The sequence below is a fragment of the Triticum aestivum genome, chromosome 2B (genome assembly GCF_018294505.1).
Source record: "Triticum aestivum cultivar Chinese Spring chromosome 2B, IWGSC CS RefSeq v2.1, whole genome shotgun sequence".
Lineage (NCBI taxonomy): Eukaryota > Viridiplantae > Streptophyta > Magnoliopsida > Poales > Poaceae > Triticum > Triticum aestivum.
Window position 1 is genome coordinate 83578714 of NC_057798.1, and position 72089 is coordinate 83650802.

General features: G+C 44.3%; 4 long non-coding RNA genes across 22 annotated transcripts; all 4 read right to left on the bottom strand.

Moving 5' to 3' along the window:
• Positions 1-19522: 19522 nt before the first annotated feature.
• LOC123040560 (uncharacterized) lies at positions 19523-22776 on the bottom strand. 2 transcript variants are annotated; one of them, XR_006418192.1, is made up of 3 exons: positions 22366-22776; positions 20776-20903; positions 19523-19935 (listed from the first exon to the last, which is right to left on the bottom strand). It is a non-coding gene; the product is annotated as an uncharacterized lncRNA (long non-coding RNA). The 2 variants fall into 2 exon arrangements; XR_006418191.1 differs by having other exon boundaries at positions 19523-19922; positions 22366-22773.
• Positions 22777-36169: 13393 nt separating this feature from the next.
• On the bottom strand, positions 36170-39118 carry LOC123040561 (uncharacterized). Its single transcript, XR_006418193.1, has 3 exons — positions 38202-39118; positions 37275-37419; positions 36170-36293 (listed from the first exon to the last, which is right to left on the bottom strand). It is a non-coding gene; the product is annotated as an uncharacterized lncRNA (long non-coding RNA).
• A 467-nt stretch (positions 39119-39585) lies between these two features.
• On the bottom strand, positions 39586-59288 carry LOC123043613 (uncharacterized). 18 transcript variants are annotated; one of them, XR_006419373.1, is made up of 19 exons: positions 57620-59287; positions 57438-57543; positions 56657-56984; positions 56267-56439; positions 54945-55257; positions 54563-54745; positions 53439-53558; positions 52796-52915; positions 52019-52148; positions 49884-50173; positions 48354-48832; positions 47701-47958; positions 47272-47377; positions 44960-45232; positions 44229-44276; positions 42941-43177; positions 41510-41753; positions 40558-40785; positions 39586-40074 (listed from the first exon to the last, which is right to left on the bottom strand). It is a non-coding gene; the product is annotated as an uncharacterized lncRNA (long non-coding RNA). The 18 variants fall into 18 exon arrangements; XR_006419379.1 differs by having other exon boundaries at positions 56657-56975; positions 57467-57543; positions 59087-59286; XR_006419375.1 differs by having other exon boundaries at positions 57467-57543; positions 59087-59286.
• Positions 59289-65190: 5902 nt separating this feature from the next.
• On the bottom strand, positions 65191-67908 carry LOC123040562 (uncharacterized). The gene is made up of 3 exons (XR_006418194.1): positions 66751-67908; positions 66245-66383; positions 65191-65328 (listed from the first exon to the last, which is right to left on the bottom strand). It is a non-coding gene; the product is annotated as an uncharacterized lncRNA (long non-coding RNA).
• Positions 67909-72089: the final 4181 nt, after the last annotated feature.

Consider the following 72089-nt stretch of genomic DNA (forward strand, 5'->3'; position numbering starts at 1 on the left):
ACAAAGGTTTGCCATTCCGAAATTGAGAGATTACAAAGTTAATGAGAATATTTAGGAGAGCCAACTTATTAGCTGCGAAGTCCACATGCAAAAGGGACTGAAAGCAAAATTATGAATGAATTTGATACCATGATAAACTAACTTCTGACTGATAGACTATTGCTTCCAGTCCATGGTGATGGCACAAAATACTGAAGGAAATATGCCCTAGAGGCAATAATAAAGTTATTATTTATTTCCTTATATCATGATAAATGTTTATTATTCATGGTAGAATTGTATTAACCGGAAACATAATACATGTGTGAATATATAGACAAACAGAGTGTCACTAGTATGCCTCTACTTGACTAGCTTGTTAATCAAAGATGGTTATGTTTCCTAACCATGGACAAAGAGTTGTTATGTGATTAACGGGATCACATCATTAGTTGAATGATCTGATTGACATGACCCATTCCGTTAGCTTAGTACCCGATCGTTTAGTATGTTGCTATTGCTTTCTTCATGACTTATACATGTTCCTATGACTATGAGATTATGCAACTCCCGTTTACCGGAGGAACACTTTGTGTGCTACCAAACGTCACAACGTAACTTGGTGATTATAAAGGTGCTCTACAGGTGTCTCCAAAGGTACTTGTTGGGTTGGCGTATTTCGAGATTAGGATTTGTCACTCCGAATGTCAGGGAGGTATCTCTGGGCCCTCTCGGTAATGCACATCACTTAAGCCTTGCAAGCATTGCAACTAATGAGTTAGTTGCGAGATGATGTATTATGGAACGAGTAAAGAGACTTGCCGGTAACGAGATTGAACTAGGTATTGGATACCGACGATCGAATCTCGGGCAAGTAACATACCGATGACAAAGGGAACAACGTATGTTGTTATGCGGTCTGACCGATAAAGATCTTCGTAGAATATGTAGGAACCAATATGGGCATCCAGGTCCCGCTATTGGTTATTGACCGGAGACGTGTCTCGGTCATGTCTACATTGTTCTCGAACCGTAGGGTCCGCACGCTTAAGGTTTCGATGACAGTTATATTATGAGTTTAGGAGTTTTGATGTACCTAAGGAGTTCGGAGTCCCGGATGAGATCGGGGACATGACGAGGAGTCTCGAAATGGTCGAGACGTAAAGATTGATATATTGGACGACTATATTCGGAGTTCGGAAAGGTTCCGAGTGATTCGGGTATTTTTTGGAGTACCGGAGAGTTACGGGAATTCGTATTAGGCCTCATTGGGCCATACGGGAATGGAGAGAAAGGGCCAAAAGGGTGGCCGCACCCCTCCCCTTGGACTAGTCCGAATTGGACTAGGGAGGGGGGCGCCCCTTCCTTCCTTCTCCTTCTCTCTTCCCTTTCCTTCTCTCCTACTCCTACTACATGGAAGGGTTCCTAGTTGGACTAGGAAAAGGGGAATCCTACTCCCGGTGGGAGTAGGACTCCCTAGGGCGCGCCATAGAGAGGGCCGGCCCCCCCTCCTCCACTCCTTTATATACGGGGGCAGGGGGCACCCCATAGACACACAAGTTGATCTTCGTGATCGTTCCTTAGCCGTGTGCGGTGCCCCCCTCCACGATATTACACCTCGGTCATATTGTAGCGGTGCTTAGGCGAAGCCCTGCGACGGTTGAACATCAAGATCGTCACCACGCCGTCGTGCTGACGGAACTCCTCCCCCAAGCTCTGCTGGATCGGAGCCCGAGGTGCGTCATCGAGCTGTACGTGTGTCAAGAATTCGGAGGTGCCGGAGTAACGGTGCTTGGATCGGTTGGACCGGGAAGACGTACGACTACTTCCTGTACGTTGCGTCAACGCTTCCGCTTCGATCTACGAGGGTACGTAGACAACACTCTCCCCTCTCGTTGCTATGCATCACCATGATCTTGCGTGTGCGTAGGAAAATTTTGAAATTACTACGTTCCCCAACAAATACAATTAGTGGTTATACAACCCAGAACCTGCACTTCACCTCTGTTCAACACAAACACAACAGTAACACCAATGGTGAGGTTTCTTGTAGTGGTGGAGCTTCATGGAGGCCAAAGCGGGCTATTGCCCCCTACTCTAGGAAAACTCTTAAGTGTACTTCTAATATTATTAGGCTTGAATATCAATGATTTCTCAGAGTTCATGCATAACGTATATTCTTTGTCCCCTCGACAATCATCATCAAGCTCCACCACTGGTTTCTTGTACTTCTTCTCCTTCCTGTGCGCATGTCGGTCGTTGCCGGTCATGATTGACAGATAAGGGAAATGGATCTCACATGAACATGATTTGGATTGACATAGAGGGAAAATGACTCTCACATGAACATGATTTGGATTAACAAAGAGGGAAAATGGCTCTCACATGAACCACGTGGGGACGGGGGTGTCGGTGTCAAAACCAACGGATCTCGGGTGGGGGTCCCGATCTGTGCGTCAAGGCTTACGGACGTTGACAGACACTAGTCCAGTGCTTTATTGAGAAGAGTAGTATAACAGTGACATCGTATGACAGTTGAACTTGTCACTAGTAATTACTAATGAGCTACCTTATACTAGAAATTACTAATGAGCTAAAGCTGCAATCATGCATCATGCGTGCGTGTGCATTACTCTGTGGTCGACACGTACGGCTCATCGGAGTGAGACCCGATAACCATGTACTCCCTCCGTTCCGATTTACTCGCCGTGGTTTTAATTAAACTAAAACCACGGCGAGTAAATCGGAATGGAGGGAGTACTCACCACTAGGAAACTCGATCCAATCGAGAGCCACACGAACAATGTGGATGTGTGTTGCACACTTGCCATCACCGTTACCCAAAAGGGCCCGTGCCTTATAGTTATCATACAACCTGGCAACACAGTACACACACTAAGAACAAGATACAAGGGTGCTTAAACAGCTACACAACCACAGACCACTCCAAACAAACTAAAAGTAGGGGAAAAAAGAAAGTCGTCGGGACCTCAACCGTAAATGAGTCACCGCGAAGAGACGGGTACCTTCAAGAAGGAACAACGTGGAAGGTGCAGAGGACCCACAACGACGGCTTCAAGAAGGAGACGACACATGTAAGCGCGGTCGCTGTTGGCCTCACAGTGCGATATAGAGTTTTAACCCTGGCAAGCCCCGTGCATCTCCAAGACATAATACAGAAAGCCCCGAGAGGCCTACCAATGTGATTGGATGGTCGGCTCCCGCATCACTGTCCGTACATCGATCCGAACCGCTCCGCGGACGGATGTGGTGTCAGGTTTGGGGGTTAGCATTGGAGATGCCCTTATTGTTCATCTTTATGATGCTAGTTGTTTGTGCTTATATTGGCTTGTTCTCTTCCAAGAACTCTGAGGTTGGAACTACTAGTTAAATGCCCATTGACAGAGCTGAAATCTGTCAGATCCCTGCATAGGGTTCCTCATGGGGCGGAACGCACATAGAGGAGCAGATTGGGGTATACACAAGATGTGGATTTACCCAGGTTCAGATCTTCATGATGTGCTCTATCCTGCTTGTATTATATTGATATGACTCGTATGATGTATACATATGGTGGATCTGTTTGAGAGGGGTTGGAGAGATTGGTTCTCTATTGGTCGCCGACTTGGGAGACCCCAACCTCCGATTATATAGATGGGTGAGGGCTAGGGTTACATGGCCCAAGTCAGTTTACGTCGCTTGATGTTCAAGTCAACTACTAGAGTACAAATCTTATGGTACAAGTAATGGTATATCCTTCTAGAGGAGGTCCACTGTTAGTGGTCAGGGGCCCATACTATGACCGGGCTCCGAGGCCGGCGGAGCGGCCATGTTCCCTGGAGGTCGGGTACCCCGGTGTATTGCACCGTCACTAGCCCCTGAGCGCGTCCGGAGTTGGAGTCTTTTATCTTTCGGAGTGAGAATCCAGGCAGGCTCCTGTTGTCTTGACGATAGTCATGGCGTGCCCTCATGAATCCGACATTGGGAGCACTCGGGTTCGCCAGGCGTGTGGCTTCCTGAGCACCCTCTAAGTATTGTTCCGTCGGTGGCTTGACTGCACCAGGGTTGATGTCGAATCGAACGCGTCATCTTGGACTGCTCGGTGATGTCTTGAGTATCCTTTTGAGGAAAATGATCATGTGCCGGCTCGCGTTGTCGGAGATGACACGATCTGTCGGGCTTGTCTTCCTAGGAGGAAATCAAGGTTGAATGTGCATGGCAAGGTATCCGACCTCCCCAACTTGTTTGTTGTTGGAGACATCCGACTTCAAAGATCTTCGGCCTAGCGGGTCTGCGGCCTCCTTGAAGAGGTCAGATATGCCATGATCTTTGGGGCTGTCGCCCCTGAAGGAAGTCGAGGACAACCTTGCATGGCGAGCAAGGTGTCCAACCTCCATATCTTCGTTATTGTTGGAGATATCCGGTAGCTCGACTATGAAACCTAATGCATACGATATTTTCGTTATTGTCCTAGTAAAACCTAACGCGTACGATATTTTTTTGATGTACATGGGACATGGTCATTAAGATTACTAGCAGAGTGCCCGTGCGTTGCTACGGGCTACGATGCATATAAATGAATTGAACAAATGATAAGGGTCGTCTCCAAGTCCGACACTCATTTCTCTCTCATACGCCCGACCATGTTCGGACGTGAAACGATTGCCTAGCAGGCTTCTCAAAATTCAACTGTTTGGACAGTCCATGCTATCCCAAATCCAGACCATATGTGTGAGAGGAATATGGTTGTCCGCCATGTTATCTTCAACACACTGGCCCAACACAAAAAAAAAATAACCATCCCACGATGGACCCTTCTCTTTTTTAGTGGACCCTCCTCTTCCTGCTCGGTTCCCGCCGTAGCGGGACATTGCTCGCTAGAACCCTCTCCTTTAAAATCAAACAATGTCCATATCATCTTCACCATGACACACTATCTCCTTCACCCCATATTTCCCCATGGACTGCCAAGGAGGAGTACCCGCCAACCGCCATGCTCTCTGCCCTGATCCCCCCTCCCCCTATTTGTGTCGATCCACCACCGCCTATTAGGTGTATATGCACCCATCTCTTAGAAATGCATGTTAAACACATTTTTAAATGTTATAAATAGTTCCAAAACAAAATTTCCCATCTACATCTATGCAAAAATATGTGCGCGACACAAACTTTCGTAAAAATACATCATTTTATTTTGCCACCACAAAAAAGACAAATTTCAATGGTTGAAAATATTGTTCCATGAGACAGTTTTTTGTCTTTTTTGCACACAAAAAAAATCATTCGAAACTTTTGGCGCACACATAGAATGTGAAGCTGTACATGTGCAACAATTTTCAGAATTTTTTTTTGAACTTAAAAAGGTGTCTTTCGAAGTGGGTGCAGATGTACTTGGGTTCATCCATGTATTTTCCCGTCTACAGCTAGCAGCATACAACTCATTTTGACCGTTCCCAGAAAAAAAAAACAAGCTACCAGCCACACAGAAAATCAGGCCACCAACAATGCTGTAAGGACCAGGCCACCTGAAGTCTCCCACAAACTACAGTTCTTTCGCCAGGCGCGGCGAACCACGCCACCATGTCTAGTTGTATTAAACGTCCATAGCTGCATCTAATCAAGCTATACAAAGGAAGACACCATCTAGCATATATCGTGAGCGCATCACATATAACACAAGTATGCATACAGTCAAGGCATCCAAGAAATATGTTGCATTTTGAGACCAACATAATTCATCTCTGTGTACTAATCAATAGTTAAAAAATAGCTAGAAATTATTTAGTCTAGCGGATAACTGGAAGTCCAGTCTACCAGGAAGCTAATCACAAAAACATGATAAAAATCAAAACCATAGTCTTTCTATTCCTGGCAATTGATCATCCTATATAGGAAGATATAGTTCATATACCATTAGTAAATAATCTAGGCATATAGGTACAGAAGAGCCACGAGACTGATCCGAGTTTCAGCTTAACATCAACCAATTGCTTACAGTCCAGAATAGAGTCGCAAAATTGCATCAAGAACAGGATCTGACACTTGCATTGTGGTGTTTTTCCACTGTATATCTGACACACACACTACATGCACTCTGCAGATATGTATCCAACCGGCTATACTCTATGCTCACTGGATTTTGCGGACTTCTTGGCCATGTTAGGTAAAGAAGCTCCATAAGTGTCATTTCGTAGCAAGATTGCAGCCACTCCTGCCTCCTCCTATATGTAGCACTTGAAACCTTCACATGAAGACTGTCATTAAGAAAATGGTTGTATTAAGAAAATGTTTGTGTTTCATCCGTAGTCGGATGTTGTTCTCATGTATGATGTATTGTTGTATTCGTGTGGCATTGTATGCCTCTTGTATGTATCCCCATCTATTATGTAATGTTGATGTAATGATATCCACCTTGCAAAAGCGTTTCAATATGCGGTTCTATCCTTGGTGGGACCTTCGAGTCTCTTTAGGATAGTATCGCATATTTGGCGTGACAGTAAGGCGGCGCACCACTGTCACTATCATGCTTCACATCTGAAGTACTAAGCATGCATCAAGTCAACAACAGTTGATCACATGACAAATCATATAATGCCGTGACAAATCATACAATGTTGATCACATGACAAATTCTTTCTAGGTGGCAGCGACATCGCCCTACATAGAAGGGTGTGCAGGGCGACGACGCTGGTGAGGTTAGGCACCTTCTGCCCTGCACGTACAACACGGTCTCTTGTTCCCCTGCATGAGGAAACATCATTAGGAAAGAAGAGCAAATCGGACTAGAATAAGAGCATCAAGAAAAAATATAAGGTGTTCTCAGAATGTTCTAAACTAAGAGAGTATTAAAAAATGTGCCCCTCAATGAGATACAAAGGTTTGCCATTCCGAAATTGAGAGATTACAAAGTTAATGAGAATATTTAGGAGAGCCAACTTATTAGCTGCGAAGTCCACATGCAAAAGGGACTGAAAGCAAAATTATGAATGAATTTGATACCATGATAAACTAACTTCTGACTGATAGACTATTGCTTCAAGTCCATGGTGATGGCACAAAATACTGAAGGAAATATGCCCTAGAGGCAATAATAAAGTTATTATTTATTTCCTTATATCATGATAAATGTTTATTATTCATGGTAGAATTGTATTAACCGGAAACATAATACATGTGTGAATATATAGACAAACAGAGTGTCACTAGTATGCCTCTACTTGACTAGCTTGTTAATCAAAGATGGTTATGTTTCCTAACCATGGACAAAGAGTTGTTATGTGATTAACGGGATCACATCATTAGTTGAATGATCTGATTGACATGACCCATTCCGTTAGCTTAGTACCCGATCGTTTAGTATGTTGCTATTGCTTTCTTCATGACTTATACATGTTCCTATGACTATGAGATTATGCAACTCCCGTTTACCGGAGGAACACTTTGTGTGCTACCAAACGTCACAACGTAACTTGGTGATTATAAAGGTGCTCTACAGGTGTCTCCAAAGGTACTTGTTGGGTTGGCGTATTTCGAGATTAGGATTTGTCACTCCGAATGTCAGGGAGGTATCTCTGGGCCCTCTCGGTAATGCACATCACTTAAGCCTTGCAAGCATTGCAACTAATGAGTTAGTTGCGAGATGATGTATTACGGAACGAGTAAAGAGACTTGCCGGTAACGAGATTGAACTAGGTATTGGATACCGACGATCGAATCTCGGGCAAGTAACATACCGATGACAAAGGGAACAACGTATGTTGTTATGCGGTCTGACCGATAAAGATCTTCGTAGAATATGTAGGAACCAATATGGGCATCCAGGTCCCGCTATTGGTTATTGACCGGAGACGTGTCTCGGTCATGTCTACATTGTTCTCGAACCGTAGGGTCCGCACGCTTAAGGTTTCGATGACAGTTATATTATGAGTTTAGGAGTTTTGATGTACCTAAGGAGTTCGGAGTCCCGGATGAGATCGGGGACATGACGAGGAGTCTCGAAATGGTCGAGACGTAAAGATTGATATATTGGACGACTATATTCGGAGTTCGGAAAGGTTCCGAGTGATTCGGGTATTTTTTGGAGTACCGGAGAGTTACGGGAATTCGTATTAGGCCTCATTGGGCCATACGGGAATGGAGAGAAAGGGCCAAAAGGGTGGCCGCACCCCTCCCCTTGGACTAGTCCGAATTGGACTAGGGAGGGGGGGCGCCCCCTTCCTTCCTTCTCCTTCTCTCTTCCCTTTCCTTCTCTCCTACTCCTACTACATGGAAGGGTTCCTAGTTGGACTAGGAAAAGGGGAATCCTACTCCCGGTGGGAGTAGGACTCCCCTAGGGCGCGCCATAGAGAGGGCCGGCCCTCCCCCTCCTCCACTCCTTTATATACAGGGGTAGGGGGCACCCCATAGACACACAAGTTGATCTTCGTGATCGTTCCTTAGCCGTGTGCGGTGCCCCCCTCCATGATATTACACCTCGGTCATATTGTAGCCATGCTTATGCGAAGCCCTGCGACGGTTGAACATCAAGATCGTCACCATGCCGTCGTGCTGACGGAACTCCTCCCCGAAGCTCTGCTGGATCGAGCCCGGGGTGCGTCATCGAGCTGTATGTGTGTCAAGAACTCGGAGGTGCCGGAGTAACGGTGCTTGGATCGGTTGGACCGGGAAGACGTACGACTACTTCCTCTACGTTGCGTCGTCAATGCTTCCGCTTCGGTCTACGAGGGTACGTAGACAACACTCTCCCCTCTCGTTGCTATGCATCACCATGATCTTGCGTGTGCGTAGGAAAATTTTGAAATCACTACGTTCCCCAACAGTGGCATCCGAGCCTAGGTTTTATGGTTTGATGTTATATGCACGAGTAGAACATAAGTGAGTTGTGGGTGATACAAGTCATACTGCTTACCAGCATGTCATACTTTGGTTCGGCGGTATTGTTGGATGAAGCGGCCCGGACCGGCATTACGCGTACACTTACGCGAGACTGGTTTTACCGCCGTGCTTTGCACACAGGTGACTAGCGGGTGTCAGTTTCTCCAACTTTAGTTGAACCGAGTGTGGCTACGCCCGGTCCTTGCGAAGGTTAAAACAACACCAACTTGACGAACTATTGTTGTGGTTTTGATGCGTAGGTAAGAACGGTTCTTGCTCAGCCCATAGCAGCCACGTAAAACTTGCAACAACAAAGTAGAGGACGTCTAACTTGTTTTTGCAGGGCATGTTATGATGTGATATGGCCAAGACATGATACTATATTTTATTGTATGATATGATCATGTTTTGTAACCGAAGTTATCGACAACTGGCAGGAGCCATATGGTTGTCGCTTTATTGTATGAAATGCAAACGCCCTGTAATTGCTTTACTTTATCACTAAGCGGTAGCGATAGTCGTAGAAGCAATAGATGGCGTAAACGACAACGATGCTACGATGGAGATCAAGGTGTCGCGCCGGTGACGATGGTGATCATGATGGTGCTTCGGAGATGGAGATCACAAGCACAAGATGATGATGGCCATATCATATCACTTATTTTTGATTGCATATGATGTTTATCTTTTATACATCTTATTTTGCTTTGATTGACGGTAGCATTTTAAGATGATCTCTCACTAATTATCAAGAAGTGTTCTCCCTGAGTATGCACCGTTGCCAAAGTTCGTCGTGCCCAGACACCACGTGATGATCGGGTGTGATAAGCTCTACGTCCATCTACAACGGGTGCAAGCCAGTTTTGCACACGCGGAATACTCAGGTTAAACTTGACGAGCCTAGCATATGCAGATATGGCCTCGGAGCACGGAGACGAAAAGGTCGAGCGTGAATCATATAGTAGATATGATCAACATAGTGATGTTCACCATTGAAAACTACTCCATCTCACGTGATGATCGGTTATGGTTTAGTTGATTTGGATCACGTGATCACTTAGATGACTAGAGAGATGTCTGTCTAAGTGGGAGTTCTTAAGTAATATGATTAATTGAACTTAAATTTATCATGAACTTAGTCCTGGTAGTATGTTGTAAGATCAATAGCTTGCGTTGTTGCTTTCATATGTTTATTTTGATATGTTCCTAGAGAAAATTGTGTTGAAAAATGTTAGTAGCAATGATGCGGATTGGATCCGCGATCTGAGGTTTATCCTCATTGCTGCACAGAAGAATTATGTCCTTAATGCACCGCTAGGTGACAGACCTATTGCAGGAGCAGATGCAGACGTTATGAACGTTTGGCTAGCTCAATATGATGAATACTTGATAGTTTTGTGCACCATGCTTTATGGCTTAGAATAGGGACTTCAAAGATGTTTTGAACATCATGGACCATATGAGATGTTCCAGGAATTGAAGTTAATATTTCAAGCAAATACCTGAGTTGAGAGATATGAAGTCTCCAACAAGTTCTATAGCTAAAAGATGGAGGAGAATCGCTCAACTAGTGAGCATGTGCTCAGATTGTCTGGGTACTCAATCGCTTGAATCAAGTGGGAGTTAATCTTCCAGATAAGATAGTGATTGACAGAATTCTCTAGTCACCATCATCAAGTTAGTAGAACTTCGTGATGAACTATAGTATGCAAGGGATGATGAAAATGATTCCCGAGTTTTTCATGATGATGAAATCGATGAAGGTAGAAATCAAGAAAGAACATCAAGTGTTGATGGTTAACAAGACCACTAGTTTTAAGAAAAAGGGCAAAGGGATAGAAGGGAACTTCAAGAAGAATGGCAAGCAAGTTGCTGCTCAAGTGAAGAAGCCCAAGTCTGGACCTAAGCCTGAGACTAAGTGCTTCTGCTGCAAAGGGACTGGTCACTGGAAGCAGAACTACCCCAAGTATTTGGCGGATAAGAAGGATGGCAAAGTGAACAAAGGTATATTTGATATACATGTTATTGATGTGTACTTTACTAGTGCTTATAGCAACCCCTCGGTATTTGGTACTGGTTCAGTTGCTAAGAGTAGTAACTCGAAACGAGAGTTGCATAATAAACAGAAACTAGTTAAGGGTGAAGTGATGATGTGTGTTGAAAGTAGTTTCAAGATTGATATGATCATCATTGCACACTCCCTATACTTTCGGGATTAGTGTTGAACCTAAATAAATGTTATTTGGTGTTTGCGTTGAGCATGAATATGATTTGATCGTGTTTATTGCAATACGGTTATTCAATTTAAGTAAGAGAATAAACTGTTGTTCTGTTTACATGAATAAAACCTTATATGGTTACACACCCAATAAAAATGGTTCATTGGATCTCGATCGTAGTGATACACATATTCATAATATTGAAACCAAAAGATGCAAAGTTAATAATGATAGTGCAGCTTATTTGTGGCACTGCCGTTTAGGTCATATTGGTGTAAAGCGTATGAAGAAACTCCATGCTGATGGGATTTTGGAATCACTTGATTATGAATCACTTGATGCTTGCGAACCATGCCTCATGGGCAAGATGACTAAGACTCCGTTCTCCGGAACAGTGGAGCGAGCAACTGACTTATTGGAAATAATACATACTGATGTATGCGATCCGATGAGTGTTAAGGCTCGCGGCGGGTATCGTTATTTTCTGACCTTCACAGATGATTTGAGCAGATATGGGTATATCTACTAGATGAAACATAAGTCTGAAACATTTGAAAAGTTCAAAGAATTTCAGAGTGAAGTGGAAAATCATCGTGACAAGAAAATAAGGTTTCTACGATCTGATCGCGGAGACAAATATTTGAGTTACGAGTTTGGTCTTCAATTAAAACAATGTGGAATAGTTTCACAAATTCATGCCACCTGGAACACCACATCATAATGGTGTGTCCAAACGTCATAACCGTACTTTATTGGATATAGTACAATCTATGATGTTTCTTACCGATTTACCAATATCGTTTTGGGATCATGCATTAGAGACAGCTGCATTCACGTTAAATAGGGCACCATCTAAATCCGTTGAGACGACACTATATAAACTGTGGTTTAGCAAAAAACCAAAGTTGTCGTTTCTTAAAGTTTGGGGTTGTGATGCTTATGTGAAAAAAGTTTCATCCTGATAAGCTCAAACCCAAATCGGAGAAGTGCGTCTTCATAGAATACCCAAAGGAAACTGTTGGGTACACCTTCTATCACAGATCCGAAGGCAAGATATTCGTTGCTAAAAATGGATCCTTTCTAGAGAAGGAGTTTCTCTCGAAAGAAGTGAGTGGGAGGAAAGTAGAACTTGATAAGGCAATTGTACCTTCTCCCTTATTAAAAAGTAGTTCATCACAGAAATCTGTTCCTGTGACTACTACACCAATTAGTGAGGAAGCTAATGATGATGATCATGTAACTTCAGATCAAGTTACTACCGAACCTCGTAGGTCAACCAGAGTGAGATCCGCACCAGAGTGGTATGGTAATCCCATTCTGGAGGTCATGTTACTTGACCATGACGAACCTACGAACTATGAGGAAGCGATGATGAGCCCAGATTCCGCAAAATGGTTTGAGGCCATGAAATCTGAGATATGATCCATGTATGAGAACAAAGTATGGACTTTGATAGATTTGCCCGATGATCGGCAAACCATAGAAAATAAATGGATCTTTAAGAGGAAGACGGACGCTGATAGTAGTGTTACTATCTACAAAGCTAGACTTGTCGAAAAAGGTTTTTGACAAAGTTCAAGGTGTTGACTACGATGAAATTTTCTCACTCGTAGCGATGCTTAAGTCTGTCCAAATCATGTTAGCAATTGCCGCATTTTTATGAAATCTGGCAAATGGATAAACAAAACTACATTCCTTAATGGATTTAAAGAAGAGTTGTATATGATGCAACCAGAAGGTTTTGTCAATCCTAAAGGTGCTGACAAAATACGCAAGCTCCAACGATCCATCTATGGACTGGTGCAAGCATCTCAGAGTTGGAATATACGCTTTGATAAGTTGATCAAAGCATATAGTTTTATACAGACTTGCGGTGAAGCCTGTATTTACTAGAAAGTGAGTGGGAGCACTACAACATTTCTGATAAGTATATGTGGATGACATATTGTAGATCGGAAATAATGTAGAATTATTCTGCAAAGCATAAAGGAGTGTTTGAAAGGAGTTTTTCAAAGAAAGACCTCGGTGAAGCTGCTTACATATTGAGCATCAAGATCTATAGAGATAGATCAAGATGCTTGATAAGTTTTTTCAATGAGTACATACCTTGACAAGATTTTGAAGTAGTTCAAAATGGAATAGCCAAAGAAAGAGTTCTTGCCTGTGTTACAAGGTGTGAAATTGAGTAAGACTCAAAAACCCGACCACGGCAGAAGATAGAAAGAGAATGAAAGTCATTCCCTATGCCTTGGCCATAGGTTCTATAAAGTATGCCATGCTATGTACCAGATCTATTGTATACTCTACGCTAAGTTTGGCAAGGGCGTACAATAGTGATCTAGGAGTAGATCACTGGACAGCGGTCAAAATTATCCTTAGTGGAATAAGGATATGTTTCTCGATTATGGAAGTGACAAAAAGGTTTGTCGTAAAGGGTTACGTCGATGCAAGTTTTTGACACCAATCTGGATGACTCTGAGTCTCGATCTAGATACATATTGAAAGTGGGAGCAATTAGATAGAGTACCTCCGTGCAGAGCATTGAAGACATAGAAAATTGCAAAATACATAACGGATCTGAATGTGAAAGACCCGTTGACTAAGATTCTCTCACAAGCAAAACATGATCACACCTTAGTACTCTTTGGGTGTTAATCACATAGCGATGTGAACTAGATTACTGAATCTAGTAAATCCTTTGGATGTTGGTCACATGGCGATGTGAACTATGGGTGTTAATCACATGATGATGTGAACTATCGATGTTAATCACATGGTGATGTGATCTAGATTATTGACTCTAGTGCAAGTGAGAGACTGAAGGAAATATGCCCTAGAGGCAATAATAAAGTTATTATTTATTTCCTTATATCATGATAAATGTTTATTATTCATGCTAGAATTGTATTAACCGGAAACATAATACATGTGTGAATATATAGACAAACAGAGTGTCACTAGTATGCCTCTACTTGACTAGCTTGTTAATCAAAGATGGTTATGTTTCCTAACCATGGACAAAGAGTTGTTATTTGATTAACGGGATCACATCATTAGTTGAATGATCTGATTGACATGACCCATTCCGTTAGCTTAGCACCCGACCGTTTAGTATGTTGCTATTGCTTTCTTCATGACTTATACATGTTCCTATGACTATGAGATTATGCAACTCCCGTTTACTGGAGGAACACTTTGTGTGCTACCAAACGTCACAACGTAACTGGGTGATTATAAAGGTGCTCTACAGGTGTCTCCAAAGGTACTTGTTGGGTTGGCGTATTTCGAGATTAGGATTTGTCACTCCGAATGTCGGAGAGGTATCTCTGGGCCCTCTCGGTAATGCGCATCACTTAAGCCTTGCAAGCATTGCAACTAATGAGTTAGTTGCGAGATGATGTATTACGGAACGAGTAAAGAGACTTGCCGGTAATGAGATTGAACTAGGTATTGGATACCGACGATCGAATCTTGGGCAAGTAACATACCGATGACAAAGGGAACAACGTATGTTGTTATGCGGTCTGACCGATAAAGATCTTCGTAGAATATGTAGGAACCAATATGGGCATCTAGGTCCCGCTATTGGTTATTGACCGGAGATGTGTCTCGGTCATGTCTACATTGTTCTCGAACCGTAGGGTCCGCACGCTTAAGGTTTCGATGACAGTTATATTATGAGTTTATGAGTTTTGATGTACCTAAGGAGTTCGGAGTTCCGGATGAGATCGGGGACATGACGAGGAGTCTCGAAATGGTCGAGACGTAAAGATTGATATATTGGACGACTATATTCGGAGTTCGGAAAGGTTCCGAGTGATTCGGGTATTTTTTGGAGTACCGGAGAGTTACGGGAATTCGTATTAGGCCTCATTGGGCCATACGGGAATGGAGAGAAAGGGCCAAAAGGGTGGCCGCACCCCTCCCCTTGGACTAGTCCGAATTGGACTAGGGAGGGGGGGCGCCCCCTTCCTTCCTTCTCCTTCTCTCTTCCCTTTCCTTCTCTCCTACTCCTACTACATGGAAGGGTTCCTAGTTGGACTAGGAAAAGGGGAATCCTACTCCCGGTGGGAGTAGGACTCCCCTAGGGCGCGCCATAGAGAGGGCCGGCCCCCCCCTCCTCCACTCCTTTATATACGGGGGCAGGGGGCACCCCATAGACACACAAGTTGATCTTCGTGATCGTTCCTTAGCCGTGTGCGGTGCCCCCCTCCACGATATTACACCTCGGTCATATTGTAGCGGTGCTTAGGCGAAGCCCTGCGACGGTTGAACATCAAGATCGTCACCACGCCGTCGTGCTGACGGAACTCCTCCCCCAAGCTCTGCTGGATCGGAGCCCGAGGTGCATCATCGAGCTGTACGTGTGTCAAGAATTCGGAGGTGCCGGAGTAACGGTGCTTGGATCGGTTGGACCGGGAAGACGTACGACTACTTCCTGTACGTTGCGTCAACACTTCCGCTTCGATCTACGAGGGTACGTAGACAACACTCTCCCCTCTCGTTGCTATGCATCACCATGATCTTGCGTGTGCGTAGGAAAATTTTGAAATTACTACGTTCCCCAACAAATACAATTAGTGGTTATACAACCCAGAACCTGCACTTCACCTCTGTTCAACACAAACACAACAGTAACACCAATGGTGAGGTTTCTTGTAGTGGTGGAGCTTCATGGAGGCCAAAGCGGGCTATTGCCCCCTACTCTAGGAAAACTCTTAAGTGTACTTCTAATATTATTAGGCTTGAATATCAATGATTTCTCAGAGTTCATGCATAACGTATATTCTTTGTCCCCTCGACAATCATCATCAAGCTCCACCACTGGTTTCTTGTACTTCTTCTCCTTCCTGTGCGCATGTCGGTCGTTGCCGGTCATGATTGACAGATAAGGGAAATGGATCTCACATGAACATGATTTGGATTGACATAGAGGGAAAATGACTCTCACATGAACATGATTTGGATTAACAAAGAGGGAAAATGGCTCTCACATGAACCACGTGGGGACGGGGGTGTCGGTGTCAAAACCAACGGATCTCGGGTGGGGGTCCCGATCTGTGCGTCAAGGCTTACGGACGTTGACAGACACTAGTCCAGTGCTTTATTGAGAAGAGTAGTATAACAGTGACATCGTATGACAGTTGAACTTGTCACTAGTAATTACTAATGAGCTACCTTATACTAGAAATTACTAATGAGGTAAAGCTGCAATCATGCATCATGCGTGCGTGTGCATTACTATGTGGTCGACACGTACGGCTCATCGGAGTGAGACCCGATAACCATGTACTCCCTCCGTTCCGATTTACTCGCCGTGGTTTTAATTAAACTAAAACCACGGCGAGTAAATCGGAATGGAGGGAGTACTCACCACTAGGAAACTCGATCCAATCGAGAGCCACACGAACAATGTGGATGTGTGTTGCACACTTGCCATCACCGTTACCCAAAAGGGCCCGTGCCTTATAGTTATCATACAACCTGGCAACACAGTACACACACTAAGAACAAGATACAAGGGTGCTTAAACAGCTACACAACCACAGACCACTCCAAACAAACTAAAAGTAGGGGAAAAAAGAAAGTCGTCGGGACCTCAACCGTAAATGAGTCACCGCGAAGAGACGGGTACCTTCAAGAAGGAACAACGTGGAAGGTGCAGAGGACCCACAACGACGGCTTCAAGAAGGAGACGACACATGTAAGCGCGGTCGCTGTTGGCCTCACAGTGCGATATAGAGTTTTAACCCTGGCAAGCCCCGTGCATCTCCAAGACATAATACAGAAAGCCCCGAGAGGCCTACCAATGTGATTGGATGGTCGGCTCCCGCATCACTGTCCGTACATCGATCCGAACCGCTCCGCGGACGGATGTGGTGTCAGGTTTGGGGGTTAGCATTGGAGATGCCCTTATTGTTCATCTTTATGATGCTAGTTGTTTGTGCTTATATTGGCTTGTTCTCTTCCAAGAACTCTGAGGTTGGAACTACTAGTTAAATGCCCATTGACAGAGCTGAAATCCGTCAGATCCCTGCATAGGGTTCCTCATGGGGCGGAACGCACATAGAGGAGCAGATTGGGGTATACACAAGATGTGGATTTACCCAGGTTCAGATCTTCATGATGTGCTCTATCCTGCTTGTATTATATTGATATGACTCGTATGATGTATACATATGGTGGATCTGTTTGAGAGGGGTTGGAGAGATTGGTTCTCTATTGGTCGCCGACTTGGGAGACCCCAACCTCCGATTATATAGATGGGTGAGGGCTAGGGTTACATGGCCCAAGTCAGTTTACGTCGCTTGATGTTCAAGTCAACTACTAGAGTACAAATCTTATGGTACAAGTAATGGTATATCCTTCTAGAGGAGGTCCACTGTTAGTGGTCAGGGGCCCATACTATGACCGGGCTCCGAGGCCGGCGGAGCGGCCATGTTCCCTGGAGGTCGGGTACCCCGGTGTATTGCACCGTCACTAGCCCCTGAGCGCGTCCGGAGTTGGAGTCTTTTATCTTTCGGAGTGAGAATCCAGGCAGGCTCCTGTTGTCTTGACGATAGTCATGGCGTGCCCTCATGAATCCGACATTGGGAGCACTCGGGTTCGCCAGGCGTGTGGCTTCCTGAGCACCCTCTAAGTATTGTTCCGTCGGTGGCTTGACTGCACCAGGGTTGATGTCGAATCGAACGCGTCATCTTGGACTGCTCGGTGATGTCTTGAGTATCCTTTTGAGGAAAATGATCATGTGCCGGCTCGCGTTGTCGGAGATGACACGATCTGTCGGGCTTGTCTTCCTAGGAGGAAATCAAGGTTGAATGTGCATGGCAAGGTATCCGACCTCCCCAACTTGTTTGTTGTTGGAGACATCCGACTTCAAAGATCTTCGGCCTAGCGGGTCTGCGGCCTCCTTGAAGAGGTCAGATATGCCATGATCTTTGGGGCTGTCGCCCCTGAAGGAAGTCGAGGACAACCTTGCATGGCGAGCAAGGTGTCCAACCTCCATATCTTCGTTATTGTTGGAGATATCCGGTAGCTCGACTATGAAACCTAATGCATACGATATTTTCGTTATTGTCCTAGTAAAACCTAACGCGTACGATATTTTTTTGATGTACATGGGACATGGTCATTAAGATTACTAGCAGAGTGCCCGTGCGTTGCTACGGGCTACGATGCATATAAATGAATTGAACAAATGATAAGGGTCGTCTCCAAGTCCGACACTCATTTCTCTCTCATACGCCCGACCATGTTCGGACGTGAAACGATTGCCTAGCAGGCTTCTCAAAATTCAACTGTTTGGACAGTCCATGCTATCCCAAATCCAGACCATATGTGTGAGAGGAATATGGTTGTCCGCCATGTTATCTTCAACACACTGGCCCAACACAAAAAAAAATAACCATCCCACGATGGACCCTTCTCTTTTTTAGTGGACCCTCCTCTTCCTGCTCGGTTCCCGCCGTAGCGGGACATTGCTCGCTAGAACCCTCTCCTTTAAAATCAAACAATGTCCATATCATCTTCACCATGACACACTATCTCCTTCACCCCATATTTCCCCATGGACTGCCAAGGAGGAGTACCCGCCAACCGCCATGCTCTCTGCCCTGATCCCCCCTCCCCCTATTTGTGTCGATCCACCACCGCCTATTAGGTGTATATGCACCCATCTCTTAGAAATGCATGTTAAACACATTTTTAAATGTTATAAATAGTTTCAAAACAAAATTTCCCATCTACATCTATGCAAAAATATGTGCGCGACACAAACTTTCGTAAAAATACATCATTTTATTTTGCCACCACAAAAAAGACAAATTTCAATGGTTGAAAATATTGTTCCATGAGACAGTTTTTTGTCTTTTTTGCACACAAAAAAAAATCATTCGAAACTTTTGGCGCACACATAGAATGTGAAGCTGTACATGTGCAACAATTTTCAGAATTTTTTTTTGAACTTAAAAAGGTGTCTTTCGAAGTGGGTGCAGATGTACTTGGGTTCATCCATGTATTTTCCCGTCTACAGCTAGCAGCATACAACTCATTTTGACCGTTCCCAGAAAAAAAAAACAAGCTACCAGCCACACAGAAAATCAGGCCACCAACAATGCTGTAAGGACCAGGCCACCTGAAGTCTCCCACAAACTACAGTTCTTTCGCCAGGCGCGGCGGACCACGCCACCATGTCTAGTTGTATTAAACGTCCATAGCTGCATCTAATCAAGCTATACAAAGGAAGACACCATCTAGCATATATCGTGAGCGCATCACATATAACACAAGTATGCATACAGTCAAGGCATCCAAGAAATATGTTGCATTTTGAGACCAACATAATTCATCTCTGTGTACTAATCAATAGTTAAAAAATAGCTAGAAATTATTTAGTCTAGCGGATAACTAGAAGTCCAGTCTACCAGGAAGCTAATCACAAAAACATGATAAAAATCAAAACCATAGTCTTTCTATTCCTGGCAATTGATCATCCTATATAGGAAGATATAGTTCATATACCATTAGTAAATAATCTAGGCATATAGGTACAGAAGAGCCACGAGACTGATCCGAGTTTCAGCTTAACATCAACCAATTGCTTACAGTCCAGAATAGAGTCGCAAAATTGCATCAAGAACAGGATCTGACACTTGCATTGTGGTGTTTTTCCACTGTATATCTGACACACACACTACATGCACTCTGCAGATATGTATCCAACCGGCTATACTCTATGCTCACTGGATTTTGCGGACTTCTTGGCCATGTTAGGTAAAGAAGCTCCATAAGTGTCATTTCGTAGCAAGATTGCAGCCACTCCTGCCTCCTCCTATATGTAGCACTTGAAACCTTCACATGAAGACTGTCATTAAGAAAATGGTTGTATCAAAGTGAATCTTGTGAAGAGAGTCAATTCAGCTCTAGTGTTCAATGTCACAGTGTCAGAAAGCAAGCAATAATAATTCAGTTATATGATCAAGCCCCCAACCGGAACCCGCGACATGCCCCGACGCTCAGTCCCCATCCTGCACTGTTGTGGAAAACCCCGGGGTGCCCCCAAGCCAACGCGCGATCTGGCTCCAGCGACCAGGCACGTCCATCGATCGGGATCTTGGCCAGCGCCAGCAGGTCCCTTCAACACCGCCGCCCTCCGGAAATTTCTAACTCATGAGAAATGGAAACTTCTCACTCAGGAGAAATTTTCTTTTGAAACTAAATAATATAGACTAAATTACTAACATGATCAATGTTCTGACCATGAGATAGTTACAGTGCCCTCCATAGAAAAAAAGAACTTGAATCAGAGATCGGTATAAGTTATAGCTCTTTCACCGTCGTTGAAGAAAAATATAACGGTTGCACCATGCTAGGCACTCAGATAAACCCCAAACATATTGTATATTTATTAGGAAGAAACTTCAACAGTATAAGAAAATCTAGGGATCAAATGGTAAACTGTTTTAGGATCTTGCACAAGAAATCAGTAAAACTTTTATGTAGGATGTGCTGAACTGATGAGTTCAATCATTGTATTTGGAATATGATATCATATATAGTAACTCATTGCCTGCTATCAATACAAGAAACCTCACATGAAGCATATGACAAGGTTTATCAAACAAGCAAGTAGGATTAACATCCAGAAAATTACATCAAGATGGAAGCTTTCTATTTAGTAGACAGGTAGTTGATGGGATGTTACCTGCAGGACCTTGGTCTTTTCTCCTCCGAGATGAGCTGTACCGCCATGATGGACAGTCCTTCCAGTTCCACACGCTTGGACGGCCAGTGCCATCCAACAGCAGGTGGCGTAGTGGAGGCATGGGTGATCTGCACACGCACACACATCTGCTAGGTCAAGCGCCAAGGGAGGTGGAGCTGACCGAAAAGAACTCGCCAGAGACGCTTAAATCTGCAGTTCACCAAAAGATTTCTACCTAATATCCTGCTCCCAAATACAAAGAAATTGTTTTTTTCAAAATAAGAGTTATATTAGCACGGGCACCAAGAGGAATGATATTGTATCTTCTTCAGGGCATGCCTCACAGAAAGCAATTTCTACATAAGACAGGAACATACCCATTGGACGACATCACTTTGATATGGAATAATGAAGAACAAACATGAGGCAGTTAAACATGGTGCACCCCGTAACAATAATGTTTTTGCAGTTTGCAGCTGCTGCCATGACATTTATCCTACTCCGTGAAAGAGAAAATTGACAACGATGTTTAGGTTTGCCATCGCTGCATTCATGCTTATCTTTCATAGAAAGAAGACGACAAAACAATTCCAAATCTCTGAATATCTGCTATTGTGTGCATGAAATTATTAGCCATCTAATTGTGACCAGTGAGATATATAATCAGTACATGGTGAGTTCAGCTTGTAGCGATGCAATAGATACATGTTCAGTATGATCAGATCATACAGAATATTGACCGAAGACGGATCAAGGGTTGCGTCGCGGCGGGGCATACCTATATATCCTCCCCTCTGGTTCCTTCACTATGACAAAACATCTGTTTTAGGAGCTATTAAATTCCAAGAAATTTAGGTGCTCATACTTTCTGTCAGAAAAATGTTAAAGGTCAAATACTCTTGTTAGGATCGGATTCACAAACAAATATACATGTCTGTGCAAGAGGTGCTTCCTCTGGATCATAGAAGATGGTCCAGTCATCTGGCCAAAGATACCACCGTTTTGGCCATCCATTTCTTCAAACATCTTTAGTCATATTCAGATATACCAAAAAGAACACAACTACAGATAAATGGTTTCAGATACACGATGGGTCAGCTGCATTTTGCATCAATTATATATCATATGACATATGAAGATGACAACCCTATGATCTACAACAAGGATAGCTAGCAAAGTCGAACAGAGGCAAAGGAGGGGGATTTCTATTACCAAGGGCATGTTTGGATGATGCCCACAAGAGCCCTACCAAAACGGATGATGCCCACAAGAGCCCTACCAAAACGTTGGCATGCCAATTTTTTGGCCATCGAATTCGCCGCCAAGTTCTCGCCACCACGCGGTCGCCAGAATCACTACAGGTTGCAGCAGGTGACCAAAATATTGGTTGGGATTCTAAAATTTGGCTGCAATCCAAACGCCAGCCCACCCCATCGGTCAACGCCAAAAAATTGGCAGGGCAGCGGTAGGCACTGAACCAAACAAGCTCCAAATTTCCAGATTAAATCGGCACCAACTTACGTGAATCATTGTACAATTAGTATGAACTCGCACCCAAAATAGAAAATCTTCAAACGTGAACAGTTGAACCTTGAAGATGAAGAACGTTGGGATTGGAGTTGAACCCCTCCATGGCAACGAGGAGCTGCGCAGCAGGCGGGTTTAGGCGTCGCGGCAGAGGTCAGCTAGGTGGGTAAGGAGGAGGAGGAAGACCGGCGTGGCGAGGGATCAAGGAGCTTGCAGCAGGGACATGGCGAGGGAGGCGGCCGGCGGTGCGTTGACGGTGCTAGAGATGGGCCGAGGACAGCGACGAGGTGGCAGCTGCGCACGAGATCACATGGGTGTCCGGCGAGGAGCCGAGCGGCGGGTGTGGCTGGTGGTGGCGCTAACCCTAGCGCGCCGCCAGTTCGTGGTAGGGATGGGAGCAGGCGAGTGACGTGCATGTGACGACATGGGCTTTCTGTCATAGGCTTGTTGGGTTGGGCCCATGTGGGGCTTGGCGGAGTGGGGATCGACAGGGGTGGGGAAGTCGATCAACTGGAGGACGAACGAACGACTTACGAACTCGTCTATTAGGAGTAGAGATCCGTAAGAGAGGAAGGATACAAGCATAGCAGAACCAGGCCGCGTCAGTTGCAATCCAAATTGCGCACATGTCAGCTCCCAGGTATATCCCTCACCCAACATGCGGCATATGGAAACCACTCTCTGATGTCGTTGTAGAAGCTTTCCACCTTTCCCAAATAACGGATCTTTGAGCTATTCAAATGGTAGGCTGTTATTGTACAGTGGCGGTCATCATAAAACAAGACAATTTCCTTATAAGGATGAAATCCAAAACAGTGGAAAAGATGAGAGCTGCGTTCATGTGCTCTAGGCCAGCCTGTGGTGTCAATAGCATTTTCATCATCTGAGTCCCAACTAAAAACATCCTTCACTAGAGTGCCATTCTCGTCATCTAGGCGCATAATGTTGACTATATTCTTGGACATACACATTGGATCATGTTGATGTCGGCTGTGTGCATCTCAAGTATACAGAGGCTGGGTGTGCGCTCATTGTGTTTGTATCTTCTTGATGCTCTATTCTGAATCAATAAAAATCACCATTTGTCAAAAAAATTGGGACATGATCACTGATATTATCCATGAGAGAGAAAGGATACAAGTATAGCAGAACTGGGCCGGATCAGTTGCAATCCAAATTGCACATAAGTCAGCTCCCAGGTAGATCCCTCACCCAACATGCGGCATATGGAAACCACTCTCTGATGTCGTTGTAGAAGCTTTCCACCTTTCCCAAATAACGGATCTTTGAGCTATTCAAATGGTAGGCTGTTATTGTACTGTGGTCATCATAAAACAAGACAATTTCCTTGTAAGGATGAAATCCGAAATAGTGGAAAAGATGAGTGAAGGAAATATTCCCTAGAGGCAATAATAAAGTTATTATTTATTTCCTTATTTCATGATAAATATTTATTATTAATGCTAGAATTGTATTAACCGGAAACTTAGTACATGTCCTTGTATTTTTTAATGGTTCGTCTATGTTATTGCTATGCCAATGCATGATGGTAGTTTGATTATTCAACAATATCCTTTGCAATATGAGAAGGTAATTTTCATATGCTACATTATGAGTTTTGCAACAGGATTATTGAAATCGCGGTGTTTTCTGCAACGGATTACCGACTTGGTGGTTTTCTGCAAACCTAGCCGCAAATATGGTGGTTTTGTGCAATTGACTCAATCCAAACAGATTGACAACACTCAATCATACATGGCACTCAGTAGAGGAGTTAGTATGGATTTAGTGCTCGGGATGGCGACCTGGATCGGAATCGTCACAGGAGGGATGACGGCAAGATGGCACCGAACAAGGAGGTTGTCATCGTGCATGGCCGAGGATGAGCTCAGCGGGTCCAGCCGGTATCTAAAGAATTGTTGATGGATGGTATTGTGGAACGTGTGCGTCATTTTGTGGGACTCAAAGTTCAGCATCCCCTCAAGCTCAAAGCTGAACTCCGCCGTCGTTGGCGTCTCGTCCGCCTTAGTTGCGAGCACTAGGAACAGAAAGGTAAATCCATCACCGTTGTCGGGGCATAATTTGAGCTACCATGTGCACCCCCCTACCACGAAGTGCGTGGAGTAGACACTTTCCATGTGGCGGAGCGCGGCCTTAAGCTTGGAGAAGCTGCCGATGGCGAGCGTGTGGGACCCGGCCATGGCGTCCATGGCCGCAAGCTCCTTGGATGCAGACAAGCTGCGCTTTGCTGGCTGCTTCGTAGTCATGGTGCACCTGATGGTAAAGCCGCCGTCGCGGACACACGACGATGCCTCCAGCTTCCTCCTTGACACTAACAACATCGAGTAGTCCCCGTCAGGCGTCGACCCCGGCAGGAAGTTGCCATCTTGGAAGACGGTGTGCTCGCCGGTCTTGTCAAGGATTTCGATTCCAGTGGAGATCGCGGAAGACGATGGTGTCGAATGTCCGCGGGCGAAGCAGCCTGGAGTAGCTGTGGATTCGAGTTGTCGTCACGACCGGCGTCGAGCGGCTGGCGGTGGCGCCCATTGACGAGAACGTCCAAGCCTCTCCGCGCGAGCTCAGACCTGCGCTAGCTATGTCCCCGCGCTGGCCTGGACGGTATATATGTCCAACTCGCCCGCCGTTTATCCGCGGGTTGGCCAACCGGTGAATATGTTGTCCCGCCGGTGTCCTCTCTTCTTACTCTTCCTGCTCATACTCGGTCTTCGTTTGAAAGTTTTGGTGTCCTACTCGTGACAGATTCATGTGTAAGATAAGATCACGCCCTTGTCCCTTAAAGAAAATCTGTATTAGAAAGACGGGAGTGGTTTTTTGCATAGAAATATACACGCCGTTTGCTATTTTTTTAACACAATACAGACACAAGCGCTCATACATATGCGCATACACTCACTTTTATGAACGCATACCCTACCCCATGAGCATCTCCGAGAGACTGAGCCGGCATATCATTTGAGATTTACGAAGTCATCGTAGGCGTCTCATCGTCGACGGGAACGTCTTCTCCCACTGAAAACGCATCGCCAAATATCCTGAAATAAATCCAGGAATAATGCGAGCACCAGGACTTGAAACCTGGTGGGCTGGAAATACCACTGTCTTTCTATCCATCCAACCACAGGTTGGTTCGCTACACGTCGTCTGCTTATCAAGCGTGACATCTAGAGTGAGTACGTTGGACATGAAATACTCGTAATATTACTATAAGCGTACGGCCATCACTTTCGTCCTTTTTTAAAAAAAACACCTGCAATTTTATTCATACTCATAACAATTACTGGTACACTAACTCGGATCTAAAATCCAAGAAAATACAAAGTAACTTCGATGACTAAGAATTACAATCAAATCTCTTGAAAACACCTTCTTCGATGCATCAATCCCTGTTAAAATAAATACTCCAAAGACTTCGGTAAAAAAGCTGCAATTGGAGTGGAGCAACGATGTTGTCAGTCTTTCACCCACACGAACATTATCAATAATGGTTTTTGAAAGCACCTTGAGTCGCCCATCCAAAAAATGGGAAGCTTTGATTGGTGAACGTACTTGGGCCGGTGATGATCTCCTAGAAGTGCAGGACGTCGGATCACAAAATCTTCACCATTATGTCAATGAAACACTTCAACTTCACAAGGAATCAAACCAACAGAAAAAGTTTCACACACCAACCTAAACTCATCAGATCCAAATAATCGGATCCGCGAAGGCAGAAAACTCTCTAACCTCATGGTATCGCCAAAAAAACGAGAGTAAATTTATTCTCACAAAATACAATGATCAATAGACGGTGACGGAGACCGTAGTACCTTGAAGATGCGAGGTCCCCCCACCTCTAAGCGCCAAGATGGCAGCCGGAGGTTAGGGGACCAAAAAATTCCTAGCGGTGGCGGCGCTGCAAACCCTCGCTCGTTCGTACCCCCTGCTGTTGGCCCTCTGCTGGTATACCGACCGGGCGGCGGCCCATCACTTTCGTCTTTGACTGGTACTTACAAATACAAAGCAAGGTAAAGAGCTATCACCCAGCAAAACAATAACCCATTAGGCAACTCACCAGAGCTAATCCACACCACCAGAACACCACCACATTCAGCAGCAACCCTCCGTTACTAAATATAGAAACAGTAGCATGTTGAGAGGCAGGCATATACTCCCTCTGTTTCTGAATATAAGTACCTTTATAGATATTTCAGTACGGACTATATACGGATGTATATATACATATTTTAGAGTGTAGATTCACCCATTTTGCTACGTATGTAGTCCATAATGGAATCTTTAAAAGGTCTTAGGGAGTATAACCTAAAAACAGAGCGGGGCAGAATAACACTGTTGAGACATCTAAGATTATTTGGCAAGCCAAAGTGAACAGCTGCCCCAAATTCTGGCATCAACGTAGATGATAACCATGACATCCGGTTGTTAAGTAGAGCCTAACCATCCACAAACACAAGCCATGATCATTAACAGAGATCATATCAGTAAGCCTCAACATGGCAACCATGCGCCAGACCAAATGCACTAGATGCACGATGGCCAGAGAGCAGAGCAGACGGAGGAGAAAGAGGTGACCAGGGACTCGTCTAGTAGTGATAGATGAGACAGTCGTGGGAGGCGACGCCGATGTTACAGGGCGTCAACCCCGCTATCTTGTTGGGACCGGAAGTAAGGTGGCACACCACTGTCACTATCATGCTTCACATCTGAAGTACTAAGCATGCATCAAGTCAACAACAGTTGATCACATGACAAATCATATAATGCCGTGACAAATCATATAATGTTGATCACATGACAAATTCTTTCCAGGTGACAGCGACATCGCCCTACATAGAAGGGTGTGCAGGGCGGCGACGCTGGTGAGGTTAGGCACCTTCTGCCCTGCACGTACGACACGGTCTCTTGTTCCCCTGCATGAGGAAACATCATCAGGAAAGAAGAGCAAATCGGACTAGAATAAGAGCATCAAGAAAAAAATATAAGGTGTTCTCAGAATGTTGTAAACTAAGCGAGTATTAAAAAATGTGCCCCTCAATGAGATACAAAGGTTTGCCATTCCGAAATTGAGCGATTACAAAGTTAATGAGACGAGAGCTCACGTACTTGTGGGAAAAGGTGGAATTAACTAATGTGACAAACTTGTGTCGATCGTGTCGTATCGTACTCTCGTCGCATGCTCTGTACGGCGGGAGCTATAAGGGATACACTATACGTCTATACACATGTTTGCTAACGAGAAATGCTATAAAATGGCTCAGTCAATTGAACGAAAATAGTCGCCTGTAGAAGCTCCAACTCGCCTGCCGTATGTCCGATCCGCACACCGGCCGGTCGGTGTATACGTAGTCCCGCACGTCGGAGTCCTCTCTTCTTACTTTACTTGCCGGTCGGTGTATACGTATGTCCCGCTCGTAAGTTGGGTGTCGCAAACTTATACAATTCCTTATCGACCACCGCCGATCGGATCTTTGATCGTATCCCTCGCCACACGAAGCAACGGACGACCTGCGGCACGGTCGACATGGACAAGCTGTGCGCGGACGCGCTCGCCGACATCCTCCGCCACCTCCCGCCACGCAACCTCGCCGCCTCCCGCTGCGTCTGCACGGCGTGGCGCGCTGTCGTCGACGGCCACCGCCTGCTGCGCGCGGACCTGCTCCCGCTCTCGCTTGACGCCGTCATCTTCACGACGGGCGACCCAAGCGACCCACTCCTCTTCTGCCGCCCCACCACGGGGCGCAGCATCATCACCAGGTTTGACTACATCGACGCCGACATGGAGCCGTGGTACGTGTGGTCTCCCTTGGACTGCTGCAACGGCTTGCTCCTTTTTGATGACCACGTGGTCAACCCCGCGACGCGGCAGTCCGTGCGGTTCCCCACGTACCCGCCGCCGTGCGCGGTGCCGGGCTGCCCAAGCTGTAAAGACATCGAGCGTAACCAGTACCTCGTCTATGATCCTACCGTGTCGTCGCACTACGGGGTGGTCTTGATCCCTCATATTCCCCGCGAGCTTTCCATAGGGCACATCACAAAACATGCATGCGGTCATGGAGCCGACATCTTGGCAATGGAGTGGCCACCGTCGCCATTCATTATCGACGTCTTCTCTCAAAAACCGGATGCTGGAAGGAAAAGCCATACACGCGAGAAGGAGAAGCCGCGGGAACCGTTGCTGACCTGAAAACTGATCATGGCGCCTTTCTTTACCACTCTGCATATTGGCACGGAGCACTCTACGTTCGTTGCGAAGAAGGTTTTATGTTGAGGTATACCCTAACTGCTCACACCTCATACACCATATATATAGGATTTATTTTTATTATTTTCATTGAGGGAGATAATTTGGGTTCATAATATTTATTTTAAGAGGTGATTTGATTTATTCATTTCTGCAGAATAAACTTGTTGAATGATAAGTACCGGGTAATTAAGCTGCCGAAAGAAAGGGAGGGAGAACCTTATATAGGGAAATCAGAGAAAGGGGTGTACTGTACATTGATCCATCAACGATGCACATGTGAAGTTTGGTTCCTAGATGAATCGTGTGGCCAGATGCATTGGGTGCTGAGAAATGAAATCAACCTTGAGCTTGCCGTGAGAGAATATTCTTGGAATCATGTTCATCGCGAACCATGGACCTTACATGATCCAATGTGTATGTCAAAGAATATAGCCAACATTATGCGCCAAGATGACGAGAATTGCACTCATCTAGTGAAGGATGTTTTTAGTTGGGACTCAGATGATGAGAATGCTATTGACACAAAGGGCTGGCCTAGAGCACACGGACGTAACTCTCATTTGTTTGTGTGTTTTGGATTTCATCCTTATAAGGAAATTGTCTTGTTTTATGATGACCACAGTACAATAACAGCCTACCATTTGAATAGCTCAAAGATCTGTTATTTGGGAAAAGTGGAAAGCTTCTACAACGACATAAGGGAGTGGTTTCCATATGCCGCATGTTGGGTAAGGGATCTACCTGAGAGCTGACGTATGTGAAATTTGTATTGCAACTGATCCAACGCAGTTCTGCTGTATTTGTATCCTTTCTCTCTCACGCATAATCTTGGTGATCATGTCCAATGTACATAAAAAAAATATTGTGTATGCATTAGGTTTCACTAGGACAACCTTAACTAGCAATTACTATTCATTGTTATTAGTTTCTTAATTTCAATGTGCTTATCAGTTGTTATAATTTTATATCACAAAATTTGCATACTACTTGTTGGTCCAAGATTTGAACTCAGAGAAGTGAGTACTTCTTCTACACCTTTATCATAAGGGGCTAACTAAATCTTAGTAGACTGAACTCTTTTTTTTTTACAAAAGAGAGCATTCTCTCCGATTTCCGTTAAAAGAAATCACCATGTCTTACTATAGAGCATGTTAGAATAAATCCGAGGCATACCGTCGATCATCCGAGGACCAAGCAATCACACAAGCACGACACCGAGATTTGTTAACGAGATTCACCGATATGGCTACATCCCCGGGGCCTGACTATGGGCCCTCCTCCCCATGACACCGCTACAATACCGCATCAGGTCGCCCTAGACGCCGGCACATGCCGCCGGCTTCCCCTGCGTTCATGTGCTATTATGTTGGCATAGGTTACATCGTATGTCTATCCCCGCTATATATGAGAGGCCTAGGATACAAGTGTCCTACTTGGACACGACTTCATATCCTATCTAAACACAATACAACTACAAGTCCAACTGTAACCTACCTTGTACAAAATATTCGACACAACTCCAACAAACTCCACCTTGGCGAATATTCTCCACCACCTTGAATTCGTCAATGCGTCAAACTTCCATATACATTGGACTTGAGCTTATCCCATGAGAACCGCTGCTACTCCAAAGACTCCATATAACTCCACATGCAACTTGTAGTCCCTCCTTTTTTTGACCACAGTCAACACTCGAGCAAAATAAATTTCCTTGTTACTCTAGTTTGTGCTCCCAACTTCCAGAGTATCCGTCCAACGCAATCACACACTGATCACTGACCTACGTGAAAGTGAACAACTCACATATTGGGTGTCACACATAAGAGTTACATGAACTCAACATCACCGCTCCTTTCTTGACCGCCTGTCTGAAACTTGAAGGAATTTCACTATTGCTTGTAGTCATCCCGAGTCAAATTCGCAGTTGTCTCACCACATGTATGACCACCAGAGCCTTGGTCCGTCTCCATGTTCCGTGCATACCGCACGCCTCGCCGCTATTACCGCGTCGAGCCTCCGCTGTCCCGGTCGAGTTTCAAGGGTCGTGAACCCACACCACTCAACCCCCACTGCAGAGTATCACCGATCATCACCGACAGATGACGAGTTTCACGCTTCCATCAGACCACTGGGCTCCAGTCCGAACTGCATGTCACTCGCTTTTCCCCCTTGCTGAATAGGCTTCGATTCCCTGGATCCTTACGTCGTAGCCCCTCAATCCAGCTCCACCTTCAACATGACTCCGTGGTAGATGATCAGTCCACCCTCGCCCCGTCGACTTCAAGCTCACATGCGTACGCCATCTTGAATCAACCCCGCGCCATAATCTTGCCGAAGCCACCCAAGCCTCGGGCCTGTGTCATGTGTTTCCACGCCCAGAAGTCGGTCACCATCAACATCACGCTCCTACGTCGTCTTCGCCGATCCCACCATCATCTTCTGTATCAATCGACTTGCATTGATCCGTCAGACCATCTAGTCCAACCCAGCCGAACTTGTCCGACTGCAACGACACGCTCAAGGCTCCCAAACCGTCTCATGAATTTCCATCCATCACATGATAATTCCATCTTAGCTGACATGACTTCCCGCAACGCTTTCAAGCATCCATGTTGTGCCAACAAAAATTTCACCCTTGTCTGCCATAACCCAAGGTGTTCAGTTCCACCGAACTTCTCCATCTCAAACCTAGTACCCGTTGGCTTCATGGTTCTTTGTATGACGGACCCTTGAAAATTTATCGGAGATTTCCACGCGATGCCCAAGTACACAACATATGTACTACTAGTTAACCAGTTGGTCTTCACGTGATTCCTCCCCGCATTGGCCGCAATCGGGGATGCTAGTGCTGCTCTTGTGTCAAATCCGTACGCGAGTATTGCTCTGATGGATACGCTTTCCGCTGACTAATTGCCTGCCTATCCGCGTCATACATGGAGACTCGGTTTCTTTTTTTTTCCAAAAAAAATCTCCTGAGTCGATCGGCCCTGCACCGCACGCCTGCCATGTAGCACGCTGCCACACGCACCAGCTAGCCCCGGTGGGCCAGCCCACATCGTGCGTCGTTTGCCTTGGCTTCAGCCGCGCCGCCTGTACGCTCGCCCGACAGATCAACACGATCAATCGCCGCACGTCTGCTGCCGCCGATGCTTTCGCCTCATGTCTGCATCTCGATCCGATTACTGCTCGAATATCACAGCACAACCAATCTTGCCTTGATGGTTACTCGCCAATGATATTCATCTCGTCCGCTCTAGTTGCGAGCACTAGGAACAGAAAGGTAAATCCATCACCGTTGTCGGGGCATAATTTGAGGTACCATGTGCACCCCCCCTACCGCGAAGCGCGTGGAGTAGACACTTTTCATGTGGCGGAGCGCGACCTTAATCTTGGAGAAGCTGCCGATGGCGAGCGTGTGGGACCCGGCCATGGCGTCCATGGCCGCAAGCTCCTTGGATTCAGACAATGTTAGCAATAAGCCACGCCACGGTGGTGACCAACATGTGTGTGTAGGTCGAGTCGGGACGCCGGTGCGTGGCCGCGTCCATAGCCGTGGTCAGTTAGCCGGGTTGCGTGTGTTGCAGAGCGAGGCGTGGAGGCCTAGGTCTTGCGTGAGCAGCGGCTTACGTTCACTGGAGACCGAGTCACTCGGGTGCATAGTTTGCTCGTTCCGTTGTGATCTGGTTAGTCCAGATAAGGTAGAGTCAAGGTTAGTTAGTGCATGCGTGTGCATGGGTTAGCTGGTTAGTGGCCGGCGTGTGTGTGTACGTGGAGTTAGTGGCCGGTGTGGTGGCCGGATGGTGTATGTGCACCTGGGTATAAAAGGTCCGCCGATGTACTGCTCGTTTGTGTGTGTGGCTTGAGTTTGTGCTCGAGGAAGAAGCCGTTCGTGCGGCTGGCGTATGTGCGCCGGAAAAACATCACCGAGTCCTCTGTCTCCTTTTTTTTCTATCTTCGTGCGAGAGAGAGAGAGAGCGAGAGGGAGCTGGGCACCGACGCAAAGAGCAAGCTAGGGCTCAGCGCCAACAGACAAGCTTCGCTTTGCTGGCTGCTTCGTAGTCATGGTAATATATATCGTGAAACTGTTAATATATATCGACCCATTTGACTTGCTACTAAACAAAATTATCATCGATGGATCGATGGATAACCCTGGAGGCACATGTGCCATGATTCTAACCTATGGAAGGTGTCAGCTGTTTTAATTTGCTCTATGGCAGATAGATTCCATTTGCAACCATGCGCGATCAGTGTTTTATTGTCAGCTTGGCAATAACTACTACATCAAGTTAGTTGGCATATTGCTGGCATAGTCAACGAGAGCTCGTTACCGTTTAGGGCTCTAGGCGTTTACCAAAGTTTTCAAATTAGTACTCACTTTGTATAGATGCAGCGTGCAGCTATATGCATATGGTACAGTACTGGCACTGCCCCTATTAGTAGTAATTAACTCACTGGGATAGCAGACAATCATGGAGCTGACCAGCTCTCACGCTTCAGCTGATCGACATGGGCCGGCGGTGCTCCGGCTCCTCGCCGTGGCAGACGTGCTGACCATTGCCATCGTGGGGACGTCGAGCAAACTCCTGCCCATCATCAGCTGGTCTTTCTTGCCACGACAACATGCTGCTGCTGGCCATGGTCGTAGTCCTGGGAGATGCGTGCTGTTCAACTTCGGAGACTCCAACTCCGACACCGGAGGGCTCGCCGCCGGCGCGGGGTTCCGGCTTCACAGCCCCCACAGCCGCCTCTTCTTCGGCAGGCCCAGCGGCCGGTTCTCCGACGGCCGCCTCTACATACGTCTATGCACGCTTGGACTATGCATGTGTTCACCTTGGATTATGCACACGCAGCAAGAGTGCAAGACTGATCAGTTCAGTTTGGCGTGCAGGCGAGACGCTGGGGTTGGACTACCTTTTTTTTTATTAGAGAAAAGGCGAGAGCCCGACTTTATAGATAAAGCCACCAGGCAGAGTATATGACCAACAACCAGCACCCAACAAAATATCACACGAAGGAAGATAAAGTAACATTACAAGGCCAGCGCCTCAGATGGCACGCAGGCCAACCTAAACCAGACACCAAAAGAGCATTCAGGAAGCCGTCCTCAAAGAAAGCCGAAGAAGCCCAGACGCCGTAGATTTCATCTTGGATAGCATGGCGTCGAAGGCCTGGAGGTCCCCTTCTTTAGTCAATAATCTCCACTGCTGCAAGAAACCATTGGCTTTAAATAAGCAATTGACAGGATTAGCCGGAAAAATACGTTCAATCGAGAACTTATTCCTAGTAGTCCACAACGACCAGCCAATCGCAGCCCATCCAACTAAGAACACTCTTTTAGAATGGCCAGAAAGAAGATTGACACAATGCCTCAGGTCTTCAAAGGAGGAAGGGAACCAATTTACATGTAACCAAAGTCTGATGCAACACCACATAAGTTTAGCTAAAGAGCAGTGAAAGAAAATATGCTCGGTGTTCTCCAGTGCCCCACATAACACACACCTGTCGGACCCCGGCCCGTTTCTTTTCTTAATCTGATCGGCTGCCGGAAGCTTACCCCGGACAGCTTGCCAGAGAAATATCTTGATCTTAGGAGGAATTCGAGCCGACCAGAGATGCTTGAACTTGACCGGGCGCCCCCAGGGATAAGCTTGGAGTAAGCAGATTTAACCGAAAAACGCCCCGAAGAGGAGAGGGGCCACACCACGGCATCCTCTTTCTCCGAGAGCAGGGGGAAGCAAGCAGTAAGGCGCTGCCAATCTTCCAACTCTTCAGGAGAAAGAGAACGACGAAAATCCAAAACCCAACCCCTAGCCGAGAGCTCAGAGATAGAAACCTCAGTATCATCGCAATATGAAAATAGAACCGGAAAAGCAACAGCCAGCGTGGAGTCCCCGACCCACCAATCAAGCCAAAACCGAGTAGACTTACCGTTCCTAACTACAAATTTTACAAGGGACCGAAAGATCGGTCGGACTTTAACCAGTTGATGCCAAAATTGCGACCCACCCGCAGCCGGCGCGAACATAGGACTCGAGGAAGGGAAATATTTAACTTTTAGGATAGAGAGCCAGGGTGGCAGTTCCTCAAGAGTCATAATCTTCCACCACCATTTGATCATAAGACAATTATTCATCACTCGCGTATTAATAATGCCCAGACCCCCTTTGGCCTTGGGGCGACATATAATGTCCCATCTGACCATCCTGTACTTACGTTTATTGTCCGCTGCGTTCCAATAGAAAGCACCCCTATGCTTGTCAAAACCATTATGAACCCCACTAGAGAGAAGATAGAATCCCATTAAGAACATAGGTAGCGAAGAAAGACAGGAGTTAGTATGGGCGACCTTGCCCGCTTGCGTATTGTATCGCCCTCGCCAAGGGAGAACTCTGTTGCCAACTTTGGTAACCACCGGTGCGAAGTCTTTAGCCAAAAGTTTAAGCGGGGAAATGGGAAGGCCTAGATATTTGAGAGGGTAGGATCCCAAAGAACAGTTCAGAAGATGGGCCACCCGCTGCGCCTCTTCGTCCGAGACCCCAGTCACTACAACCCCACTCTTAGAGAAATTGATTTTAAGACCTGAGAGCGCTTCGAAACAAAGCAGAAGGAATTTCAGATTGGTGAGACTATTATCGCTAAGCTCCATCAAAATTATAGTATCATCCGCATATTGGAGATGAGAGATACCATTAGGGATGAGATGAGAGCTCATCGGAGTAATATGACCAGCCAAGGCAGCTCGAGAGAGAATGCGAGATAGAGCATCAGCCACAAAGTTGAAAAGTAAAGGAGACGCTGGATCCCCTTGCCTGAGGCCCCTACCATTAGCAAAAAACTGGCTAATTTGGCCATTGACAGCCACAGCCGTGTGCCCCCCAGAAACCAATTGCATCAAGCGTTGCATAACAGACCCCTCAAAGCCCTTAGCCAAAAGAACTTGCCGAAGGAAATTCCAACTAACCGAGTCGTAGGCCTTTTCAAAGTCAAGTTTGAGAACCACAGCCTTTGTCCCTCGCACCCGCAGATCATGAACAATCTCATGTAAATAAAGTACCCCGTCCAAACTGAACCTCCCTTTGATGAAAGCAGACTGGAAAGGGCTAATGGTCCGATGTGCAATGGGAGATAGTCTAGTGGCCATGCCCTTTGCAGGCATCTTTGCGAAGTTGTTGATTAAAGCAATCGGTCTAAATTGAGAGATCATATCCGCACCCTTGACCTTAGGGGTTGGACTACCTGAGCCCGTACCTGGAGTCGTCGGGCGTGTCCTTATTTGCGCGCCGGCCGGTGTAGATGTAGTCCGGACTCCCGAGTCCTCTCTTCCTACTTGTCTATCCTGCTAACTTCCATCATCCATAGAAAGCTGAATCGGATGGAAACCAATCGAGGTTGGTGGTTGGTTGGTTCCTTCCCGCGAGGGATCCTTCGATCGACACGATGAGCGGCTCGTACGTACACGCCTGCCCGGCGTGGCTCGTTCGTACACATAGATACGCAGGCATGCACACACTGACGTGTGTGCGTACGTATGCCTTCCCTTCCATCCGTTCCCTAACTTCACCTTCCTCTGCTCTGCATCGTCTAACACCGTACGTGGAGCTCCATCGATCGGCCGTGAGGAGGGAGCTTGTGTGATCGATAAGGGACGTTGTAACTTCAAGGCGAGTCTCCCTTCACTCACCTTTTCTCACTACCAAGTCCATTTTTGGTTGGTGCATCTTTTTCCCTGTCCATCACCATAAATAGCATAACCTTGCAACCAAGTCCCTAACATTTTGCAGTCAACACCCACAACGTTTTATTTTCTTACAAACAAGGACAAATTTTTGACAAGTCGTGGGATTTTCGGCCAGAAATTTCGGCAGCATAACGCGTTGAGAACAAATGCATCCGCAGTGGCACTGCTTGAGCGAAAGCATTTTGTGGTTCAAAAGGTGGACTAATACATAAATGAAATAAAACTTTAACTAGTCATTGGAATTTCCCCTTGAAATTTTGGCAGCATAACACGCGGCAACACATGAGTGAAAAGCGGCTTTTGCTACAGAGGCAAAACTAGCATTGCTGCCGGGCTTTCCTGAATCATCAGAGTGACTAGCTGAACCTCTTCCTAGGTGTACTTGTTGAGCTTGCATGGAAATCATCAGTATGCGTGATAATCATGGGACGTGGCAACCTGTAATAAGTTAGCTGGACAAACCAGCAAGCAAAGAATTCCCAAGATAGAATTATCTTTACTAGATTCTTCGTTATGTTAAGGGCATGCCCAAAAATTTATATCGACTGATTGATGGAAATCACAAGGTCTCAATGCAGCTTACTACTACTGGGAACAAACAAAAAAAGAACCGAAGGAAGAAAGACTTCTGCTAAGATGAAGGCAATTGGTTTTATTAACTAACTATATATGCCCATGGGGCCAAAGCACCATGTAACACAAATTAAGTTGATAAATCTCTTATGATCTATGAGAACTAACAAAGCAAACACGACAATGTACTATTCCAGCAGTTCACGGACATTTTTTACAGAAAAATATTATTAGTATTGTTAGTTTTCATCTTGACATTAACTTGTGTGTGGGAGTCTGGACGTTTATATTTCCTATGCATGTATGTGTGTTTTGAAGGAATGTGGATTTCATGGACTATTGGTTGGAATCTACATATTGCTGAAAAACTAAGACATATATAAAATTTCCACTAACCTTTGCTTGGATGAACTCGTGTGGATCTTCTGAATCAAACACCCATCGTGTGCACAGCTAGCCCATCGCTCTTAACAGAACTTCCTGGCTTTTTTGCTGTGCTGCTTGTGCAGAAGGGTACTTTTTGCCCCCATCGCTGCCTCATCTGCTACATAGATACACACAGAACAAGTTTGGTAATTTTTCCACTGGACCGAGGACTAGTAACTAGTAAGGCATTGATGCACAAGCATGAAAGCCAAAATTGTGGCTATAGCATATATGGGGAGGTACGAGTAGTGCTTCTCAAGTAGTATTAGATATAAATCGTTTTGTACCTATGTATTTTACTCATAGTTATTTCAGCACCTATGTATTTTGATAACAGTCAGTTTCCGTAATCTTATTTACTCTGGCGTGGAGGTGGAACGTGTGTAGTGAAGCATATATATTGTTTCTGCAAATGATCTATCTTCTAGTAGTGCAAAAAATCTGTAATTTTAGCCTAACTATTCAAGGCCGTACGTACTGGCTACTAGCTGTGAGTGCCTTTTGCGTGTGTGAAAAACTTGAGTCAACTTATCAATTAACATCGGCAACTTGGAGATTGATTTAAGAAGCATAACCAAAACACATGCATATATGTTCCTGTCGCTATGTTTGTTTGGCATAGCTACTGGCTAGCAATGAAATGCAGCAGGTAAAAGTAACTAATTAAGAGACAACAACTTTCAGAGCAACTGTTTGCTGAGCTGGAGGCATGGATGATCTATAGTTTGAGACCAACTATTTTCAGAGCCCCAGGTAAAAACAAAGTTCCCCTTCATTCAAAACATAATCTACAACCTCCCAATTTTCTACGGAGAAGCCTTACATCCTTGTACACAGATTTTTACACATAAAAGGAATCGAACACATGTCAATCCATATACAGATTTTTCCACTGACCTTGCTTGAATTGACGCAGATGTCTGCATTGTCCTCGACTGAAACATGTATACTTTTGTATCACGCCTAGTGCCCGGCTTTTAGTTGTGCTCTTGCCCGGTCCGCACCTCCAGCTTCCATGTCAATAGATGCATCACCAGGTCAAAACAAAAAACAAAAACAAAAAAGGGGGCATCAGGCGATTGACTGGTTTCCTTAAAAGTAGACTGGGATGGAGCAAGCATGGTGTGCGTAGCCTTTACATAGAGTAGAGGGTGGGGCAAACAGGCAAGCGGGCCGGCCGGAGATGCATCATTGGCAGGTCGACGGCGTTGCATAGATGGGAGACGCGTGAGGTGTTCGATTGAGGAGAAAAGAGGAGCTAGCAATTGGAGACGGGGCAGGACATTTCATAGAGAGGAGAGAGGGGTGTCAGCCATCATATCTGGGAGAGGAGCGGGCGAGCAATGCGGAGAGGCGTTGGATGGAAGGTGGATCCGCGTGATGGATCGAGGCATCTTGGAAACGAGAGGGAGATGGCGCTGCTTTGATTTGGTTCTCTGGGAGACAATTCAAGGGACGCCTTGTTTCGAGGCAGAATTGAAGGATCCATCTTGGGAGATGATTCAAGGGGTGCCTTGTTTCGTGGGAGAATTAAATGATCCGGCCCCATCCATCAGAAGATTGATTGGTTTGTATCTCAAGCTAGGCTGCTGAAATAACGGAAGGTAGGTACGCATACGTGGGATGAGATGAGATGGGATAGTAGGTATACGCTAGAAAAACGCAGAAAGCGAAAAGACCATGAGCACGAACTGAAACTATCAAAACTTACACTTGTTGGTTTGCCTTGTTCCCAACACTCACGGCTGCCAGCGTCACCATACTCACTCAAAATACCATTTTCTACTTGTTGCCAGCATCGCCAATCAATCAATATACTATTACCTCTGTTCGACATGTATTTAGGAACGGAGGGAGTAGTTTGTTGCCATTTTCTTGTTTTACGATGAAGAAAGAGTACACTTTAACAACACATTACTGGTATATCATAGTTAGGTTATATCACATCCAATTCCCAACTACCGACTCCTCCAGAAATTGTATAATCAGAGCGAGGGGCGAATAATGAGTACGATGATCAAGCATACATACACAAATCTAAATAGGGGAGTATCTTTGAATCGGAAGATTTCTAACCAGCTTCACTTGTTTTTCCCCACGAATCTTCAGAAATTGCATGGCATATATGATTCGACAGCAAACGCGAGAAACATGCACACATACACACACACAAATAATGATGTTTGTTTTGACCCAAAACAATATTGATTACATGAACCAGAAACATAGATTTGCATCTTTGTTTCACAGGCATAGCAAAGTTGCAGACAGACATAATATATATGCGCCAAACTCTGACATCTTTATTTTGAAACCAAGCATTTCATCTCATCTCCCTACACTTCACTGATGAAGGTTGCTTGACTGATGGCCAGATTGATTTTTTCACATATCCATTACAAGATAAAAATGAAAAGGCAAAAATCCAGAACCATATGTACCATCCCAAGCATGAACAGAAGAGCTCCGCGGAGGGGCAAAAAATGTATAACCAATCGAAAACTTTACACTACATTAGCACAAGTTCACAGTTAACTTCACTTGTGCCATTGACCAATTAATTAGGGACTTCCCTCAAATTTTCTTCCTAAACAGCCCAGATCTTCACACCGCGCAGTCTACAACTTGTTGGATGGTCTAAAACTCTCTAAATGTTGAGCCACTTCAACTTGACAACAATCCCACGTTTGGCTCTTGAGCATATGGACTACCCTCGGCCTGTAACAATCACGACTTGCAGGTTCTCTTATTTCCCTTCAGCAATGATCTCCTGTATCATGCAAAAACCCGGGTCAGGTGTTTCTCAAGTGAGCACAACACAAGACAGAAAAGATGATGACAAAACAAGTATTAAGAGGTTCATGGATCTTCACGTTGTACATTAGCCTAGCAAGGACCAAGCTTCAGTTGAAACATTAACAATTATTAGCTCTCAACTAAACTCGAGACCTATAAATCATTGCCAAGATCATTTTCAATGGTAGGCAACACCACCAGGTATGTACACAACAATATGACTACGCATATCAATTAGCACTTTGGCAATCAGCAAGCCAAGAAAAGGTAGTGACCAAACCAAAATTAAACAAAACAACCATGCTCAGCAAGAGACCATCCCTGATCATGTAAGAAACACACATTTCATGGCGCTTACGCATGCCATGGTAAAAAAGGGAGTATAATTCTAAAAAGGGATGCATCAATCAAAGATGGAGTACAGAATGAGAAAAAGGCCAGTCAAATGAAGGCTCACCATGCACTGTTCAAGATGCACCTCATATACTCTGATATTTGTCGGCGGCCAAGCTCTACTAGTTCAGCAATCGCGGTGCTGCCTGGTTTTTAAAGCATGTCCATGGCCTTTATGTAGCACTTCTTCTACTCGATCATGCGCCCACGTGGTTCTTGAGCATTTCGAGTTCCCTCGGCCTTGCAGCAACCATGACTTACAGGTTGTTCTTTCCCCCTTTAGCAATGATCTCTATAATATTCGAAGAACCAGGTCAGGTGTTCCTCTAACAAGCACAAAACAAGACAGAAAGAAGATGATAAAAAATAAGAAGAGGTTCGTGGTTATCTTCACATGCAACAACAGTCTAACAAGGACCCATGGGTCGGAAATAACCAAAAACTTCAACAGCAGTCTAAAAAGGACCAGGCTTCAATTGAAGCATTCACAATTTGCTCTCAGTAAACCTATAAATCATAGCCAGATCACAAATATACACAACCTCTCATAGCCAGAGTCTTTAGGCAATTGGAACCCTACATCACAAGCTACTCAGAAGAAATCCCATAGTTTAGTATAGTAGAGTTTAAATCCAGTTAAGCATAAAATCAATAGTAATGCTCATTCTCAAAGCCAATTATCAAATTACCAAGTCAGCATAGACATTTTTCCTTAGGGATTGATTAAGCCCTCGTATATTCCAGCAAAACGACAAGGCGTTGGTCCATTTCGCAAAAAAATAAAGGATAAGGAGAGGTTCCAGCCCAAGGGGAACATGTCTCAAGCAATTAGCCACACAGCTGCATGCTGAAGTACTAGCACATCTATGTTATGCAAACTAAAGTCATGTATGTAGACTGATGAAGCCCAATATAATAGTATTTCAACCCAACGGTACATTTATAGAAGTACGGCTCGATGGCTGTGGGCACACACATCATGGGAGAGAGGACAGCAGAGGAAACAACGGCTTTACCTATGTCGGAGTCAAATAAGAAGCACCCACTAGAGGGGCAGGCCGGGGGCGCCGACTCGCTGGTGATGTACTCCCCCATGCAGATCATCTCCCTGTGCAGTGTATTACTTACTGGATGGCCTAAATGTCGAGCCACTTCAACGTGACAACAGTTCCCACGTTTGGCTCTTGAGCATTTTGACTTCCATCAGCCTGCAACAACCATAACTTCCAGGTTTTCTTCTTTCCCTTTAGCAATGATGTCCTGTATTATTCAAAGAACCGACTTAGGTGTTTCTCAAGCAAGCACAACATAGGATAGAATAAAGATGATGCCAAAATAAGAAGAGGTTCATGGGTCTAACAAGGACCATTAGTTGTAAATAGCAGATTGCTCAGAACTTCTAAAGCAGTCTAACAAGGACCAAGCTTTAGTTGAAACATTGATAATTTGCTCCCAACTAAACAAGACCTATAAATTATTGATTTCCAGAGCCCAAATATATACAACCTCGTTAAAATAGCAGATTACTCAAGGATGGATCTCTAGCTATGGACAGGGGTGCGTGGAAGCTTGCTATCCATGTGCCAGAGCCATAAGTTGGTTGCGAGATCTTATGGGTTTCACCTCTAGCCTACCCCAACTTGTTTAGGACTAAAGGCTTTGTTGTTATTGTTGTACTCAAGGATGGATCTGAATTCAAACAAGCAGACCAAGTAAAACATAAAACTCATCAAAGGACGTCGATACATGATGGCCATTACATCATGCACACACGGAGACTAAATAAACACTGCTTCATAACTAGGCATGACTCTATGGACCATATAAAGTTAGCACCTCATTTGAAACAATGCCACATAAACAAACACACAAGGTTTTCACTCCATCTGGAGTACCAAAGCACAGAAACACCTGAAAAGATCATATACATTCAATGGACTCAAATATATCCTAAATCAAAAGGGCGGCAACATCATTAGAAGTTTAACTATAACTTTCCTTTATTCTAAGCCTTTGGCAATCATGAATTGATCCTATTTGTGACAGACACAACAAAGATTTCACAAACATCGCTTCCAAAATCCTAGAATAGTAAAATTCTGAAACATAACAACAAATTCTATTAAAAATCATAGTAGTTTCAAATACCATGACACTTCGTCATCGGTGCCAGCACAGCTGTGTTCTGTGAAGCAAAGACTTGTATGTAGTTTACTGAAGTTGAGACACCAATCTTACGAAAACAATTGCATTGATGTTCACAAACTAACAGTTTATCGATAATCTCATATAAAGAATGGCAGTTCCATTGTGAGCATTTAAGAGTCACTTAGGCCCCAAGTTTCTATCAGTTTAACATTAATCCATAGCTCGAAGCAGTAGAGGACAGGCCACAAAGTACTAGGTCCTAGAGCAGACATAGGAGGAAGGAGAGACCAGTAACTCACCTATGCCGGAGTCAAAGAAGAATCGCCCACGAGAGGGGCAGGGCAGGGGCGCCGACTCGCTAGTGATGTACTCCCATGTGTAGATCATCACACCATGTAGTGTATGACTTACTAGATGGTCTAAATGTTGAGCCACTTCAACTTGACAACAATCTCCACATGGCTCTTGAGCATATCGAGTCCTCTGCGTGCAACAAACGACGACTTCAAGGGTTTTGCCCCTTCACCTATGATCTCCTGTAATATTCAAAGAACTGGGCCAGGTCTTTCTCTAATGAGCACAGCACAAGACAGAAAAATGATGATGCAAAAATAAGTAAACAGTGGTTTATGAGTCTAAACGGGACCCATGAGTTGGAAATAGCAGACTACTCAAAACTTCTACAACAGTCTACCAAGGATCAAGCTTCAGTTGTAACATTGACAATTTGCTCTCAACTAAACTTGAGACCTATAAATCATTGCCAGATCACAAATTATTTAACTTATCAAAGCCACAATCTTCAGCCAAAGTCTGTACAATAACAACAGATTTTATAGAAAATCAAAGTGGTTTCAAATGCCATGACATTTTGTCATCGGCACTAGGACAACTATCTTCTGCAAACCAAGCTCATGTATGTAGACTATAGACGTTATCAATAATATGATTGCATATCATTTGTACAGAGGACGTTCGCTAGATCTCTTCATTAATAAGAGAAATAGATGATCAAAGATTTTAGAGCTAGTACAAGTAAAAGTCCAAGTAATTTTATTTGCGAGGACAAAAGTCAGAATAATTCATATGTCCCCAGGTGAGATCAAATCAAGTTAAAGAAAAAAATCATTTCTTTTATCATGACAGGAACATATATAACAAATCAAATCATGACTTTTGAAGCACCAGCAACAAAAAGCCATGAGTAAGTATTGACTGGATGTGTCCAGCTCTGCCAAAATGTCACGCCACAGCAAAATGGAATTCATTCATTCATAGAAGAATTATAAGCTACAGCAAGAATAGCATCACGTCCATCATCTCATAGCTCAGAAGAATGAATGAACAGGGTCAGCTACATATACTAGTCACTCTCAGGTTAGCACATGTTAGAACCAATCCCACAATGTCATTTCAATAACCAGATTAACATGAGTAGCAAATGTACTCCCTCCATAAAGAAATATAAGAGAATTTAGATCACTACTTTAGTGATCTAAACACTCTTATATTTTTTCACAGAGAGAGTATGTCAGAAACAAACAGACGATAGACATCCTTCCAAAAAACCATGAGACCATTACCCACCTGCGGTTGCAGAGAGGAGCTCCAAATCGGTCCTTGGTCGGCGAGCCCCTGAAAACAGGTTTCTTCTAGTTACTATCAATATCATGAAGGAGGCACATCATATCAGTAGAACGGATACAGAAACCTCTTGAATTATCATACTAGCGCCATTAATTTAATTAACCATACAACGGATATATAACTCATGACGCCATAAAACAGATACAATGTTTGACCTCAAATAATGCATGTAGCAGCATACAATAAGTGTAGCATTTTCACAAGAGGTGTAATATTTTCACACGGATAATAAAGGTATAATACCAGCTAGTTAAAATTAACATCCCAGCCACACCCCAACAACTGTAGCACCACAACCAACCCCTAAAGCTTGATTTTCCTAATTATTAGTGAATCGAGTACAACGGGAAAAATTACCACTTTGACCAAAGATATCGACCAAACCAACCACGAGGGAGGACTCACGTCAGAAGACCATGCATTGCAGCAGCAGCAAAACAACTAAGAAGCAGCAATGCCTCTTTGAAAATGCATCTTTAAGCAGCAGCAATGCATAGGTCCAATCTCCATAGGAAAACAACTACATACGACAGTTCAGCATCTCGGTCTTAGATTCTCAGGACACGGCTAAATAGGCAAGGCAGCTCACCGACATCAAAAACTTATTATCGGCATCGTCATTGCATAGATACATGTGCAGTAAGTAAAACCGTGGAGGTGGGGGGACTGACCGACGTCCATAGAACCCAATTAGTTAACGACCTCCCATCTTGTTGGCTTTGACAGGAGGTACCAGCCCTGGGCGCGCAGGCTGGAGAGGGTGCCCGCCAGGACGGTGTATTTCATGTTCTTGTCGGTTGACACGTGTGCAAATGTTGACGCCTTTGAACCACTTACAGTATTCGACTGGGACCATGTAAGAATTAGATCAGCTCTCCTTAGCTTCACGACCCATAGAAGATGTATAATGATGTATCCCAGCCTAGGAAGCTAAAACATAAGATCTATTGGACATGAAACACTTTGTTAATAAGGGTGCTAATTTGTTCTACACGACATCACAAGAATTTAATTTTGTTGTCAGTTTTCATGAGCCACAGAGAACATGCATAGCAGTATATTTCAACTTAAAAAGCTAAAGCATACACAACGATTGGAAATTTATAATATTGTGTCAAAGGATGCTAATTTGCTACGTAACGCATCACGGGCAAAGAAAGAAATAAAACACCAACATCCACTGACTAGTTCAGTGGCTCAAGTGATAGTAATGCACAAAGCATATATAGTAATGCATTTCATGGCCCAAACATAACATATATAGCAACGCATTTCAACTTAGGAAGCTAAAACATACATGTCTATTGGGCATGTATAACTTTTTTCAATAAGGGTGCTGTTTTGTTGTACACGGCATCAGAAGCCATCAAAAACCACAACCAGTTCAGCGGTTCAAGAAACTAGATGCCGGAATGCCTTGTGTGTGAGCTTCTCTTGTTCAGCCACAACAGAGCATCAACACATATATAAAACAACAGATTTTATTGAAAATCAAAGTGGTTTAAAATGCCATGATGTTTTCTACTAGCACAGCTATGTTCTGCAAACCAAAGTCACCTATGTAGATTACTGAAAGTTCAGCCACCAATCTCACGAAAACAATTGCATTGATGTTTCGAAAACCAACAGTTTATCAATAATCTCAATAAAATAATGTGACAGTTCCATTGTGAGCATTCACGACTCACCCAATCCCCAAGTTTCTATCAGTTTATATGCGTCCCTAGTTGGGTGTTATTCAATCAGAATATCGGTAATCTAATTTTGCTTTGGAAATCATGTGCATTTATGGAGCTCATGTAAATCTACTGCGGCATTAATATTTGAGATTAATCAACACATAGCCATTCTACAGGTGCATTGCTGCTGTTTAGATGGTCGGTTGGTTCGTTACCTGTTGCAAGACCTTAGAGAGTTTAGCGTGCCTTGCCCCCCTCGTCGTCCAGGATCACCTCGAGCGAGATGCCCTGTAGGTTCACCAGCGTCGTCTCCAGCATATCCAAGTCTGTGCTGTTGCCTCTGTTTTTAAGGTGTCTCTAAGGCGTCGCTTAGGCGACGCCTAGGCGTGAGGGCCCCCAAGGAGGCAAGGCGTCGGCCTTGCCTTACATGTGTGTCTAAGGCGTCCGCCTTAGTCCTTAAGGCGTCCAAGGCGTCCGCCTAGGCGCCACTATGCCTGGCCTAGGCGTGAGGGCCCCCCCAGGAGGCAAGGCGTCGGCCTTGCCTTACATGTGTGTCTAAGGCGTCCGCCTTAGTCCTTAAGGCGTCCAAGGCGTCCGCCTAGGCGCCACTATGCCTGGCTTAGGCAAATAAGGACGCCTTAGACAGAGCTGGGTGGTTTAGGCGGGAAACAGATAACTGGGAGGGAAGGAAAGGGCGGGAAACTTTGTTTTGGCGCCAACAGGTACTAGAGGGAGAGAGAGAGACCTGTAACCATTTTCAGTTTCCCCCCACCCCCAGGCTGGATCTGAGCTTCTCCCCCTCCTCTCTAGCAGCTTCCCCCTCCTCTCCGGTAGATCCCCCTCCCCCTCCTCTCTGGCAGCTTCCCCCTCCTCTCCGGCAGATCCCCCTCCCCTTCCTCTCCTGCAGTTCCTCCTCCTCCTCTCCTGCAGATTCTCCATCCTCTCCTGCAGATTCTCCATCGTCTCCAGAACTATATGGGCTCTACAACCATCAGTTGCAAGGTGTGTATGGCTGTATGCCTAGTTGCCTAATGCCTACCAAATTCTACTTAATTCTGCTGCTTATAAGTCTCTAAGGCGTCGCCTCGCCTTATGCCTTAGCGCTTAGGCAGTGAGGCGCCCCCCAGCGCCTCGCCTCGCCTTACCGCCTTAAAAACATAGGCTGTTGCCAAACATGAACATCGAAGCAGGCTGGCCAAAGTTACCCCTTGTCATGCTAGGTGGTGGTTTCAGGACAGGAAATCTTTTCATTCCTTTTCAGATAGCAGAATAGAAAAATTGATGAAACAGCAGATTAAAATCACCTTTAGAGAGCAGTAGAGTATCATGTCGATGTGAATCCACAGAAGCTTCAGGGGATAGTCAACATCTTTGGTGTTCAACCAACATATCTCTTCTCCAATATTAGCCCTGGAAGTTTCCATAACTTAAGAAATAGTGGCCAACAAACAAGCATGTCATAATGCGCCGAGCTAAGTAGAGGACAAGTACAAGAACATGGTCTCCAATGAAAAAATGAATGTTGCTAGGCAGGCACGCACGCACGCATGAATATTTTGAAGCAAGAATAAGTAAATTTGGTAGCATGATTAATGGATGGCACACAACAAACGACTCCTGCATGAACTAGAGTACATACACTCTGCTTGCAGTCTGAATCTGATGGCATGGTTTGAATCAATCAAGCAGACAAGCATGGTTTGGATCTGACGGAGATGGGAAACGGTGCTCACATGTACTGTGCGTAGAACAAGGAGGAGGAAGCAGCAGACGTACCCTTCCTCCTCCTAGGCTGACGTCCGCCGCGCGAGCACCGGCGCACCGGGAGCCCTTCCTTGGTAGTGGCCAGCTCAAAGCCGCGGTTTTGGAGCATGCTCTTGAAGAGCCCGTGCCCGCCGGCCGTGATGCCGAGCCGGAGGTGTCGCATCACGGACATGGGAGCATCGCTTGCACTTGTCAGTCAGGCTCTCAAACCTGATCTTATCCAACGCCTGCACATCATAGCACCCAAACACGTAATCAAAGTGTTTAGAGCTAGTACAAATAAAAATCCAAATAATAGGATTTTGCGAGGATAAAAGTGAAAATCCATTCTTTATCATGACATGAGCATAACAACACACATCTCACAATTCAGACAGAAGTGCTAAACTCATGACTTGTGTTGCATCAGCAACAAGAAGGCATAAGTAGATATTTTCTGGATGTGTCCAGTGACAGAAAAACGACATGCCACAATAAAAGGGAATTCATTCATTCAGAGAAGAATAATTATCAGCCATCCATAATTCATGAAGTTATGACAACCCACAAGAACTACCAAGTCTATCCAGAACATATTAAGCACGAGCAAGTAAATAGGGACGAGACTTATGTTTTGCTGTACCTGATCGTCCTTGAGGTAGAGGTTGATGTTAGTACCCCTCCATAGGGGCTCTCCAGCAGTATCACATATCACAGCGAAGAAGCCACTAGTCTGGGACTCCCAAACATAGTGCTCATTGTCGTTGTGCTTGCTGGTCGCAACAACTCTCTCAGCAACAAGGTAAGCATAGTAGAACCGACACCAAACTGACGAATCATGGACACCACACACCAACAGCTAGGGCCTCCATGAAATACCTCGTGCCAGACCTTGCAATGGTACCAAGGTTGTTCACGAGGTATGACTTGGACATACAAATACCACTGTTCATATTCGTGAGTGTGGTCGTGGCCTTGTGAGGGACATTGTGGATGAATAGCTCTGGCTGAGCATCCAGCTCGCTCTTGTCCGTCAGGCTCTCAAACCTCCTTGTGAGGGACATTGTGGATGAATAGCTCTGGCTGAGCATCCAGCTCGCTCTTGTCCATCAGGCTCTCAACCTGCACACATAGCACCCCAATACCCAGTTTAGTGTGATTCTCACAAATAACAAGCCAATATGCAAACATAACCGATGAGTAAGTAAACGACTGGATAGAAGCAGGCTAGGTATTTGCCGAAGGATGCTGCGTGTTGTGCTGATGTGATACGTTCATGTTAAAACATGACTGCAAGTATTGACAAAAGTGGTGCACGGTTGCATTAGAACAGTGGATGCTTTCATCCTACTCCTGAAGACCGAGTAGCAGAAGCACGGGTTGAAAGTGAAACCACTATGATCATGGTTTCTTCACGTATTATTAGATATAATGGCGGAGCTCCTGACAGAGTAGAACAATGGATTCAAGGCTGTTCTAGAGTAACAATTACTAGTTATTATAGACGACCGTCCATGCTTATAAAAAAATATCAGATAAGTTAGGATTTCGTTTACTCCACTTTCAAGTATTGGGCATATCATTATACTGAACATCTATGTCTATAATCACTTTAGGGCTAGAATAAAATATCAAGGCTGTCAACAACATGGAAGTTTAATAAACCAAGAAGTCCACAATGACCTTTAAAAAATACAGTCAGGTTTAGCTTGTACACCACCCACAATCCACATAAATAGGGGAATTGTGTTGTGTCTAAATACTCCGATATGAAAAATGTCATGTATCAATCAACGTGCTTCTTGGAAACAAATCCGGTCATGACTTATGAACAGAATCTCTTAAAACTTGAAAGCTGATCTGGAGGAACTAAACAACAGTCCTATAGTATGAGGCGTAAGCAGATTAAAGTGGACTTTGGTTTCTTTCTGAAGATTTTTACATGTAACAGATCAAACAAAATGCATCAAGTTAGAAGAAACTATCGAAAATATACTTATCAATGATATGACCTCTTTCAGTCAGTGAACTAGTACGGGTACCAGAATACAGAACTGGACCAGAGTATGTCCTTTGTCTTTGTCTAACTTCACTGCTAAAGTTTTCCACCCTCAGAACCTTGCGTCGATGTAGAGGATAATGAGAAGAGAAGAAGAGAAGAGGGAGGGGTTACCTTCAGACTTGGAAGAGCAGCCGAGGATGGGGGATTTCTCTGTCGCCCGCGGCCTCTTCCTGTTTCCTTCCAGAGGGTAGATCTTAGCCCTTCATCCTTCCTGATAGGCTTGGAAGCTCCATGCCCGAGCAGCAGCAGACGGAGGAAGCATCTCCTTCCAGGCCCTTGACGACAGTCTGCTCATGCACAGCCGCTCGCGATTTTGAGTGGCGATGGAGCTCCAGTCCAACACACCATCCTGATCCCTCTAGCAGTGGTTGCTGACCTGACAAGAATAGCTTCACCTTCACCTGTTGTTCGCAACGAAAAACAACAAGCATGAGCCAAAGAGGCAACACGTTAAGCTTCACCAGACAAGAGGTCAATACAATATGTAGGTCAACTATCACAATATGTAGAAATGACAAGATTTTGAGTTTATGAACTGGGACACTGTAATCGGAATAGCTCTTCAAGTATAGTCTAACATATTACAGTAGAACTGAATATCTGTGCAAAAATGCAACTTGCTGTTTCCGAAATTCATGATCATAAGATGTGCAGAAAAATGCATCAGGTTCAATCTCCTTGAGTGAGGAAAAATACAAACAAACAGTGCATTATCCATTACTTATAACCCTAAGAGTAGTTTTCATGAATCGCAGTACAAGCAATAGCATGGGAATATAAAAATCCCAAATATTTGACATTTTAATGGAAGGGTAGCGTTTTTTGAATTGAAAATGATAATGTTGTCACCATAGGGAAAGCATAATGCTGGATATTAGAAGGCAGAGGAACATGATTTCCTCAAATCATGCATGTAGCAGCATACAGGTAGTGTAGCATTTTTACAAAATGTGTAATATTTTCACATGGATAAGAAAGGTATAATGCCAGCTAGTCAAAACCAACATCCAAGCCACACCCCAACAGCTGTAGCCCCACAACCAATCACATCCATGCTTTAATTTAATTATTTAATAGGTGGACAGTAGGTTTTTTTTGAAAGTCCAATAGAAAAGGGCAAATGCAAGTTTTGAATGAACAATCCAGATCCAAACAATCACGAGTTCTGAATCATGCCACAACAAAAGCGAATTCATTTATTCAGAGAAGAATAACTATCATCCACAGGAAATCAGCAGCACGTCCATCATTCACGAGGTTATGACATGCCGAGATTAGAAAATTTCATTTCAATACATCTCTCTTTTGTCTGAACTGAAGAAACCATTTTTTTTCAGTTAAATGCAAATTGACAAGTACTCCCTTCGTTCCTAAATATAAGTCTTTTAAGAGATTCCAATGCGGGCTACATACGGAGCGAAATGACTGAATCTACAGTCTAAAATATGTCTATATGCATCCGTATATAGTCCTTATTGAAATCTCTAAAAAAATTATATTTAGGAACGGAGGGAGTACAACCGTCCACAGTAGAGAAGCAACTGTGGATAAGCTCTCAGATTATCACATAATCAAAAACAACATCATCAAGTAAGCCATCAAATTCTCAAAAGCTAACATGGGGCTAGTGCTCAACATTAAAAAGGTCTTCAGTTTTCAGTTTAAGTGAATCAAGGTACATGATCTCTAAACTGTGTACAAATGCAAAATATCGTGATTCCTAAACTGCAGTCTTTAAGCCACGATAGCTAATAACTAACTAACCATTGCTTAAAAAAGTGCAACACGGTAACTATAATAAGACAGATTTACATAGTAACTAATTCACGAAGAAACATATACTCATAAATCTCTGCTCTAGTTGGTCACTACTGTAAGCTAGGAAATATATACTTGCAGGGATTCATGAAGAACAACATGCTGCACACCCACCTACTGGAACACTAGACGTAATCACATACATGATGGAATTGGAACGAGAATATTACCCAGAACGCCAGCTTATGGATGTTCTAGGAAAGTAACCACCACAGGTTCTAGGGTATGGATGTTCCAGGGATGGTAAGGAACTCAAGTGGCAGGCATCATCCTTCCGTTAGTAAGGTATAAAACTTGTAAGAGCAGCGGGACAATAAATAAATCTATGTATGATATGACAGTTGCAACGCATACACATAAACCAAGCCAACAGATGCTGGACACGGGGAGGGGCGAGAGATCGTCGACAACTCGAAATAGTGACTTACCTACACCGGTAAGTAAGCTGATGAATCTAAGCTAGTACTCATCACCGATGATGCGGGTTCACCAGTCCGTCCTTCAAGTGAGTCGGAATAGTCACGGGTCATCGACACACCTCTCCTGTAGTGGCCTGGCCTGCAGAGGAGCAAGCAGGACCTCGAGTTTCAAAAAGGCAGTACTTAAATACAAAACAAGGTAAGAGCTAGCACCCAGCAAAACAACAATCCATCAGGCAACTCGCCGGAACTAATCCACACCACCAGAACACCACCACATTCAGCAGCAACCCTCTGTTTCTAAATATACAAATAGTAGCATGTTGAGAGACAGGCATATACTCACTCCGTTTCTAAATCTAAGTCCCTTTAGAGATTTCAATACGAACTACATACGGATGCATATAGACATATTTTAGAGTGTAGATTCACCCATTTCGCTACGTATGTAGTCCATAGTGGAATCTTTAAAAGGTCTTCTGTTTAGAAACGGAGGGAGTATAACCTAAAAACAGAGCAGGGCAGAATAGCATTGTTGAGACATCTAAGATTCTTTGGCAAACCAAAGTAAATAACTGCCCCAAATTCTGGCATCAACGTAGATGATAACCATGACAACCAGTTGTTAAACAGAGCCTAACCATCCACAAACACAAGCCATGATCGTTAACAGAGATCATATCAGTAAGCCTCAACATGGCAACCATGCGCCAGACCAATGGCAAAGATCATCAACTCGACGGCCGGAGCAGAGCAGGGAGGAGAAAGGGGTGACCAGGGACTCACCTAGTGGTGATAGATGAGACAGTCGTGGGAGGCGACGCCAAGGTTACAGGGCGTCAACCCCGCTATCTCATCGGGGCCAGAAGCAAGGAGGCGCACCACTGTCACCGTCATGCTTCACATCTGAAGCACAAAGCATGCATCAAGTCAACAACAGTTGATCACATGACAAATCATACAATGTTGAACAGAAATATGTAAAGCAAGTTGCCTCAAATAAAGCCCCATGAGTAGTACAGGATATGATATAGCGTTTGCATTACTATGAATAGCCCATTGTTGTCGAACTCGGTGAAATAGATGCAAGTGATTCAATTTCCAGGTGGCAGCAACATCGCCCTATATAGAAGGGTGTGCTAGCCACAGCAAGACAAGGAACTCATCAAATTAAGAATTGCAGAGAATGTCATTCTGGGGTACGCCCATATGCAAAGTAAGTAAATGTATGAAAGCATTTCATAGAACAAAACCCATTCTACATCTACAAGTATAACCTGAACCTAATGACTGGTAAAAGCAGCGACAACACCATCACAATCACAAGATTGTGTTGGCCAAAATACCACAACAAAGGGCACAATATGTCCATAGCTTGAATGCTAGGTCCCAGGGCAGACAGACGAGAAAGGGGAGACCAGGGACTTACCTAAGCAGTGCTAGCCGAGTCAGTCGTGGGAGCCGGCGTTGTGTTACGGGACGACAACCCCACCGCGTCATTGGCGCTGGAAGCAAGCCGGCCCACCACCGTCGCTGTCATGCTTCACATCTGAAGCACAAAGCATGCATCGAGTCAATGCTTGGTCTAAATGGATTCAACTGATAGTTAGGATGGAATGTGAATGCAGTTTGTACACACCACACATTGCTTGCACATGTCAAGTCAGAGATGATTGAGATACTTTCCTAATATATGGATACAGTATGTGTAATATAAAAGCCAACTATCCAACTTGAAATTTTTATCAACATCGCAACCATGCACCGGACCAAAAGAACTAGATGATCGACCATAAGGTCGCCAAAAACTCCTTTGACCAGAATCCTGCTCCAACTATGAAGCATGTGTGGACTGAGAACTTTGACTTTGCCAAGAGCACAAGAGATGCTACCATCATTATCAGAAAGTAGAAGATGAAACGCATCAGACCCATGAATCTCCAGATAACAGTAAAAACTCCACTAATGAGCGACAAGAATGTCCGACTGTGACACAAAAAACTGCACCATAGTCAGGTACTCAGGTGGTCCAAGTATAGAAGGGGCAGAAACCATGTTTCATGTTATTCCAAAACATAAGTTGTGTTCTGCAATTCCAAAACATGATTCACACACACATACTCCTTTTGTCCCAAAATTCCTGTCTTAGATTCGTCTAGATATGGATGTATCTAATACTAAAACATGACTTGATACATCCGTATTTAGACAAATTTAAGACAAGAATTTTGGGACGGAGGGAGTACATGCCAATATATTAGCACAATTAATATATTAGCAGATATTGATGAGAAGCTGAAATATATCTAAGCACCCAAGAAAAATCATGTCTTTTTTTAATACAAGGACTAGAAGATACACATGCCATGTATTTGCAGGCTCTAGTATGATGCCAGTAAGATGGAAACTCCGACAGAAACCTTACTTATCCTCGATCCTAGCTTACAAAATCAACATCCAAGACGTGGGATTGAGCTTGATCTTGACTATATCAGATGCATACACATTGAAGAAACAAAATCAATGGATATAGAAGCCTGAGAAATTCAGTACCCAGTTGTGGTCTTTTTGCCCACTCGGTCTCGAACGCCGCCACGCCAGCGTCCATTGCCCCGTATACGCCTTGCTATACCTAGAGCCCCATCTTTTGGCATACGTCCAACACTTTGAAATACTGAGATGCCACTATGCCCTTCTCCACCCCTTGCCGAATTAGCAATTCTTGCGTGTTTTGATCTGTTGAATGTTAACACCAAAATATGAGAGCAGAAAGTTAATAATAAGGGCATGTGTATGGAAGAAACCCACTAGATAAAGGTACGGAGTAAGATGACAGAATTACATTTAGTGAGTCGAATGAAGTAGGTACTTAAACCAGAAGCAAGTTTGTGTTACACAAGTCAATCAATTAAGGAGGAACAGTAGAAACCAGTACCTGTCTGCAATGTTTTAGGCAGCGGGCTGTCATCTAGCCTCTCGAGAGTGACAAGACCCTTCACATACTGGGATAGTTGTTATGCAGCGAAGGCTCGCTCTCAAAGATCTGCATGACTCTTTCTGGGTTACTTCTGTATATCTCCCCCTGGCTCCAACGGATCTATCTCTTCCAGCTGTAGCAAAGCACACCAAATTACTGAGGAAGAGTACCATGGTGTGATACATCCAGCTTGGTGTCCGCCTTCATGACACGTGGTCACCGTTGTCTACCTTGTATGGCTTAGGGCACCAGAGGCGCACTTACATGGGACCTACAAACATCGAGAGAGTTTGTCAGACAATTTTATATAATCTTTATGGGAACCCAAATCCATTATGTACAGTAATAAACCTAGAAAACCAGGAAAATGTATTAACATTATTTATTCTCTTGCTGCAACTCGCTACTGGAACCAGGAAATAGAATCATTTTCTTAGTTCCACACAATTACTCACTATCCACACAGATGTAGTAGCATATAAAACCATCATGACTGGGAGTTTGAAGGGGGGGGGGGGGGGCAGTCATCCAGATGTACTAACATATACAGCTACATATAAAACCATCATTCAGGCACATGCTAACACGAAAGAAGGTAAATAAACAGCAAAAACCAATCCGTTATGTTAGGGCCAACCACCATGCTAGAAAGAGTATAGATCGAGATAGTTCTTTCAGTTTCATGAAACAACGAAGGGAGCAATCAATATCATCAACCTTCAAATACATGTAACAGTCTAGCGGAGGAACTCATCAAATTCTGGGGTATGGTTGTCGTTCACATGAATGAATATATTAAAAGAAAGTACATGTATGCTAGCATTTCATAGAGAAAACAACATCTCTACATTGAGGTAAATAAGGAAGGTGCTCTCAACAGCAAAGAGAACATGATGAAGTCAAGAACAAAAAAAATGTTGCCACTGTCATGCATCTGAAGGTCGACCCTGCCTGCCAGATAACTACTCGCTCCGTCTAAAAAACATCTTACATTATGGGACGGACGGAGAACACGACTGTTGAAATATGTCAAAGTGCCAAGTAAAATCATGTCTTTCTTTTAATACAGCAAGGACAAGAAGATACACATGCCATGTACTTGCAAGCTCTAGTATGATGCCAGTAAGATGGAAACTCTAACAGAAACCTTACTTATCATTGATCCTAACTTACAAGAATAACATCCAAGTAGTGGGATTGAGCTTGATCTTGGCTATATCAGATGCATACACATGGAAGGAAAAAAATCAGTGGATAAAGAAGGCTGAGAAATTCAGTACCCAGTTGTGGTCTTGCAGCCCACTCAGTCTCAAATGCCGCCACGCAGGCGTCCATTGCCCCGTATACGCTTTGCTCTACCAAGAGCCCCATCTTTTGGCATACGTACGTCCAACACTTTGAAATGATGTGATGCCACTATTCCCTTCTCCATCCCTTGCCGAATTAGCAATTCCTGTGTGTTTAGATCATGTTGAATGTTAACACCAAAATATGAGAGCAGAAACTTAAAAACAAGGGCATGTGTATCATGAAAGAAACCCACAAGCTAAAGGTGTGGAGTAAAATGACAGAATTACATCCAGTTAGTTGAATGAAGGAGGTGCTCAAACCAGCAGCAGGTTTGTGTCACACAAATCAATCAATTAAGGAGGGGCAGTAGAAACCAGTACCTCTCTACAATGTTTTAAGCGAGGGCTTTCATCCAGCCTGTCGAGAGTGACAAGAGCCTTCTCATAGTGGGAGAGTTGTTATGCAACGAAGGCTGGCTCTCGAAGATCTGCACAACTCTTTCTGGGTTACTTCTATAGATCTCCCGGTGGCTTCAGTTCGTCGATCTCTTCCAGCTGTAGCAAAGCACACCAAATGACTGAGGAAGAGACCTCCGGTGTGATCCATCCAGCTTGGCGTCCGAATTCAGGACGCCTGGTTGCCGCTGTCAACCTTATAGGGCTCAGAGCACCAGGCGCACACTTACATATGCCTATGGAACTGAGAGACCTACAAACATCGAGTGTGATTGTCATATTTCATCTGTATGGGACCCAAGTCCATTCTGTACAGTAATGAAGCTAGGAGAGTTGCAAAATGTATTAACATTATTCATTCTCCTGCTGCAATTTGCTACCAAGAAATGCAGGATGGGGAGAACACCTAATTCGATTAACAACGGAAGGATATAGAATCTCGCCCATAAAGCATTCAGTAAAAGCAAACAAGGCTGTGTTTAGATGCACAGTATTTAGAAAACAATAGTATTCAGAAACAACAGTACTAGAACCTGTAGGCACGAAATACCACAATATACATATTCTATGGTATTTTGCAGCATTGGCAAACTGAGAGGAGTTTGGCAGTTGTGGTATTTACTAGGGTACTTTGTTTATGTTTGTACTTATGTGACGTAACTAGCTACTAAAAAAGTAATTCAAATAAACTTGTACAAGGGTGTACATAATTTGTAGCTTGTATGCTGGACGTACACATCACAATCCATTGAGGTTACTTGGCCTCCGGCCACCACGCGCCAGACCATTGCTGGTCGTGCTGCAGCTACAAGCTGCTTTACAAGAAACAGAACACGTCAAGGGAAAACAAAAGGATGGCTCGCCGCTGCTCTACAAGTTCTCACTCACCGATTCAAATTCACGCGCTCAGTAAACTGATGGCGACATGTCAGACACCATGCGCATTGTGTATGTCGACCCGGTCAACGCGCAGGCGTACAGAGAAACCCTAGCTATGCAGACCCAATTCAATAGGATGAAATATGTATAAGAAATCAAACCACAAAGGTTCCTTTCGTTCAACACCATTGCTTGGTTTCTACATGATTGTGGAGACGGATTGTTGGCTAGAGAAGAGGCAATGAGATGAAGAAAACGGCTGGCCATGGAGGATACAAGACAATGTTTTTTCTCCACAGGATTGTTGTTTTAATACTCCAAAATTACAACAGTATTTGAAATACCAGACATTCTTAAACTACAGTATTGCTTCGATCAGGTCGGCGGGCAGGCAGACAGAAAAACCCTAGCTATGCAGACCAAAATTCAATCGGATGAAATCTGTATAACAGATCAAACCACAAGACTCGGTTAAAAATAAAGAGTTCAGGGTTGTTGTTTGAATACTCCAAAATTACCACAGTTTCTGAAATACCACATCTTAACCTGCAGTATTCTTTCCATCCAATCACTTGAAAGTATTCAATACCCTTAGGTTCTTTTAGAAACCACGGTATCCCCAGAATACAAAAAAAATACTGTACTTTGCAACCAAACAATTCCATTTATGAATGCAAGAAGCAAATAGCAATTTTGGGATGTTCCGCAATTACTCCTAACCGTAGCCACTATAAGCTCCATCTTGTTTAAATCGGAAAGAGGAGAGAGAAAAAAAATCTGAATCTGCCAAGAGCAACACGGAGCCGAATAGAGAGCGCAGATGAGCGAGAGAGAGGGAGAGAACCTTCCAAGCTGCTCCACAAGAAATAGAACACGACAAGGGAAAACAAAGAGATTGCTCGCCGCTGCTCTACAAGTTCTCACTCTTCGCAGAAACATCACCGATTCGAATGTACACAGCTCAGTGAACTGACGCGACATGTTCGACACCATGGGTTGTGTATGTCGGCCAGGTCGGCGGGCAGGCAGACAGACAAACCCTGGCTATGCAGACCCAAATTCAATTGGATGAAAACTGTATAACAAATCAAACCACAGGGCCCGGTTAAAAATAAAGAGTTCAGGGTTAGTTGTTGTTTTGATACTCCAAAATTACCACAGTGTCTGAAATACCACAGCTTCTTCAACTGCAGTATTCCTTCCATCCAAACACTTGAAAGTATTTAATACCTAGGTTGTTTTAGAAACCACGGAAAATGCTAAAAAATACTGGACTTTGCAACCAAACAATTACATTTATGAATCCACGCAGCAAATAGCAATCTTGGGCTGTTCTACAATAACTCCTACCTAATCGCAGCCATGATAAGCCGCAGCTTGTTTAAATCGGAAAGAGAGAGAAAAAAGATCTGAATCGGCCAAGAGCAACACGGAATCGAACAGAGAGTGGAGATGGGCGAGAGAGAAGGAGAGGACCTTCCATGGCGTCGGAGATAGCAGGGTCAGAGCAGCCATGCAGAACCTGAACCTCTCCCGGCGCGCGACTGTGGAGAAGGAGCAGACTCGAGCTTTGGCTGTGGCGTCGTCCTGGTCAGAGAGAGAGAGAGAGAGAGAGAGAGAGAGAGAGAGAGAGAGAGAGAGAGAGAGAGAGAGAGAGAGAGAGAGAGAGAGGGGAAACGGTCAACTGTCGACCGAGGCTGGACCTCGTCGGAGGAACGACACAGCATGCACAAACGGAGGCGGATGGCATGCAACAACTTGAGGAGGAGATGGGGGATTCCTTGGTTGGTTGGTTGGTTGGGTCAAATTAAAGAGCACTCCGTCCGGCGACGTATATATTGGCGGCCGAGCATGTGCTGGGCCTTCCCGCAGCTGTGGTTGCTCGACGCGCATGTCCTCGCCGTCGCCGCGCACCGTCAATGTAACTAGGCCCCGGCGCAGTCTCCGTCCCCTGTTCCCGCTGGGACGTGCACGAGTAGGCGTGTTTGACGGCGCTGCTTCGTAGGCACATAATCTGTTGCGAGTACGACACCGGACCCAACTTATAGATGCCGGTTTTCAGAGTTGTAAGATCAAGTTGGAACGAAGGGTAGGAAGACAGGATTCCAGCACGGGACTACAAATATGCACCGGCCGGCCCGCGCACGTACGGCACGCGCCAGGCGAATTGGAGCTTCTACAGGCGATAGTTTTAGTTCAATTGGCTGCTCAATTTTACAGCATATATCTAGTTTAGCAAACTGTACCTTATAGCACTCGATCGCCATACAGAGCGCGCGACGAGAGTACAAGACGACACGACCGACACAGTGCGTGAGTGACCAACCGAGGAGAGAAGACAAGTGATCGACCAGGCTATGGCCAGCGGGTGCACGCTCCTGCTGGTGAGCAAAATCACTGTTTCGACCCTTTCCTCGAAGGTTGGCAAGATTTTATCTCACTTTAGAAAAAATCTGATCTTTATTAGTGACGCCATCCATTATGGTGTTTGTGTTCCATGGGAAACATCATGGTCTATAGCTCTTTCCCTATACCATGGGCTGTCACCACTCTACCGACATGTTATAAACTTATGGGATTGGACACATCGTTGCTGGCCACCACGAGATAGAAACATGCACATGTACCCGTCCGATGAAGTCAGTGCATCACATGAATGGGCATCGACGAGGCAAATGTCATTCTCTTCGTATGGCTAGGTTCTTTGTGGTGGAACCTGCGCAACAAGATTCAAGTACTGAACCAACCTGTGGTTAGATAGTTAGAAGGACAGTGGTATCCTCAGCCCACCAGGGCTCAAGTGCTAGACCTGACATTGGTGCTTCCATTATTCCTAGATTTATTAAAGGCTTCCGGCGATGTTCGTTCAGTGTGAGGAGACGTTCCAATCAACTGCGTGACGTCTGTGGTCACTTCGTAAAATCTCAAGATTCAAGTCCTAGACTTGACACGGGTGGTCACATTTTCCTGGATTTATTCCAGTCTTTTCAGCGCTATTCTTTCAGCGATGTGACGTGTCCATCAACAAGACATTTTTGGCGATCTCATCAACGTCAAGATCTATCGGCTCAAAAGTCCATGAGCGTCTTTCTATGTTTCTAACAAAAAATAGGGTTATCCCTATCGCAAGTGACAAACCGGGGGGCAAACGGTTAAATTAACTCAATAATAAAATGGAAACCAAATAGTCCAAACATAATGGTATAGTACAACTCTTTGCCGACTAGGAAATTGAACTAGTTGACGACTAGTATAAGGAAGTTTTTCGTAATCCAGACAGATTGACAATACTCAATCATACATGGCTCTCAGTAGAGGAGTTAATACTGATTCAGTGCTTGGGGTGGTGACCGGAATCTGAATCGTCACATGGGGAGGGATGACGGCAAGATGGCACCGAATAAGAAGGCGGTCGTCGTGCATGGCTGAGGATGAGCTCAGCGGCTCCAGCCGGTATCTAAAGAAGCGTTGATGGATGGTATGGTGGAACGTGTGCCTCATTTTCTGGGACTCAAAGTTCAGCATCCCCTCAAGCTCAAAACTGAACTCCGCCGTCGTTGGCGTCTCGTCCGCCTTACTTGCGCACACCAGGAACACAAAGGTTAATCCATCACTGTTGTCAGGGCATAATTTGAGATACCATGTGCATCCCCCTATGGTGAAGTGCGTGGAGTAGGCGCTTTCCATGTGGCGGAGCGCGGCCTTAAGCTTGGAGAAGCTGCCGACGGCGAGCGTGTGGGACCCAACCATGGCGTCCATGGCCATAAGCTCCTTGGATGCAGACAAGCTTCGTCTTGCTGCCTGCTTCGTAGTCATGGTGCACCTGATGGGAAAGCTGCCGTCGCGGACACACGACGATGCCTCCAGCTCCCTCCTTGAGACGAACAGCATCACGTAGTCTCCGCCGGGCGTCGACCCCGGCAGGAAGTTCCCATCTTGGAAGACGGTGTGCCGGCCGGTCACGTCTAGGATTTCGATTCCTATGGAGATGTCTCTGTGGAGGCCCGAGTCAATGAGACGTCCCCGAGACACGTAGTCGATTTCAACTGAGATAACGAAGCTGTCCGCTAGGCCCAGCTCGTTGAGACGATCCCTGCGCGGGTAAACTATGAGGTTCCAGTGGAGATCGCAGAAGACTATGGTGTCGAAAGTCTGCGGGCGAAGCAGCATGGAGTAGCCGTGGATCCGAGTTGTCGTCACGACGGGCGTCGAGCGGCTGGCGGCGGCGCCCATTGACGAGAACGTCCAAGCCTCTCCGCGCGAGCTCAGACCTGCGCTAGCTATGTCCCCGCGCTGGCCTGGACGGTGTATATGTAGTCTCGTGCCCTCTCTTCTCTTCTTACTTGTCCAACTCGCCCGCCGTTCGTCCACGGGTCGGCCAACCGGTGTATATGTAGTCCCTCCGGAGTCCTCTCTTCTTAGTTGTCCTGCTAATACTCGGTCTTGATCTCTCAAAACCGGCCTCTTTCGATTGAAAGTTGGTGTCCTACTCGTAACAGATTCATGTGTAAGATAAGATCACGTCCTTGTGCACCCCGCGTCAGTTGAGCCAAGCCGAAAAGATGGGACCGTGTATTAAAAACTTGGGAGTAGTTTTTTGATAGAAATATAAGTCTGTCCATCAAGCGTGAGTATGTTATTTTTTTTTGGAAACATCAAAAGTAAGCATGTTTGCGACAGTAGCGGAGCTACACAATTTTTGTTGGGCGGGCCAAGCTGAAGGAACGCATTGTTTTTCTCTCACATGACCCAACTTTTGCCTTCATTATTCACTGTTTTGGTCCTGGATTGGGTGGGCCACGGCCATGTTTTGTTTCAACTAAGCTCCGCCTCTGGTTGGCGAATCAAACTGTGGTTGGATGGTTAGGTGGACAGTGATATTCCCAGCCCACCAGGGTTCAAGTCTTGGTGCTTGTATTTATTCTGGATTTATTTCAAGATTTCCGGCGATACACATTCAGTGGGAAGAGACGTTCCCGTCGACTACGAGGCGTCTACAGTGACTTCGTAAAGATATATGCCGGGTCACTCTCTCGGAGATGCTCATAGAGGTAGGGTGTGCGTGTGTGCGTTCATAGAAATGAGTGCATGCGCGTATACATGAGCGTTTGTGTCTATACTGATGTTAAAAAAAGTAAGCACGTTGGACATGAAATAATATAAGTGGGAACCAATGCTTGTCACTAGTAGAAAAAGGGTCATCTGTCCCGGTTGGTAAGGGCGTTTTGTCCCGGTTGTTGAACCGGGACTAAAGGGTCGTTACTAATGCCCTAACCCTTTAGTCCCGGTTCTTACAAGAACCGGGACAGATGGGCCTCCACGTGGCCGGTGCGGCGAGCCCAGGCAGGAGGGCCTTTGGTCCCGGTTGGTGGCACCAACCGGGACCATTATGTATCCACGCGTCAACATTTCAGGGGCTGGAGTTTTTGTTTTTTTAAGGGGGGGGTCGGGTTTTTGGGGGGTTAATTTAGGTGTTTCATATATTGTGTTAGCTAGCTAATTAATAGAGAGAAGTGTCCTCTTTTATCTCCGTGCTTGGTCGACGCTACGTACTACATACGTATAGAGAGGACTAGACACGCTAGCTAGTAAGCAAATGAAGGAAACAGAAGATCGTCATGAACATATGCATACAGAGAGAAGTGATATCGACCACCTCTCCTTCTCCGAGAGATTGGTCGAACAACAAGTTCTCGTATATCTATCCGACACTACCGGCTACATATATACAATAATTATCTCTTACAATATAATCTCCTAATTATATATGAACACAGGGTCCACATAGTATTCTCCGTCTTCAGCGATCACGTGGTCAAGGAAGAATGCCGCCAATTCCTCTTGAATTGCTCGCATACGATCTGGTGCTAGGAGTTCATCCCGCATCCGAAAGATCTAATTTGAAGAAGGGGGTCAATAAATATATATGAATAAATGAAATTCAACACAAATGATGGTAATAAAATAAAATTGTGAATATTATTGCTTACGCACTTCATATTGTTCGTCAGAGTAGCCCCGCTCACAGGTTGTGTGGCGGATAGACTCGCAAACGTAGTATCCACAGAAATCATTCTCTTGTTCGTGCCACAACCACTTTACAAGAAATAGAGGTCAATCAAACTGATAAGCAAGCATGCTAAATAGTATTGATGAAACTAGCACTTGAATCACTAGGAGATGCGCGGAACATGCTACTATAGTACTTACTTTCGGGTGTCTAAATTGCAGCTTCTTCGGCAGTCCCGGAGCTTTTTTGGTGAATTTTCTCCAAACCCTGCCAGACAAAGAAAACAATTACTTGATATCAGGAAATAAACAAAGTTGCTGATATGGTGGATAATGATCGATTTAACTTAATTCTCGAGCATTTCAGTCATGTCCGCATACTCCTTGGGATCTTTTCGTCTCGAGTCTAAGACGGTTACTAGTCCCTGCTCAAGCTTAATCTCTAGGAGAATATAGTGGAACCTGTGCACGCATGCATAACTCATCAATTACATTACTATAACCTGGACTAATAAGGGAAATCGAATATGCACAAGACAGTAACACTCACTTGAAGTTGTAAGGAAAGAGTATTATATCTTTGTTTTCATTTATTACCAACGATCGTAGCAAGTTAGCCTCGGTATTTTCGGCATGATATTTAACCTCAGTTGCATCTATGAGATTTGTGTTAATGAACCCAATATCACCGATTTGTCTTTTCTTCAATTCGGCGATCTTCAATCTGCATAATATAGTAAGGATAATTATAAATACATGCAATGAAAGAGCTGACCTATATAGAGAGACTTAATGACTGAAGTAGTACTACTTACAAACAGTAGCAAGTGACCGCTGATTTATCGAGGGCCTTTTGATTGAAAAACTGGAAGAACTCCTCAAATGGAACATTCAACAGTTCAATTCCAACGAGGTCATGCTCCTCTTTAACTCTCAGCGTCAAAGTATTCCTCCCCCCAGACTCTCTGCAGGTTTTCATGTACCAATCATGGAATCCTCGCATCATCGTTGTTAAAGATCTTTCATCTTTGACGAGAGGCTTCCCGTACTCGTATTTGTGTTCCTCCACCTCCAAGAAATCATAATGTACATCGTTGGGCAGGTAATCTCCAAGATTGCTATAACCGGGCACCATCCTCGGATCATTAGCGACGATGTCTCTAGACACCTTGAGCGGGGGGCATGATTGGTTCGCTTGTTCGCCGAGCTGGGCAATTTTTTCCCAGCTCCTGGTAATTTTGGTCAGCCACATGGGCCAAGCCCAACAATTCAGTCTTTTATTTTGCTACAACATGGGCTTTTGGGCTCTAGAGTTTCAGATTTTATTGTTTTCAAGAGAAGGGTCCACTAGTCTAATGGGTCCCAATTATGAGGTTCTAATAAGTAGGTCCCAGTTGTCAGGATTATATTCCTCATATTTCAGCAATCCCATAAATAAATAACCAATATTTACACAATGCTTCAAACAGAGCACAACAAAATATCATGAAAACATAGTTCACATCATGAATATAATCAAATAGAGCCAAACTTGGCACATTACAGTCAAACATGGTTCACATCAGAAGTAACTCACATCAGGTAACACAACTAAAAAATTAAAAAAAAAACTAGCTATCGAAGTATAACTAGCTGCAATAAGCTAGAACTCTATGTTTCTCCCGACTTCTTCGTCCTGGAGCTCACGACGAAACATGAATGAAGGGCATCTGCAAGTTATCAAACAAAATTATTAGGAACAAAATAAAGGCAAATCTAACAGCACATTAACTTGTAGGCAGTCTCTGTGCATAAATAAGAGTAAAACAAGCAAAATGTGGCAAAAATCAGTGAATAGTAGTAACTATCAGCAGCGAGTAAAAACTACTCCAATCACATCAGGTTTACAATCCTATAAAGGCGACATTTTTATCATTTTTATCATTTAAGCATGGAATGATTCGATTCAAGAGTACAGACTTGCTACACTATACAAGTGTAATTCAAGACAAGTTAACATAAGAAGTTGACAAAACAAACATAAACAGGTGGAAATCAGTTAATTGAACATTCTTAACATCCAGGTAAAAGAAATAATTCAAGACAAGTTAATTTGTTGTCAAGTAGAATTCTCCTACACGCTCTGCATCCACAAGGAAAGGTCAATATCCTTCCCTTGGTAGTACTCAAATCAGCCCAAGACCAAGATAATTTTGAACAAAACTATAGAAGCTACTCCATGCTTTAACAAAAATACAGAAACTACATAAGCTGCACATTCAGGTTGTGATACTCCCATCTTCACTATATGCATGTTGTGATACTCCCATCTGCACATTCATGTTTCAGCAAAGGAATCATAAGCTGCACACTTTTAGTAGTGTAGAGTTTACATAGTATTCAGCGACATGCAAATTCACCTTTAGTGCTTCAAACAATTTAGTTCTCTAGATAACATGTTCTACCAATTATGTAATCTTACCAAATGGATGGTCATCCAGCTTTACTCATACATGGGATCATATTTGTATAATGAGTCTTTGCATAGGGATAAGTTAGGGAAGCTAGTGTAAGCATTAGACTAGCAGTATTGAAACAGTTTCAGGAAATAAAAAACTCCTGCCGGTTTTCAGAATAGATGCTCACATGAATCATTGGTTAATCTTGAATGAACCTTCAGCTCAGAGAAGTCCAAAGACATTGTGCACCACCATGGCACCATCGACAACAAAAACTTGTAGCTATGATTTCAGAATAGATGCTCCAGGTCCTTATAGCATAGATCCTGTCAATAAATTTCACAAGGGAGTGTAATTTTAAATTTGACAAATAGTTTAAAAAGTTTATTAAAATGTTGCATCACATGGATAAATAGCATACAGATAATGTTGCATCACTATTGAGGACATACAGATGGACAGGTAGCATCAAATCAGATGATGATTGCATACATACAAATCATGTGCTGGCAGAAAAAATCCAAGCAGGAGCTCATCTTCCCTCTCTGTTTGGTAACTAACAACGTAAAAAAAAACATGACTTGTTCATACAGATCCCTCTAAAATTCCTTGGGACAAGTGCATCACATATTCGTCAACTTAGCAGCAGAAGTAGTGAGCACAGAAAGAGGGGGAGGGAGATGGAGGAGCTACCTGCCGCGGTCGCAATGGAAGCAGAGGAGCAGACCCCTCCCGCCCCTCCCCCACGAGCAGGACAGGGCTGCCGGCTGGGCACGCCCCTACTCCTCCGCCTCCTTGATCAGGAGACCCCCTTCCCCTACTGCTGCTTGGCGTGCCGCATCACTAGTCACCTCCTCATGCAAGAAGCACACAATAAATAGACAGACGGTCAGTGAGGTACATTTTCACAGTAACAGAAGCTTAAAATTAACAGAAATACACACATCAAATGAAGTCACTAAGATACTTAAGTCCACCACATGGTGTAGAATTATGTGGTATATAATTGCAACACATGAACCAAAATTGGAATAACATCATCACCAAGAGTTTCTGATGATAAGCATAGCTCCCTACAAAAAAAGAACTACCTACTGGCAAAGTATAAAACCTGAATCATATAGTATAAATGAATCAAGAAAACAAGAACTGACAATGAGAACTGCATACTAATGCACCAGATGATCAACATCAAGCGTAGTATATTCACATAAGTTTGCTTATTCGGTAAATTATTGTATACAAATAGCTTCAGTTGAAACTTATAGAAAGATTAAGCACTTTCAACTGCCAGATCTAGACCCATAGTCTGCATGTTGCAATGTGACATTCCTAGAAGCATACAGTTACAGAACAGAAGCAATTTTAGTTATCCAGGTACCCACGACACAACCCCACTACATCTGAAACGCCTGCTGCTAATCAGTAATCCAAGACAAGAATTAACGCAATAGACATACAGGTATGGTAAGGTCACGGAAACAGGGGCAAAGCTAGTGATTTTAGTCTAATTTGACCCATGAGAACAAATTGTTCTAACCAACATATAAATCTAACCTAATACACCACAGAATTGTAGATTCTAAGACCGTGCCAACGCTAATCGGATCTGCCAGTGCAACGGGATCTCAAGGAAGCCATTTCTACAGAGCCGCGCCCCGAATCGAAAAATGCGAGATGGGAGCGCAATCTCACCTATGACCTTGTTGCATAAGGGGCACGCCTGGTACTGGTAGAGCACGAAGTTCCGGGGCAGCAGATCATGGGCAGCCGCTCCTTGGCCTGCACCTTGGCCACCGCCACCGTGGCGAACGTGCACCGCAGACCCTCATGACCTCCCACGCCTTCATCCTATCCGCCACTGCCGCCACTGGCGTCACCTCCCGAGAAGGAACAGAAACAGAGCCCAGTTCAGCAGTAGGAAAATCGACTGGCTAAGCTTGGAGAAGGAACTTGGTTCACTTGCGGAGGAGCGCGGTGACGACCTGGCTGGTCGTGCCCGGCGATGACCTCCTCCATCCGAATCCGCCTGCGTAGGGAGCTAGCGGACGAGTGGTGCGGCGATGGGAGGGGAAGCCGAGACCCCTCGCTTCCCCCACCGCGGCCTCCATCCGGTGGGAGATAGAGGGAGACGAAGGCGGGGTGGCGGGGTGCCTCGATCTGGATCGAGGAGAGGGAGGCCGCGCGCTGGATCTTGTCGGAGGGGAGGGAGGGAGGGAGGAGAGCGAGGGGAGGGGTGGGTGGCGGCGAGGGGAGGGGAGGTGGGAGGGATCGGGGGGCGCTAGGGTTCGCGGGGGAGGAGTGCAGGCTGTGGCCTGTGGGTTGTTGGTCTAGGTGGTGTGAGAAACGTGAGAAGGGAGCGCTGCCATTGGATCCAGGTGGATCGGACGGTGCTCGATCCAGGATCCGCGTGACATGCCTCTGAACCAATCAAAACAGAGTACATGTGCGCGGCATCCATGACCATTTAAGTAGGTTGTAACCAGCTGAAAACAAAGTGCACATCTCTTTGGCTAAGAGAATCGACTCTTTTTGCGCCGTCTTTCGGCGGTTCCCCTCCGCTGGTGACTTGTTGGTCGTCGGCGGTGAGGAGGGTCGTCGGATCCCGCGCATGTGGATCATTTTAGCTTTAGGTTTTAGGGTCCTAGTAGCTTAGGTTTTTGGATCATTCAATATCTCGACTTCAGGGGTGGAGGCGGCAATACTGAATAAAGAAGCTCTGGATTTTTATCCGGCAAGGCCGCCAACATGGACCTCGGCACGCAGAAGAGCAAGGCATCAAGGTGGTGGTCGCGAGCGAGGTGTTCATCGTCGTCACCTTCGCGGTGAACAAAGACACGTAGTCATACCCGCCGTTTTGACAACATTTTGAAAGAAATTCAAAAAACAAAAAAACTTTCGCATTGTGGCATTATATCTGACCTAGTTTACAGGAAAATTAATAAACTTTGATTACAGTAAACGTCTTACAAGTGTTCTCGGAACCGAGTTATGATGTATGAAGATCAATGGCTTTTAAGCCAAATGATCAATCTTATGGTCACAATCATGGCATAGTTTATTCAAATGATCTCATATTATGCAAAAGGGTGTATAGTGGAATGAAAAACAATGTTGCCTAAGGAAGTTTTCATTTCCTTTGGACAAAAAAAATCATTTTCCCGAGTGCCCAAAATGAGGGTTTTTTTTGTGAAAAACTTACCAAATAATTGTTGCAAAATTGGACCAAATTATTTTTCTAAAATACTAGGACATATTTAATGCAAAATTGACCAAATGGTTGGGTGTCAAAAGTTATGATCCACCTCTCGTGAAAAAGACAAATTTCTGCCGATTCAGTTGGAAGCGGGTCAAATTTGAACTGTACCTGCCTCATAGTTTGCTATTTATTTTTCCTAAAAATCATTTTTAGGTACAAAAGTATCTATTTAATCAGAGAAACACCAAAAGTTTTCCAAGATTCAACCACTAGCTAGGAATGGTCAAGCCCGTCGTTTTGACCGCATTTTGAAACAGGCATAAAAAATTCAAAAAAACTCATAAAATTGCAAAACCTTCGCATTATGTCATTATATGTGGCCAAGTTACCAGGAAAAATAAAAAACTTGAAATACGGCAATTCTTTTAAAAAAGTGTTCACAGAAACGAGCTATCATGTGTGGAGATCAGTGCCTTTCAAACCAGATGATCAATCTTATGGCCACATTCATGGCATAGTTTGTTCAAATGATCTCATATTGTGCACAAGGGTGCATATTGGAATGGCAAACAATGTTGCCTAAGGGAGTTTTCATTTTCTTTGCACAGAAAATTCGTTTTCCATTTTTTGAGTGCCCGAAATGAGTTTATTTTGTGAAGGACCTACAATATATTTATTGCAAAATTGGACCAAATCAATTTTATAAAATACTAGGCCATATTTAATGCACAATTGACCAAATGGTTGGGTTTCAAAAGTTTTTATCCACCTCTCGTGAAAAAGACAAATTTCCACCGATTTAGTTGGAAGCGGGTCAAATTTGAACTGTGGCTGCCTCATAGTTTGCTCTTTATTTTTTCCGAAAATCATTTCTAGATACATAAGTATCTATTTAATCAGAGAAACACCAAAAAAATTCCAAGATTCAACCACAAGCTAGGAACGGTCATTCCCGCCGTTTTGACCGCATTTTGAAACGGGCATAAAAAATTCAAAAAAAATCAAAAAATTGCAAAACATTCACATTGTGTCATTATATGTGGCCAAGTTACCAGGAAAAATAATAAACTTCAAATACGACAATTATTTTAAAAAAGTGTTCTCAGAAACGAGCTATCATGTGTGGAGATCAATGCCTTTCAAGCCAAATGATCAATCTTATGGCCACATTCATGGCATAGTTTGTTCAAATGATCTCATATTGTGCACAAGGGTGCATATTGGAATGGCAAACAATGTTGCCTAAGGGAGTTTTCATTTTCTTTGCATGGAAAATTCGTTTCCCATTTTTCGAGTGCCCGAAATGAGTTTATTTTGTGAAGGACCTACAATATATTTATTGCAAAATTGGGCCAAATCAATTTTCTAAAATACTAGGCCATATTTAATGCACAATTGACCAAATGGTTGGGTTTCAAAAGTTTTTATCCACCTCTCGTGAAAAAACCAAATTTCCGCCGATTCAGTTGGAAGCGGGTCAAATTTGAACAGTGGCTGCCTCATAGTTTGCTCTTTATTTTTTCCAAAAATCATTTCTAGGTACATAAGTATCTATTTAATCAGAGAAACACCAAAAAACTTCCAAGATTCAACCACTAGCTAGGAACGGTCATTCCCGCCGTTTTGACCGCATATTGAAACGGGCATAAAAAATTCAAAAAAAATCAAAAAATTGCAAAACCTTTGCGTTGTGTCGTTATATGTGGCCAAGTTAGCAGGAAAAATAATAAACTTGAAATACGAAAATTATTTAAAAAAGTGTTTTCAGAAACGAGCTATCATGTGTGGAGATCAATGCCTTTCAAGCCGGATGATCAATCTTATGGCCACATTCATGGCATAGTTTGTTCAAATGATCTCATATTGTGCACAAGGGTGCATATTGGAATGGCAAACAATGTTGCCTAAGGGAGTTTTCATTTTCTTTGCACGGAAAATTCGTTTCCCATTTTTCGAGTGCCCGAAATGAGTTTATTTTGTGAAGGACCTACAATATATTTATTGCAAAGTTGGACAAAAACAATTTTCTAAAATACTAGGCCATATTTAATCCACAATTGACCAAATGGTTGAGTTTCAAAAGTTTTTATCCACCTCTCGTGAAAAAGACAAATTTCCGCCGATTCAGTTGGAAGCGGGTCAAATTTGAACTGTGGCTGCCTCATAGTTTACTATTTATTTTTTCCAAAAATCATTTCTAGGTAAATAAGTATCTATTTAATCAGAGAAACACCAAAAAATTCCAAGATTCAACCACTAGCTAGGAACGGTCATTCCCGCCGTTTTGACCGCATTTTGAAACGGGCATAAAAAATTCAAAAAAAATCAAAAAAATTCAAAACCTTCGCATTGTGTCATTATATGTGGCCAAGTTACCAGGAAAAATAATAAAACTGAAATACAGCAATTATTTTAAAAAGTGTTCTAAAAAATGAGCTATCATGCATGAAGATTCAGGGCTTTCAAGCCAAATGATCAATCTTATGGCCACATTCATGGCATAGTTTGTTCAAATGATCTCATATTGTGCACAAGAGTGCATCTTGGAATTCTAAACAATGTTGCCTAAGGGAGTTTTCATTTTCTTTGCACGGAAAATACATTTTCCATTTTCCGAGTGCCCGAAATGAGTTTTTTTGTGTGAAGGACCTACCATATATTTGTTGCAAAATTGGACCAAATCAATTTTCTAAAATACTAGGCCATATTTAATGCACAATTGACAAAATGGTTGGGTGTAAAAAGTTTTGATCCACCTCTGATGAAAAAGACAAATTCTCGCCGATTCAGTAGGAAGCGAGTCAAATTTGAACTGCACCTGCCTCATAGTTTA